This window comes from Colius striatus, chromosome 3 (genome assembly GCF_028858725.1).
Source record: "Colius striatus isolate bColStr4 chromosome 3, bColStr4.1.hap1, whole genome shotgun sequence".
Lineage (NCBI taxonomy): Eukaryota > Metazoa > Chordata > Aves > Coliiformes > Coliidae > Colius > Colius striatus.
In genome coordinates this window covers 48,458,772-48,513,667 of record NC_084761.1, presented here as the reverse complement: position 1 = coordinate 48,513,667, position 54,896 = coordinate 48,458,772, and the positions used below count along the sequence as shown (strand labels likewise).

The window sequence follows — 54,896 nt, the reverse complement described above, 5'->3', positions numbered from 1 at the left end:
TGCTTGGAAAATTAAATAATTACTGCAAAACAATGTAAGGGCCTTATTGTGACTTAAATTTTCCACATGTTCAGAATGTTGTAATGTCTATACTAATTAACTCGCTGTTGCATGCTAAATTTCAGCTTCTAAGATACCTCACTGCACTGAAGATGTTTCGTCTCTCAACTCTAAGGAGGTTAAGCTCTTCCACTGGGAAGTGGGAGAATGTTGGTGAAAGATGACACTGACAGTGGATTTGGGGATGGCAGTTCTCTCCTTGTCAAAGGCTGTGAAGCCCTTGTGAAAGCTGGGCTTTCAGATGTTTGGGAAATGCCTCCCAGGCTTGTACAACTGACCATGCTACTTTGGATGATTAGGTGAATTCTTTCACAGCATTGGCTTATATGAGCCTGCATTTTTAAAAAATAATATTGTTTTCCATGCATACTGTGTGGGGCTGGTACAAAATATGGTTCACTGTCTCTTGAATATAAACACAAAATGTTCTATAAATAACATAAAATTACTAGACAATGAAACAATTAATTGATCTTATAATGAAGCATGAAATCAAACAGACTTTGTCATAGAGTTGAGAGAAGCTGATGTCTGATCTGATTAAGATCAATGTCATTTTCTGCTCATTAGAGCCCAGAGGCTGCTAGTGAAGAAGTCATTAGTCTTACTGTAGTGGTCATAGAAGAGTTTCACAGATTCTACTTAGTGATACTCAAGTCAATCATAGAATCATAGACTTGTTTTCGCTGGAAAAGACCTTTAAGATCATCAAGTCCAACCACAAGCCTCACACTGCCAAACTCACCACTAAACCATGTCCCTCAGCACCTCAACTACATGTCTTTTAAATATCTCCAGGGATGGTGACTTCACCATCTCTCTGGACAGCCTGTTCCAGTGTTTAATAACCCTTTCAGTGAAAAAGTTCTTCTTAATCTCCAAATTGAACCCCCCTTGGTGCAACTCGAGGCCATTTCCTCTTGTCCTACCATTCATTGCTGCCGAGAAGAGACCAATCCTCATGTTACTACAACCTTCTTTCAGGTACTTGTGGAGAGTGATCATCTCTCCCTTCAGCCTCCTCCAGGCTAAAACAATCCCAGTTCTCTCAGTCAATCCTCATAAGACTTGTTCTCCAGACCCTCACTAACTTTGTTGGCCTTCTTTGGGCACTGCTGGCTCATATGCAGCTAGCTGTCGATTAACAACCCCAGGTCATTTTCTGCTGAACAATTTTCCAGCCACACGTCCCCAAGTCTGTAACATTGCATGGGGACCCATCATATCCTTATGGGTAAATACATGAGAGTACTTTGTAGAAATGTTAGACATCAGTAGACTTCCTAACTGCTTTTGCTGAGAGACCTTTTTTTTGTTTTTTGTCACAGCGCTTTCCATACAAACAATAACCTGAGAAAGATAAGTTTGAGAAGGCAAGGCTCCCCTGACTGGGAGATGCATCCATGTGATGCTCCATGGACTTAACGTTTGCACAAATAGAAATGGAATATAGTTGATAAATGTCTTTAAAATATCTCTGGAGTTTATAGAGTAATATACAGAAGTCCCAGCTCCAAGTAGTTGCAGTTGTATCATGAGGAAATGTTGAAGTACAAGCAGAAAGTGTTAACAGAAGAATTTATCAGAGAATAATAATTACACTCACCTGATGCATGCTACAGAAATCTCTCAGACTGAAGTGGGCTATTATGAGGGCTAAGCAGGATTTGGAATTGCCCTGCACAAGAAAGTCTGGTATTTGCATGTAGAGCTTTGCTGATATGAAATGCTCATGTTTCCAGATTTTTTTCCCCCAAAGTTCTTAAAAATCCAAGAATTTACAAACATAGAAATATTTTCAGTCTCAACAAGATATTTGAACACTACAAAGTTTGTAAATTGCACATGACTTGAATTACTGACATCTTCCAAGGCACTTTTGTAACTTCAGCACCTACCCATAATTTTCTGTACCCAGATATTTCTGTATAAAATACAATTATACCCATATTTCCCTTACCAAACTGATTTTCCTATGAATCACCTACCTTTATGTGACTCCCACACATCAAGCAGTTCAGCCAGAGAGAAACCTGTAATGTGATCCATAGATAAGAATGGGAGTCATGATATCTCCTCTGGGGCAAAGAGACAGAGGTAGTTTCCTGTTTTGTAACTGCCAGAAAGTAGATCATGTCAGCCACCTCAGTAAAATGAAATGTACTAATTTCTGCCTAAGCCAATGAGAAGTGGAATTTTGTTGGGGTTTTTTTTAGTGTTCTAGATTAATACAGAAAATTTCCCATAAAATCTGTTCTTTGAAAAAATTTAACTGAAAATGCATTTCTGTTTGAAATAACCTCAACAAAGAGCTCTTTGATAGTTCTGTCTAGTAAACTGAAGATCTATTTAGTTCTTTGCAGAGTTCTTGTTTTTAGCAAAACCTTCAATGTTGAGGAATATTAATACGTCTGTAATATCGTACTGATTTTTTTCATTACATTATTGACTTTATAAATTATAACTAAGAAGTGATATGAAATGTTTTAATTTTTTAGCCAAGATAGGAAATGGAAAAACCAGCAACAGAGTAAGTGCAGAAAATGTCTGCGAACACATTTTGGAACACAGCTTAAGAGAGTTCTTAATCAGACAGGTCAAGGGAAAAAAGTACTTATAGAATCAAATGTAGCTTCAAAAATGCATCCATTTCAAACTTCTAACATGCTAATACATTTTTTGGTGTGATAAACACAGATGGATTCTATCCTTCATTTATCCGCAGGCTTTTAAATCTAAATTGGATGGGATTGTGTCACTGATGGACAAGAAGGCACCATTAATGCCGGACTGTGAACTGTTGCAGCAGTTGGAGTAGGATACCTGTCATCTAGCTATGGTTTTGGAAGGACAGAACGTGTGGTGTGTAAGGTGTCAATTCTTTTGTGAAAAGTCTCTCGTGAGTAGTAGCACTCCTTAACACCATAATGTGCAGAGGCTCTACTATTGGGGAAGCAAGTGCTATCTCCATAGCTCATTGTCTCTTCACTTTTAACAAGTTCATCAAATTTCAACAGAAACTTCTTTAGAGCCAGGTGGAATCATCACAGATCCATCACATTTAGCTAAGTCATATTGCTCTGTATTCATCTGTTGAGCTAAGGATGAGTGCAAAGCAGCAGGAGAATGTAATGTCATTTTTTACTAGCCCTTACAAACAAAATATCACTAGCTTTGTTAGCAGACTTTCTTTGTTCTTTATATTAAGCAAGAATGCTGAGGGTTTAAAGTGTCATGCAAATCTGTTAGCTAATACATACAAGCATGTTTTAAGAAATGTGTCTTTTACTACAGTGGTAATACCCTAAAGCTCTAACAACTGTTTTGAATAGTTAACATTAAAAGTATATATATGAATACTTTTTTTGCTCTGAAGTAAAATCAGTTTCAATTCTTAAAAAGGTTCAAGATAAATCATCAAATCATAGAATGGTATCCATATATATACTTTAATGTTAACTATACAAAACAGTTATTAGAGCTTTAGGGTATTACCACTGTAGTAAAAGACACATTTCTTAAAACATGCTTGTAAATCTGTGCAGTAAATTCATAGTTGGAAACTATTGGTCTCTTTTTGGGAATCCTTTCTATAAAATGTGTGAAGGACGTGCACTAGCTAGCATGCTCACATTCAGATATTCTGCTTTTATATTTCTCTCCACAATCTACCAAATATCCTTTTCTCCAAATCAGTGAAGGTTTACAAGTGCCCTTTTTAACCTCTGTTCATCGCAAAATTTGTCACCATAAGAACCTAGAAAAAAACCATAGTTTTGGAAACTATATCTAAACCTCAGGCCAAGTTTGCTAGATACTTCTCACACCTTGAAGCCAAAAGTTTTTTGGAAGATGTTTTTGCAGCAGTATTTGCAAAGCTAAATCATTGGGTTGCTGGCACCCTGGCTGTGAAATGTGCTGGATTACGTCTTTTAAACTAAAATAGTTTATAACTATTAAAATAAGTTTTATAAACTAAAAAAAAAACGGTTCTACATTTTCAGAGTTTTGACTGTAGTACATCTTTTAACAAGCCAACTACCAAGTCAGGTCAGTGGCTGTAGTTTTTCTGCCGCAAAGGAAAAAAAAGAAAAAAAACCAAACAGATGCCTTCATCAACTCCCTTTCTTTGAGTTTAATTCTTATGTTCAGTTCTCCCTGAAGGCATTTTGCCAGCAATATTTTCATGAGATATAGGACATCACTAGGAAATATCATGTCTAGAAGCAAGCGTATCAACTCATGCTTTCTTTTGAGATGTGATCATTTCAATGAGGTGGATGTCAAGCAGCTGTGGGATTGGATAAAAGAGTTACAAAATCCTGTGGAGAACGCAGTAGGATCTCCAGGTGACACAGAGGCAGTGATCAGGAAGTGAAGTGAAATGCTTATGCCAGGAAGGGACTGTAGAACCTGTTACATGTGCTAAATCTGTCAAGACTTAGGATTAACAATAAGTTTTGCAGTTATCATCAGATCACGTGAAATAGTGACAGCAAATTTAACAAGATGTTTATGTACTTAATCCTTCAGTTGATGCATGGCTTAAAAAGTGCTAAAATGGTAAGGAAAATGTCCTGCTCTCAATGCTGCCTCTTAAATAAAATAAAAGCAAGTTGGTGCATGGGTAAAATTGAGGTTGTAAAATTTTGCACGGTGCTGCACTGTGCACCGTGAAAACTGAAATAGGATCAGGGTGGTCTGAACTGAGAGAAAGGCATTGACGGAAACAAGGAGGGAGAAGATACAGCTGCAGCTGCAGCTGCACCTCAGGCAACACTGCCTGGAGGCAGCAGGGGTAGAAGTGCCTGTTACAATGAAAAGTCATCTCTGAAAGACAATGCCTGGGAGACAAACGACTCTATGGGTGAACAAGGCCACAAGTTAGCTTTGGCAGGCAAGACAAGATGGTAGAAATGACATGCTGAGTCACCAGCTTGATTTCTCAGGCCAAGATATACCTGGTAGAAATCTCTGGTCAAGCTGAAAGAGCAGACTGAGGCTAGGTTTTCTAAATGTTGTCATGCCTGTGTCTTTATTTTATAGCTTTATTTCATGCTTGTAACCCAAAATTTAAATCTTGACTCTGTTGAATAAAATTTTCCTTTTTTTTCCCCACAGCATTTAAAATCAAGTCATGTGACTTATGGTTTAGGCATTCCCAAACCCCAAAGCATGTGTTTCTCATACCATTTACCTGTAGGAAAGCTGCTTTGGATCTCACTGGTATTATTTTACACAGTGTAAAACAGCTCCCACCAGGAGACCAGGCAGTCAGCCACTGGAAGTTTTTCAGTTGTTATGAGGCTGAAGCCCTCCTGCACAAGGACCATTGTGAGCTCCTAAGTCAGCCACTTGAGCAGCCCATTCTGGCCATGCCTAGCTAGCACAAAGAGACCCTTCAGGCAGAGGGCAGGAACTGCAAACTGCACTCAACAGCAGACAGTAGAAATAGAAATAGCTCTCAAGGGAAAGCATGTCCCTTCTCAAACAGGAACAACTGCAGCTGACTTGTTACCTCAGTCTACTATGTTATTAGTAACTGAATAGTTACATCTATGCTTCTAGCCTGTTTTGGCTCCAGATTGCCATGTATGAATAATCATTAAAGAGAAAATCTGGATATGAGATGGACCAGGAGCAAAGGAATGAACAGCTTGTGTTGCTGAACCAAGTCAGAAACTGATGAGGTTATGGTAATGCCATCAGGTGCTATTGCTTCCCTATATCCTAAGAGGCATTCCCATGGCTAGATTGTCCTTCAGGATCAGTATGTCACAGACATTCAGCTGCATGCGCAAGAATACATATTGTCACCATTTGATGTTGCTGGGATCTAGAGAGCTTGAAATATTCTGGTCAAATCTCCATTTTTCAACTTTTGATGTTGCTGTTAAAATTCTAAAATCATTTTCAAAGCAAACAGTTTGGTCGCACCAAACTACATCCTCAGCTAGTATCTCTGTGATAATTATGTGGGTATTTGGCCAAGGGAAAACCTGAATCCTACAAACATATATGGAAGCATTTCAAACCTCTATGTAGTTAACCACAGCTACAAAGGAGGGAGAAAGCAGAGGTTTTTCTGTTGTTCCATTATAAGCCTTATATAAATAAGACTCTTTTGGCAGATTCATGTCTGAGATGTCCACTTCCTGAAGAGCCGCAAGCAACAAAAGACGTACAAAGATGTTACATCACATATTTGAATAGTCTTTGCATATCTGTGTGTTTGACCTTATTCTTTCCTACCTCTTGGTTTCTTCTCTAGTCTGCTGCTCATGTCTGTTTCTTTGTCATAGTCAGACAGAGGTTGCCTTGTGCTCTGCTTTTTTTCTTTAAGATTCTTTTGTGTAATGACTTTCACTTCTGTCTCTAGCCTACTAGCCCACCCAAGTGGTAATTTATCTCCTCTTTTCACTTCTTCTTTATCTTTTACCTATCTGGTAGTTTCTTTTCAAAGGCTTAATCTGCTGTCTATTTCATCCAGTACTTCAGTTGCTTCGAGTTACCTTTTGTATCCCCGATCCTAGAGTCATGACCCTCTTCTGAAGGATTCAGCTGTCTGTGATCCAAGTCCTTGCTGTGATACAGCACAGATGCAAAATCTTGGCTCAGACTTCTGACAAAATCACTTAATTTTGAGAAAATACAGAGATGAGAGTCATGTATGATAAGAAAGGTAAAACTGCAGGCAAAAGTAAGATTAGCAGCTCAGGAGTTCGAGAAAAAAAATCCCCACAATGACATGAAGACGCATAAAACTGAAGAAGATGAGGAGCTGGAAGCTGGTAGGTCAGATATATCAGGGACAAGCCTGCCCAAGCTGTAATGGAGGCTGACCTTTCCCCACCTGTCCAGCAGATCCAGTAGCAGAGGTTCAGCAGACATCTAGATCAGAGGGGAAAGTATATTAATCCCTATTGCAATAGCCTTTCAGGCCTAGCTAGCTACTGAATGTATTAGCCAGTACATAACCATTCTCTACTTTGAAGTTGCGTATGGGCGCTGAGTTTCTTTGTAAAATATGCCCAGAGAAAGAGGGCTACATGACACTTGCTTCTAAAATCTGCAAGGCAGTGCAATGAAATTTGAGCAGTAGCATTTTTCTGTTGTTGTTCCACAGGCAGTTTCTTGTAGTGTAATGTGTTACTTTCCTTCTGCACTGACAAGTTGCCAAAACCCTTCTCTCTTAGGGTATTGGTTATTACTGTGTGCTCTCCATACAAAACTTGATCTGATGGAACAAAATACTGGTTTCCAGTCACTGAATATAGATTTAGGGCAGCATTCTTCATATTCTGAGGGATCCTGTGGTCTCTTGGCAGGCAATACTGACTTAGGTTTATCCAACTTTCATGTTGAATTTCAGAAGCCCTGAGTGAGTAATTACAATTTTGGTTCCTCACACAGCACATTATGCTGCAATATTTTTTAATTCCTTTTGGCAATTAACTGTATTAGCCTAAACTGCCACTTTTTGCAAGCATCTCTGTATCTGCTCAGAGTCTGATCCTTCCTGGAAAATTTATTTTTTCCAAAATTGGTGGTAGCTTCTCATTCTCTGTTGGTTTTTTTTCAGATACTGCAATGCCCAAAAGGCCCAGCAGGAGCTTGATGAGGACAGCCCTGTGTTGGGCAGACTTTTTAACTTCAGAAATTAGGTGGGGAATAAAGTGCTTACAGTGAAGAAGTTAGAAAAAGAAGGGCCAATACTCTTGAAGTAAAGGCTAACAGTTAGTGATTTGTGCCCAGAAATAGCTCTCATCAGCAATGTGAAAATAGAATAAAGCTGTGTTTTTAATGAATGTGTGAAGATCAATGCTGTAGGCCAACTTTTTTTTCACTAGGCTAACACAAATATATAAGCCCAAATGAAGCTTGTGATAGAACAGTACAATTTGGTTACACGATTTAAGTGATTTGTTGGTCAGGTACCCATGGCTACAGGAGAAAGCGACACGGTGAATAACAAAACTGAACCTGTATGAACAAGTTTTGCTGAAAAGCAGCTTAGTATTTCTCCCATGTGTTGTATCAAATCCAGCTTTGCCACCATTTGGCTTTATTAGACTGAGATGGATGGAGTGACAATTTAATTTTTGCTTTATTAATAACAAAAAAGCCATGGCAAATCTTGCCAGTTGTATGCAGAATTTTTTCCCTCCTTGGCTACACCATTGCTGTGAAGGTGTATGAGGTGTCTTCATCTGTTTCCTCAGCATTAGCTGCAGGTTTCTTTCAGAGTTACAACACTGAACCGATTAAGCTGAACAAATATCACAACATTAAGCGTATCTGAGAGCTCACAAACCTATGCTGTCTACCTAACAGAATCTGCATTAAGCACTCACTGTTTTGGTTCATCTGAAACAAATTTAGTAGATTCTTCTTGTGTTCCAGTTATAAAAATCAACAGTTCTAGTCATTCTTTGAACAATGGTAATCCACCATTTCAACTGATAGAGCAGGCAAGAGAGAATTGGATATCTAGCTGGATCTTTTCCATCTCTGAACTTTTTGTTTATCACTGTTCTTTCTCTTAATTTGTAAATTAGTTTGGATAGAAGTGTAGCTGTTGCTGATGTGTTTAAACCTCTAAGATATGTGCCTTGCTGCGAGAGTATAACTCTGACAAAGAAACATTTAGTTCCGTTTCATCGCGTGGGAAAAAGATGGAGAGAATACTTTGCAGCATTGAGAAAAGGTTAAATAGAATAATAGAATGGAAAAATTTCTTTAATACTGTTTCGTTGTTGTCCTATGCAGCTATAGTCCTTGAATTTATGTGTAGCAATGCTTTCTTTACAGTCTAACATCCCATTATGTTTCTGAAAGAGCAGAAAATATTTTCTTTTGTAGGCAAGTCTTTTCCTGAGCTGAACAGTTAGACAGAGTTCAAAGTCACAGTTGCCAGAAGAAATGATCAGTAAATACACACTTAACTTCAGCAATGAGAATTATTCACTACATTAGGAAATGTCGAAATAGTTATTTTTTTTTAAGTGTGTATATGCATGCACATGCATGCAGGCACTTTCAGCAGTTTAGGGTATATAAGCAGGTATATGACCTGCTTACAATTCTAATACAAATTTTTCTGTAATGTTTATGCATAAAATTGTGGTTTAACTCCCTTCTCACAACCTAATTAAAATGTTTAAAAGAAACACAAACCCTGTTTCAGATATACCTGAAAAGGTCCTCAAAATAACCCTGTATAATTCACTACATCTCCTGACCTTTTTCCTTTTAGCCTGCTGTTTTAGTATCTTACTCCACCTGCTTCCCTCTCTGCTCTGTAGTTTTGAGCTTTGGAAAAGAAACCCTGAAACCACCTAGAGCTGCTAGAACACTTTTACATTCAGTAATCCTTTATTCACTATATTTGATGCAAATAGAAAGTTAAAGTAATTTCAAAGCTTTCTTCATTAATTCTTTCCAGAAGAAGCAAAGCTTTATCTTCTCAGGGAATACGTATCTTTGTGTTTTGTTTTCTGTGAGAAATGCAGGGAAGAAGCTCTAGAAGTATCTGTTCTTGCTCATGCCTGGGAGGACACCAGCTGGTGGCAGAAGCCCAGACACCTGAGTGCTGTACCAACTTCCTTCCTGGTACTCATCAAATCCCTTCATTTCTATGCCCTGATCTTAGGAAAAGGGCTTTATCTTAAATATTTTATTTCAGTAAAGTAACATCTATTTTGCTGAAGAAGGTAAGTGCATCCTGATGATTTCTGTACCAGATGTGGTAGGGATTACAGAAACTCATGTGGCATTAGATCAGGAAAAGCCCAGAAATAGACTCAATCTGTAACAGAGATTATAGACCAGAATCATATGGTGAAGAGAAGAATGTGGGTTTTGAGTAGCTCCTTTTTGTTGTTGTTTCTTCTGGGGAAAAAAAACGCAACAAAACCAAATGTGAATTTAATTTTCTAAGTTTTCTCTTCTATATTGTGTTTCTTTTATTTCTTTAGCAGAATTAAAATTTGTGAAGCTAAAAATAACAAAGAGATCCTGACTGAAATAAATATTAGATACTGTAAATAGAGGTTTCTTTAATTTTAACACCTCCATCTGAAAACCAGCCAATGTCAAATTGTCATCCAGAAGGTATTACTGATTTCTTATTTTCAGAGCAGAGATGAAATTCAAATGTCTTCTCACTTCAGGATAAATGTAGTATTATGCATCTAATTCAGTTACTGCATTCTATTGCTTCTGTTCTCTCAATCAACAGTGGTTTACATATTTGCCATTGAGTCTCAAAGATATTTAAGGCAAGACTCTAAATAACATTTTAAAGGAGTTTGTAGTTTAAATTCCATAATATTCTGAGTTGGATTTTGTTTTATGACAATTTAATGCAAAGAGTAATTGAAAACACAGGATTATCAGGCATAAAATGGCTGAAGAAATTGTTATGTATGTCTTTGCATCACAGTACAACTTGAGAGCTCCTGAAGTTTATTACTGTCTCATACCCTTAATTTCAATGAAAATTGCCCTGGTTGGAGAGTTGGCTGATTGGAATAGATCACAAAGAAGGGACCTGCAAAGCTGGAACTGGTGTCTGATCACTGAGGTGCAATCTGTCAGACAAGAGCTCAAGGTCTCATTACAGGTGCTTCAACCACCTGCAAAGTGCCACTGTTAGAGGATGGCAGATCACTGCCAGTGAACACACTGCCCAGCACGGCATGCAGAGCCAATGTCACCGGGGCCTGGCAGAGCTGTGCTAGGTGCCGTGCTGGATCCCCTGGAGCCACACTTAACAGGGCAGAGCGTTTTCTGCTAAGTGTTCCCAGCTGGGATGTCAGAGTGGAAGCATGGCTGTTGCCTAACATGTTTTCCTTCTGGATTTTAACTGTTGTCCCTCTGGCTCGTCAAGGACATATCAGTCATAGTTACTTTACACCCAAGTATATTTCTTTTCTTTAGCATGCAGAAACTGACGACCTATAAGGGTTTCCTTCTTTCTGCATATCTCTTTTTAAAACAGCGTTTGAATTAGGGAGCCAATACCAAGTCTATGTTTCTGCTTTTTCGACCTCATTTTACCAAGAGCCCTGTGTAAGCATCAATAGGACTCTGACGCAGTTTCCAGGATGAAACTCTCCAGGCCAGCTTTTTACACAGAAGGATTTTGTTTTAAGCATTTAAAGTGTGAAAATGTTTCCATTTATAGAAATAAGTCACCTTCGACCGGAAATGGAAAACTTCAATATAGAAGATAATAGTACAACAAAAAAACATCTGCGGGGTTGTCACTGCCATGACTTTGATAAAAGTTGTGACTTTTAGGGTTTTTCTATAAGTTGTTGCAGAAAACTTTGTGATTGAATGGAGCTGGAAGAGAGCTTGTGAGTTGTTAGCAAAAAAATAGACTGTCTTTCCAGTGGAAAATTCTGGTATCACAGAATGGGTTTTTCAACCAAAATGGGTGTTAAAAGAAAAAATACTGTGTTTTGCTTACTGAAATTTTGTCAGAGAAATATAATTTGGGGTTGGTTTAAAGGATTGGTGGAGCAACAAAGATGTTAGGCAACAAAGATGTAAAAAGCTCAGTAGGATGACAGTGAGTGTTTTCAGTTTATACCTGCAGTTTATAGCAATCCCAAGACTAATTCCCAGATCAACCTTGTAGCTATTTTAAACTAGTGGAAGATAAGGACTGCTGTATTAATCTATTTTGCTTATTGGCATATGATCCTGTTCCTACTTTTTTTCACTCTTCCTTATTCTGCAGCTCAAAACACATTTCCAAATATGTCTCTGTGTCATCCCAAAATGGGCATTTGACTGTAGATTATTCATCAGTCTTTGACAGCCTAACCTTTCTTTCGGTCCAACAGCAAATCTGGAAAGGGCTTTGGGTGCTATTTCTTTTCCTTTTAAAGCTACAATACAGCAGTTCAATGGCCATGTACTCCTCTGTCATTACACTTCTTTCTGACAGCTTTTTTTTTTGTTTGTTTTTTAATAATCGTGCTGTGCTTGCCTTGTTTTTCACTCTTTAGTGATCGCAGCATCTGTGACCAAAAGTATGGCCATAATTTCTTAAAAGGCCTGAAATCCCTGACGTGTCTGTGTGAGAGAGAGGTAGTGTAGAATTCATTCCAGTCCCTCTGAATCTATAGCCTGGAGGAGCTTTTCATTGCAGGTCTACTTCCATTGCCATTCTAGATAGAAGTCCCTAATGCACAATGAATTTTTCCTGCTTTGCTACCCTGGTTTTCTAATGTTCACAGGTTTCTGAGGAGCTGGTTAGACAGGCTATTGTCAGATCCATGTGCCCTAGGAAGCAGCACTTCCTAATCCAACAGACTTCATGTCTTTTGGACATGAAGCACCTCTGAAACTCACTGCATTGCCAGAAGTAATGGAGTGTCTGTGTTCAGGCTGCAGTGAGAGAAAGATGACTGTGACAAAGGCTCAGGTCAAAGTTGACAAAGTATGCAGCACCTTTTGGATGACCACTGGATCTATCTTTGTGCCTGGATGGTCACAGCCGATCTCTGCTCTTTCCCTGTCCAGTGAATCTAACACTTGAGTGTTGAAAGGAAGGGTTTGTGAAGGCACCTCATCCTGAGGCATGTGTCCTGAGGAGCTGGCTCATGAGACTGTCTGCCCTGGCAGGTCTGCAAGATCTGTGATAAAGTCTTCATCACCAGTGGCAACTGGAGAAATGCTAGCAGACTTTTCCCAACAACTGCCTAATCCAGGATTCAGCATCGATTCCAGCTGCTGACAATTATACTCTCCCTGTAGCTTTCCTTAGCTGCAATGTTTGTCACAACAGATCTAACCTGTTAAATGGATACTGCCTTTTGCTCCAGTGAGGATGCCTTTAGTGACAGATAAAATGATTTCAGTGTACGATAGAGAATGTCTTTCAATTTGTTGAATTTGCCAGCTGCTTTGGGAGCTTTCAGGATGGAAGGTGTCATAGAAATGTGAAGTGCTATTATTCATCTTAAAAGACTGCCCCATTTTGATTTGGTTTTTTTGTTTATTTCTTTTTTAAGAGAAGGAAAAGCATGTATACTTCCTCCATATTTTTCAATGTTTAGTGGATTTCTTTAAGTCTCCACATTGAACGACTCTCATTAGTCCCTTAGCCTAGGATACTGACTACCTTCAGAAAAAATATTTCTTGTGACCTTTGTTAGACAGTTATTTATCTTACTTCTTTAGTTGCCTGAGCAATCTGTTTTCCGTGACTAGTTTTAAGGCACTGATTTTCAATGCTTTTTACTCACATTGTAAGTTTAAGCATGCAAATGCAGCTCTCAATGCTCAGTGAGTCCAAATACTTTGTCTGATTTTACTCACTTGATGAATTTACCATATTTTCCTGTGTCCCAGGATTAATTGCAAACAGATGAAATAGAAAGGAAAGAAAAAAACCCAATCTTGGAGCGAGCGTGGAGAAGAGATGTATGACACAGCAGACCAGTAAGCCTCTAGCTGGTAGCTGCATCTCAACAGTGTCATTCATGGAGCCAACTCCAACCATCAAAGCCCTGTTAGTCTAAACAAACCTGGAAGCTTGAAAAAGTTTACTTTAGCTAGCATCAAATTCTTATGTTTAATTACAATATCTCACACACAATAGGGTTCATTTTGAGTCCAGCTCTTTTAGGTATTGTATGTAGTGACTTGACCTCAGAGAAGTTTCAGCTCTAATTTACAGATGTAACAGTGAATATCAGCAAAGAGAGCAATTCCCGAAAAAAATACATTTGAAATTTGTCTGGTCTCTCATTGCTTCAGGAAACAGCATTCCCACATTTCTGTAAGTAAAAAAAATAACAGAAGGGAACCCCACCTGTGGATGTTTTAAGGGCTGCTCCTTCTCTCACGTGGCCTCTATTGCCTAAAAAAAATATGTAAAGCACATTTGTGATAAAAAATGTTGTCAGACAGCAAATTATTAATCTACAGACTCTGAAGCTGCAAAGACAGCATATACTACTTCTGAAATTGTTTATAAATTTTCCTCTGAATGCTAAAGTTTATGGAAAAAATTGTGAGGTAAGCAAAAACTTTTTAACTCATGATACATGCAGAATATCAACACAACATTTTTAAGGGCAACAAAGGTAAGATAATAGTTCACATCATTTAAATAATGGAGACATGCAATGAACAAAATAAAAAAACCTGACTATGCAACTGCTACAATGTCTAAAGCATGTGTCATTTGGTGGATTTGTGCTTGGAGCACATAAACCAGTGGAAAGAACTGTAGTTTTCTTCCAAACCTATCTGCAGCCAGCAGATCACAGAGATCAAGTCAATTGGCAGACCTGAAAAATAAAGGATCAAGATGTGAAGGTACAACTGGAAGAGACAGCAGTTAATACCCATCTTTAGTTTTACTGGGCATTTTCAGGTGAGGAGAATAGAACCTGTCAAGTCAAATAATGTAATGGAAATAAGGTGATTCAATAAGGAATGAAAACTAGCTATGAAATAATAATGATCAACATACAATACCAAAGTCTGAACATTTATGTATGACAATGGTACCATAATTTTGGCTTTTAAAATACAATGCATAACAGCATATTGTGTTTTCACTGAAGCACATATTACTGGCACATTCATTTTATTTTAACAGATCCATCATGTCTTTGGGATATTAAATGCCAAAGCAAACTTTGTTTTGAAATCTAGGCATCTGATTTAGGAAGTCTGCTGTATTCAGCAGCACTTATAGTGTATTTGTGTGGTATATGTTCACCATACTTCTAAGTCTCATGACTGTAGTTGAATTCCTATCAACTTTAAAATCATCAGATAAAAGAGCTCATCTGTAGGCAGAAATAGTTTTAAGGTTCTCCTGCTAACCTGTGACTTCTGTCATGGCCCAGATGGAGGGAGCATGTAAGTCCCTTGAATAACATGTTTAAACTGCTATTTCTACTCCTCTCTCTAGCCCTTCGAGTCTTTTTTTCTTCAAGTAGAGCTCAGTCTCACAAATCATTTTCATTCATGTCTTTTAAAAGTGGAATGCTAAAACCAATTATGTTGAAAACATTGTCAATGTGTTGAAGAAAAAAAATATAGGGACAGGAATGAAATTTTTTTCTGGCCCGAGTAAAGACAAAGAGATTCTTGAGGAGCATGCCTGTCATCCAATCCTTGCTCTCTTCATCACATTTCAGTGACCCTGAAGACCTCAGCTTTAACAAACGTGACACTAAGAAGATGATGTGAGGTAAGAAATTCCCGTGCCTCATTCGCTGCCATTCACTTTATTTTCTATGGTTATTCACATGTTTCTGGGACAGGCAATGCTTGAATGCTGAGACATATGCCACAGGTGATATTTTGGTAACTCCGGGGCAAGTTGCTAGGAAGCACCTGCATTTTATAGACAATCCCTGTTCCTTGACAGTACTTTGAGAAAGCCATCCGTGAGTTTAGGCATGTGGCTGCTCACAGGTACAGCAGGGCAGAGCCATGGAGCACGAGGATGGAGCTCAGGGCACGCAAAGAGAAAGCCAGTGCTGGCTTTGACCAGACAGGAGAAGCTGGGAAGGAGGAGGGGGGTGGCGGGGGGATTCCCAGCTGTTGTTTTCTGCCACCTAAGAGGGGGTTAAAGGGAAGGCAGAGTCAGGCTCCTCGCAGCAAAAACATAAAAGGCCACTTGCAGTGAGTCGCTGTGAGGGACATCCCAGACGCTGCTCTTCATCCCTGGCTACCCGCTCGGAACTACGGGGAGTAGGTACGCAGCAGGCAAACCCACGGGCACCGACCGCCCGAGGACTCTCAGCCTCGGGGGCGTTACCCTCAGGAGCTCGGAATGCTCTCGGGCTGGGCTGGGCACAGGTGGTCTGCTGGAATGCCCTGGAAAAATCTCCTTTGGGGTGTTCATCGTCGGGGAAGGGGCGGGGGGGCAGGGGGAAGAATAGAATTGTGGGACATGTTTTGGGGATTTTTAGGGGAGAACAGAATTGTGGAACATGTTTTGGGGGTTTTTAAACTCATCTTTTTGTACTTGAAACAGTGATGGTTCGGCCAGTCAGGCTGCATAATGAGATGGGTGGTTTGCTGGGGGATAGTGCTGCGGTTCGATATGCTCCTGCAGCTGCCAGGCTGGGGGTGGAGGAGGGCTCACTGGCAAGTGGCTTTTTAAACCCTGGGATTTCAAATGCTCCTCGAGATGAGTCGCGGCTCGGCAGACCTGCACAGAGTGGATGTGAGGAGGGAAGGGAGATGCTTTCGGCTGAACCCAAAAAGTATGTGCCAGGAGGACGGCTTTGGAAAGTGGGAGCTGGGCAGGGAGAAGGGAGCATTTCTCTTCTACGTTGTTTTCTAAGGAATGGTTTGAATGAGTTGCTTCTCCTTTAAAAGGAGAAAAAAAAAATCTAATTGAAGCTTTTTTAATATATAATGTGTTTTGTTTTTTTTTGTTTTTTTTTTTTTTGTGCAGCTGATTCACCTCTCCCTGAAGGGAAATGTATTTTCTTTAAACTGTTTTCTTTAGATTTTTACCATGGGCTTGGAGTTTTAGCTGATGGGAGTTTGACTGTGCAGGGGAGGATATAGGAGGGGATTACTTATGATGGTACTTGTTGCGTCATCAAGATCTAGTTGATTAAACCTTATTGTGATCTGGTCATTAATAGCCAAAAATTGTCAATGAAAAAGGAAATACACATAGAGTCCTAAAGCAGATTTTAGAGTTGTTATCCTTTTGTGGAGCCGATTAATGTGATGTAAAGTGACCTAAATGAAGTGCTTTAGGAAGGTTTGTCAATTGTTTATATGCTTAGCTGGGATTATTTGAAAACATTCATAAAGTAAAAAGGATTTTCTTGTGCATTGCAAATTAGATACGATGACTTGGGACAGAAGATTGAGATAGGTCAAAGTGGTGGTTTAGCCCTGGCTGGGGGCCCAGATGCCCACCAAGTTGTAATATCACTCACCCTCCTAAACTGGAGAGGGGAGAGAGAAATATGACAAGAGGTTTGTGAGTTGAGATAAGGACAGGGAGATCACTCAGTAATTAGCATCACGGGCAAAACAGATTCAACTTAGGGAGAAAAGGGTTTGCTTTATTAATGAACAGTCAGAACAGGGAAGTGAGAAATAAAACCAAATCTTAAAACACCTTCCCCACCCCTCCTTCTTCCTGCCTCCCAGTGGTGTGGTGGATGGGGGACGGAGGTTGCGGTCAGCTCGTTACAGATGGACTTTGCTGCTGCTTCTTCTCAGGGAGAGGCCTCCTCACGCTTCCCACTGCTAAACTGTGGGGTCCCTCCCCACGGGATACAGTCCTTCACAAACTTCTCCAGCGTGGGTCCTTCCCATGGGCTACAGTTCACTCTGGTATGGGGCCTCCCATGAGGGCAGCTCTTCACACCCTGCCCCAATGTGGGTCATCCACCAGGAGAACAGTCCTTCAGGTACTGACTGCTCCAGCCTGAGTCCCTCACAGGATCACAAGTCCTGACAGCAAACCTGCTCTGGTGTGGGCTCCTCTCTCCCCACAGGCTCCCAGGTCCTTCCAGGAACTTGCTCCAGTGTGGGCTTCCCATGCAGTCACAGCCTTCTTCAGGCATCTACTCGCCTGGATCTCTGTTTCCTGGCGGGCTCAATGGACTGCAGGGGCACAGCTGCCTCACCATGGTCTTCACCACAGGTCACAGAGGAGTCTTTCTTACAGGGCCTAAGCACCCTCCTCCCCATCCTTCTCCATTGACCTTGGTGTCTGCAGAGATGTTTTCACATTCTCACTCTCTGTTGCTGCTGCAGTTTAGCAACTGTGCAACAACTTCTTCCCCTTCTCAAATATGTTATTTACAGAGGCATTACCTGCATTACTAATTGGCCAGGTCTGGGTCAGCTGCAAGTCCATCTTAGAATTGACTGGCCCTAGCCCTGTCAGCTACAGGGGAAGCTTCTTGTAGATCTTTGTTTAAAGAAGCCACCCCTGTAGTCCCCCTCCTACCAAAAACCTGGCCCAGGCAAAACCACTACATTCAGCAAAATAAATATGAAGAAATTGTGCACCCCTGTCCTCATATCAGCCCCATCCCTGTATACCCTAATCTTATACCATTCCAATACTTTGTGTAGATTTCAGGATATATTTCCTCTTCAACCTTTGATAATTTGCCTGAACTTCATTTTATTAGTCACCCAGCCCTGGCATCCAAAGAAGTCAACCAGAATGTCCATTTCTTTTTCTAGTGTTAAGAGCGCAAGATAAAGGGTTATGGGAATGGTATGGGAGGAACTCCAGCTTGGGAGGGAAGCTGTAGATGTTATCTCTTTGCAACAGGTCATTGTCCTGGAATAAATCAGAAAGGAAGAAGTTGAGAAAGCTTTTTATAGAGTCCACTTAAGTAATAAGTAAGTGATGAATGAAAAAGAGTTTGAGCATGTAACTCATCACTCCAAATTGTTTAAATGCACTGTGTGTTCTGGCACTGCTGAAGGTCTTAACTTTAATTGATTTTGTCTTTTTAATCACATCTTTATTATGGAAACTGCGTGGGCTGTTTTTGCTGTTAAACTTTCTCTAAAGCTTCCTAGGACATCCAAGTTTTATTCTCTGTTATTATATATTTTCCAATTTTTAACTAGTTCACATTCTGTATTACTTTCTCTTGCCATAAACTTAACTGTAAAAAAACATCCATATGTGCAAATATACATTGGTAAGTTGATCAAGAGATTTCAAGTTGAAATGTTTTTACTTTTTTTTTTACTGCCTTCAGAGGTTGCAAATTATCCACCCCCCTGAGATGTCCTGTACTCCCAACGGGATGGGGTGCTAGCCTGCAGAGAAAGTGTGAGTGCTCAAGGTGGTCTGCTTAATCCATCGGTCAACCAAGCAGAGTCTGAAGCACAATTCATTGCACATGCAAGACTCAGGCCCAGAATAGAGATATGTGTCTGCATGTTGTTGCAGGTGGTTAAATGAGAAAGAAAAGGTAAATTAAATAATAAAATTAAAATTAATTTTTAAACTAAATTAATTAATTTCATTAAATAAATGAAAAAGAAAAAGGATGAGGGTGAGGGAGCCCTGGCATAGGCTGCCCAGGGAGGGTATGGAGTTTCCTTCCCTGGAGGTCTTCAGGACCCACTTGGACATGTTCCTGTGTGACCTGATCTAGGTGGACCTGCTTCTGCAGGTAGATAATCTCTAAAGGTCCCTTCCAACCCCTACCATTCTATGATTCTATGAAGCAAGGCTGATAATATTCTTGAACTACCAGAGCATGACAAAGCAATGTTACCAGATGAGATGATTCAGTCTTTAGTATCAATGTGCCCAAGAATTTCTCAAAGTTATGTAAACACAACAATAAACACAGAATTGCAACACAGTGCAGCTACAATGCAAGCCAAGATCTCTGAGTCCTGAAAAACAGGGATACACTTCAATACACTAGTGTGTATTGAAGTGAATTGAAGGAGTCACTCATAATGCAGCTGAGGGGCAACTGTCAGGCTGACTTGCGCAAACTCATTGTGCTGTACTAAAGCACTCAAGAGTGTAGATAACTAGACACCTTTTTATAAATTCTATGATGAGGACAGCCACCCTGAGAAACACTGAAATAAAAATGTATTGTTCATATGTCACCAACAGCTTTGGTAGATACTGGGACTTGAGAGCATTGCTTAGCAACTAGATAACTAATCAGTCAGAAATGCCTAATACTGGACGGTAGCCAGTAGTTTGACATGTAATATGACACATACAGAATTCATGATGTTTCCAGCATGTGGACTTGGGCTGCTGTGCAGATGAATCTGGGACAGTGAGGTCTAAGCCTGGAGTCACTGGCTGTCTGTCTGAGAGCAGACTCAGGAAATGCTATTAACTGCTTGATAGCATTTGCAAAGTTGAAATATAGGCTAGTAGAAAGCCCAAGAAATAGGCAGATGGACCTTTCTGATGTTTGCTGTGCAAATGGACAGAACATCATGTGAGGCTGCAGAGTTTAATGGGGGATGCAGACCAGAAGACTTGAATGCCAAGTGGGGGTATGTGCCTGATGCCAATGGAAACTTACTGCCATCAGCACAGCTGTGCTGCCATTTAAATAACTGGCTAAACGAACCAAGCCCACACTTATTGGATGATGGAAGGAATGACATTTAAACAGGTACAACTAGCCTAAAGCTAATAGAGCAACAGGGGGGAGCATGATTTCTTTGCACTCTGTTAAGTTAGCAATGCCTGAAAGAGGATTTGATGTCAAGTGAGAAGGACATTTATTTGAGTTTTAATTATAAACTGCTTCCACTGAACTTTCTGCAAAGAATAACTAGAAATCAATAAATTTCTTGCCTTTCTTTTTAGAAAGAAAAATATGCATGTTCCTTATTACTTAATATCTTTTTTGCTACAATTTCTGCAGTGAAACTTGTGTTAATATTCAAATAATACAACTGCTTAAACCTTCACTGTGACAGACAAAGAATGAACTTAGAAACACGGGTGTTTGCCTCACCATGCCCTCGCTGATGTAAAAGGTTCCTCCCTCCATGACATTGCATTAGACCATTGCACAGAAAATTATCATTTGCAAATGAAGATTAGCAGTGACAGCAAGAGCATCAGGAGGCCCTGGATTAATACTGATGCTTCGGAAAACTCTAGTGATACAGAAGATAAGTACCAGCCAGTTACTCCTAAAGCAGCTGATGAGAGAAGGCAGGTTGTCAAATGCTGGAGGTCTGCAAGATATGCAGTATTTGAAATCCCTCCTCAACATGGGAGTAGTGGTCTGATGCTGTCTTGGGTGATGCTTCAAGACACTTAGGTAGTCCATTTGCAATAGAATTATTTTGTATTCAGCTGTAATTACTGTGCAAGTGTTGTGAAATTGCTTTTTAACTGTTATTATCTCAGTGTTTACCATTTGATCACAACAAAACTAACAGCAATAAACTGCTGATAAAGTTCAATACAAGTTTGCTAGAGAAAACTTAAATTAGTATCTCTCTTACTCTCACAGCTGTTGTGAGCTGATTATTCCTTCAACCATTTTTCCATGGAGAAATGTTCTGAAGTGCAATGCTCTTCTGCAGGTGGGTAGACTGAGAAAGCCTCTGTGTGGACTTAAATCTATGACACACACATAATTCTTTCTTAGACTGACTTTTGTTTGTTTTGTGAGACTCTCTGGTGCATATCACTTTCCTGCCTTGCTTATATGCTTTTTAAACATAAAGGTTCAGAAGGAGCTATTTTTTTTCTGAGATGAGAGGAGGTAGGGATTTACAGAAAAAAAAAACCCCAAACTTGTGGGGACTCCCTGAGGCTTTCTGACTTGGCACGGTAAAAACAAGCTTGAACATAACTGCCTTGTGGGCTTCTCTTTGTGTAAAATGGCACTTTGTCCTTAAGTCAGAAAAGGAAACTGCCTTGTGCTGAGATTTTCTTTCCTGGTAGTTCTTCATAGTTCCAAGCCGATGTTGCAAAGGCAATGTAGGAGTTGCTTCAGATGCACCCCATATCTGGAGGTCATTGTGAGGGTGAGAGAAGATGATATTTCCTAATATAGATGTGCTAAAGCTTTTGTTGCCTTTCATAGAGTGTTAAAAAGAGATCTACAGAATTAAAACAAGAGTCCACATTAAAAAAAAATATCCCTACATTGTCTCTATTTTAAGTGTGCTACACACAGCAGTGGGGAAAGAATAAAGCTCCTCCATTACTGTATCAAAGTTCTCTTGATGGTTCTCCACATCAAAGTGAAGGCACTTGCTTTTGTGTGAGATATGGTTTATTCCTCCAAGACGAGCACTGCCATGAGATAATTAAGTTTTCTGAGAGATACAGAAGTTACTTTTAATACACACATCTATTCCCACCAAATGTGTCAAAGCATGCTGCCTTATTTTATTATTTTATAATTATTGGGAGTCTTTTGATTGCTGCAATTTCTATCTAGGCCCATATTGCAGTTCCTTCTTAGTTTTCAAGTGCTGCTTCAGTCTTTCCCTGAAATCATTCTTCAGTACTGCAATACCTTGCTAATTGTAAATGGAGTTGCCAGTTTCACTTATTCAATGGATGTTGGTCAGTTTGTTCCTTTAGCAATGCAAAATCCACAAGTAATTCAGAAGTGCTTGCAACTGCTAAATGCTTTCATTTGGCAATAAAGATTTCCCTTTCACTGCAGAGATGGGTCATCTTGAATATACCTCACATGTTACTTTTCTCCTCTTCCCAGTTGTCTCCCTTATCTTCATTACCTGTGGTAGAAAGGTCTTCTAGATAGACTGAATATTTAGAGTATCTGGTGGACATCTCTCAGACTAAAACATATAGGCCTTTGGACTAAACAATGTATCGATGATCCAGTTAGATTGTCTAAAATTAATCATAAAATATTCCAAAGCCACGTTTTCATGATACTTAGGAACCTAACAGTGCAGGTAAACACCAAGTAGTATTTTCAACAACACAGAAGACAAGCATGTGTATTGCCACCAGTGCAATCAATAGTCGTTAAGTACCTAAAAACCTCTGGATGTTGGTCTTTTCACGTGGTACTTAAAGCCACAGTAGGAAAAACTATTAGAAATTAAATGGAGCACTTATTGCAGCCTTTCTGTCCAATAAACGCAGTCCTTGTTCAAATTATCTGCTGGAGTTAGCCTACTGCATCTGAGTGCAAAACATGCATATAGACTCTTCTGGCTTTCATTGTCTGTCCCCAGTTCCATGTGAAAGTAAAAGAAGGCAGGTAGGAAGATGATCTGTTTACCGAGACCTGTTCTCAAGTAAGTTAAATAATATTTCATTTTACTTATGGCTTAAACTCATATTTTTTAATTGTATGTTTTGGAAGCATTTATTCCTGGCATCACAGAATATTTTGAGTTGGAAAGACAATCAATTCTTACCTCCTGTTCCAAGCAAAGATAACTTCATCATTTTGAAATTCTTTGTGGATGAAGATTGTGAAGCCTCTCTGGTCCCCTGTTTCTGTGCTTCACCAATCTCATTGAAAACTTCACCTGCTGTGACTTCTGTCTTTCCCCTCTTGTCTGTTCACTGTGCAGCTCTATGAAAAGTCTGGCTCTGCATTCTGCATTCCACTCTTACACACAGAGAGAATATTAAACAGAAGTAAGCAGATATTACAGGGGACTAGTTCTTATCTTAGAGTGACTAGGTGGTTTTTAGATCTAAACAGAAACTAAATGCTACAGTGTTCATACTAATATCAGTAATATTCCTAAAGTTAACAGATTGAAAATGGGCACCTGTTTTATTCACCATGTTCTTCCTCTACAAGCATCTCTTGCCAGACACTGTCACATGTAAGACAAAGAATTTGATGAACCTCTGATCTGACTACTTTCAGCCGTTTTCATGTTCCTAAACGTGAATGATGGAATGATGCAAATGATACCAAGGAGGATGGGGATTGCTTTAAATTGTCCTCCACCTCACCACCCAAGACCAAAACTATTTGTAGAAATATCGAAATTCCCCTATTTGGTGAAGAATGTCTCTATTTTCAGGCTTTCGGTTCAGAATGTTTCCTACAGAAGAAAAAATCATTTGTTTACCAGTAGGGAAATGTAGAGAGTGAGATGAATTCTTCGGTAAAATTGCAGTTCTTTATGCTCAGCTAGTAAAAATTGTAACTTCACTGAAATGCAGTTAATAGAGGAAGTGTATTTCTACTATTATCATTGCACTTCCTTCATCATTCAACACATTTCATCATAGGTGACAGAATAGAAAAAAAATAGAGCTGAGAACCCAGCATCCAGCAGGAACTGAATTACCACATTTATAAAAAATATTAGGGTTTTTTTTTGTTTTAAAGTAATATTATAAAGACTCTGTTGGATTATTAGATGTTATTAATACCTTACCTTAACTAGTTTTTTAGGTTATGCTCTTGTTTTGGAATTGCTTTTTGAAAAGCTGATGCCATTTGGTGATTTCTTTGTTCACAATCTTTAAAGATAAGCACATGTTTTCATGATATCTATTTAAAATGCAGAGCCAGCTTCTCAAGAGCAATTTCACATACAGATCTTCTGGCAGCAGCTGAGTGAGTCTCCGAGGGAAGCAGAATAGTGCAATAAAATGAATACTAGGATTGAGACAAGATGCACAAAGGCTAGAGATGGATGGTGAAGGATTTGCTCTGTTATCAACAGAAAATATGGAAAAATACAAGAAGAAAATTATTCTTTTTTTAATTAAAACAAAATTATATGTAAAGATCTATCTGTCCAGAAGCAAGAGTATGTGTTCAAGCTTTTTGAAACCTCAGGCCAGAGATCAGAATTTCAAAATGTTGTGCCAGCATTTATGGACTGGCAAAGAAATTTCTTCATGTGTTCCTGTTATAACCAGTAACATGGGAGCATCACCTGGCAGTCATGTTCACTGAGGTTTGGCCTGAAGCCTGGGGCTGCAGGAGTGGGAGCAAGCTTGGGCAAGGGATGGGGACTGTGACATCATGTTGCAGTCGTTGCCACCCATGAAATTGCATTTAATGAGTGGTGGACAGGATGGAGAAGGGAGCTTTAGAGGCATCCATGGCTGCTGAAATAGGAGAAGCAGTCATCTGTCAGGCTGGGATGGGTAAATTGTACCAGGAGGAACTACAGGAGCTTAAAGGAGGAGAAGAGAGCAGATGAGGTCATATGCCAGTGAATTCAGAGCGTTCACACCACAGAGTAACAAAAGTAGAATAAAAGGATTTCTTTTTTTAGGTGAACTTTGTGTGATTATTAAAGAGCTACAGTTAGTAGTAAGATGCTTGGAAGGAGACAAATATCCTATGACACTATGATGCTGTAGCATATAAATGATTCATCCCTGAAGACTGCAAATTTCTAATATTGAAGGAAATAAGTCTAATATCATGATTTGGACCTCACGTTTTTCTTTAACATACTCTAGTGTTCTAAAAAATATATCCTGAGATTTCTGCTACCTGCTTTGTTCTTGCATTGTGCCAACAGTCATCTGTTGCCTTCTGGCCAAATAAACATGCACTGGACTGTAACAGTCCAACTAATTTTAATGCTGTGTTAGCATTGATTAGGTTTGTTCAGTATGCTGCCTGCCTAAGGATGTATAGCTTGTGTTGTAATTTTAACTGCATTTGGACATAGCATTAAATAACTTTGTAGGTATTTATGGCCAAGGAGATGATGTGGTGAGACTCTCAGGGGTCATATTAAGGAATTGGCTGTGCTGGTTTGCAAACCTGTGAGAGATGACAAGGGGAAGATTGATTCAGCCCTCAACTCAATGGTGTATTAACAGCTTCTGGTAGGGGGCTTTTACTTTTTTGCTTTTCAAAAATACTTGTCACGGATGAACTTGATTCTTTTAGGTTTTGTACTCTTCGGTTAGATATGGATGTGTTTAAATAGAATATTAAATTTCTGTAGAGGAAAATGTTGCAAAGACCTGGTTAATGCTGTCTGTCTTGATTATGTAACTGAACCAGTACTGGAACAGAAATGATCCCCAAAAATATGCCTTTGGTATCTTGCTTTAATACTTTTGGATCTTGGAATAAAAATCTGTCACCTCAAGGTTTGGTTGTAGTAACTTGGACTGAGGCAGGGAAAAAAATGTTCTAGTTACTTGCCAGTGCTATTCCACAAAAACAAGCAAGCAACTAACACAGTGTTCCTCCCAAGGCTGGATTGTGAAGGCACACAGTAGGGTCACTTGTAAAACTTTGAGTAAACTATCATGTTTGCTAACCCCTGCCCAAGTGGCAGAGATAGTACTCAAGGCAGAATGTTTTTCAGCTGGGCAGATTTTTGTTGTTGTTGTTTAATTTTAATTTTTTTTAATTTTTTTTTTTTTAAACTTAGGTAAGTATATTTGTCTTTTATCACTGATTTCAGTGGTGTGACTAGGGATGTACACAGAAAGCAGTGTCCATGTGCTTTCAAGAATAGACTTTACATTTTAAGGTTCTTCTAGTCAGTCTCTAGAGAGATGAAAATATGCCTTTAGATAGCTTTGTAACAAGCAGGCAAGTACTAAAACTTTACTTATTTTCACTTTTATTGTGTAATTCTGATTGTTTATTCTCACATGAATAATTTTTAAATCACGTCTTAATAATTATAAACCATAAGAATTATTCATACTTCTTGCTTACATTGATTCACAAGACTGGATATCCAGATATCTGAGTTTGCCTATCTTGTTGAATGTGATTTTGTCTTTGGGGTGTTTTTTTGAGATTTTTCTATGACCCCAGCCATTTGCCATTAGATTGCTTGCAACTACAAATGCAAGCTTAAGCATAAATACTGAGGGCCTGAAAGAAAGCATCTTGCCAAAGCAGGGACTGTGCTAAACACGAGATTTTTAAGGATACATATCCCAAATGAGTCCCAGAGTCAAATATTATATGATTTTTTTTGAAATGGCTGTTCATTTCAGTAACAAGCCAGAAGCATGTAATGGAATGGAATTAACTAGATACAGATTTTATTACAGAAAAAAATTCGTAAGGTTTATCCACAAGCTTACAACCTCAGTCTGGATATATACCTGCCTAGGTCTGAAGCAAATGCCTGACTTTGGTACCCAGCTGCCTTTGCTATTTCTCATGTTGTAGACAGCACTAGGAGTTCCTGCTCTTGTTTGGCATTTTGGATGAAATGCATCAAATTCACAGTTCCATTTGGTAAAAAAATTTTCTTGTCAATTAAATGCATGCTATAAATATATGTTTGAGTGCTCCTGCATTGGCACTGGAACTGATTGGAATGAGTTGGGGAAGAAGAATGTTGCCTGGGGACTGATAAGTAACTTTTCCACATATGGATGATGGCAGTTTGATTTTACTTTTTGAGGATCAAATTAGTCTGTACCTTCTGTGTGGTGGTGTAATGCAGTACTGTACCAGAACAAGCAAAGTTGCTGTCTTGATCTGAGGTTTTTTGATTATTTTTTTTAATGCCTAAAGCTATTAACTTTTTCAAAAGTATTCTTCTCAAATACGTTGTATTTTGAAAAACATCTGACTATCTGATAGCTCTGCTATAGCCACCACATAGCAACAGTCTTCTGTTTACTGATTAAAGAATTCCTTTGTACAAGATGAGGTGAGGCTTAATCTGGAGTTCTGTGTCCAGTTCTGGGGTCCCCAGAGCATGAGAGACAGGGAACTTCTGGAGAGAGCCCAGCACAGGGCCACCAAGACGATCAGGGGACTGGAGCATTTTCTGTGTGAGGAAAGGCTGTAGAACCTGGGACTGTTCAGCCTAGAAGAGACTGACAGGGTAATCTAATTAACAGATGTATTTGAAAGGTGCATGTCAGGAGGATGGGGCGGCACTTTTTTTCTGTAGCATCCAGCAACAGGACTAGGGGTAATGGTCAAAAGCTGGAGAGCAAAAAGTTCAGCTTAAACACAAGGGGAATCTTTCCTGTAAGGGTGATGGAGCCCTGGCACAGGCTGCCCAGGGAGGTTGTGGAGTGTCCTTCTCTGGAGGTTTTCAAAACTTGCTTGGATGCAATTCTTATGCAACATGATTGAGGTGAATCTGCATTAGCAGGAGGTTGGACTAGATCATCTCTAGAGATCCCTTTGAATCCCTACCATTCTGTGTATCTATGAAGATATTCATTAAGCCTCCAATTTTTTCATTAGTTCACATCAAATAGTGCTTCATACTGAAAATATCTCTTACATAGACTGTCAGTGAAATTACAAGGAATTTAGCACCTCATAATTGGCACAAATGAGTTGCTCATATTTCATCATACCTAAGTATTGTTCACTAATTTTCTGTAAAATTTCCAAGTAAAACTGTATCAACTTACATTCTTTGTACAGTAAAATCAAACTTCTACTTTGTGAATCCATGTAGCAGATCAGCACAGGGATTCTGCTGTGCTGTTAATTCATTCACTTGTGAGAGCACATTAATCCTCCATGAAAACAAGCCCTTGCATAAGCACATTTCAGTGTAAATGATTTCCACAAGATGAGCTTGCATCTATGACCAAAATCAGAGCATAAATACAGCTTTAGATACTCTTATATCTGCCTAATGCCAATTATACAATGATTTCTGAATTCAATCAATTATTTTATACCCCTACCCATTTAAGAAGACCTGCCCTTACCCTACTTTTCTAAAAACATTTTTTGTCTTCTACATTGCAATCTTTATTAATCTTAGCAACTGGAAAGCAGATGACTCTAATTATTTGGACATCATTCTATCACTAGAAATAAAATGACAAAAGCTTTAATAAAGCTTTCCCCATCTAAGTTTTCCGTCTTTATTTTGGGAGAAGTAGAGCAAGTTTAGTTTTATATTTGATGCCTGCTTCCTTTGCCAGCTACTTGAGGGATAGCTGTTAATTGTTTATCCTTTATTTGCCTGCAGATCTGTTGGTTACCCTACTAGGAAAGCACTTCAAGCAGCCATGTAGCTGACAATGTTTTGATGTTGTAGTCACATCACATATAAGGGTAAAGCCACATCAAGATTAATGTGAGTCATCAGGCCCCACAACTCATAGAGACAAAGTACAAGTGATTGTAGCATTGTGAGAGAAGTGGCCCTGATGCAGTTATTGGCATCTTCATGGGGTTGTTTACGTCTGTGTTTTTGAGTGAAACAATCAGATTGTTCTAGATGGTGTCTTTAAAATCGTCACTTAGGAAATGCTTTCATCTGAATGCTTGAGATTCTGCTCCAAGACCACAAATGGAAGAAGGCAAAGCCAGCCTGGGGCAAAAATGGACAAGTGAACACATCTCACATGAACTCTTAAAAAGTCATTGAAGATTTAACATACTAGTTTAATAAAATGTAATGTCTTTCTTCATTATCTTTATTTTAAATCACATCATTGAGGAGAAGGAGCAAGACTATGACTTATATAGAACAGGCTTTTTATTCTACAGTAGGTGGATGCAATGATACTCAGCACCCATAAACACAACTTTTTGAGACAAATGTGCTGAATCCATGGCAGATGTACATTACCATGCAGTGTGAAACAGTTGAAGCTGGGAAAGCATCCACAGCATGTCTTTTAACTTTGCAAGTTTTCTGACTGCATTCTCCAGTAGTCTAAGTTCAGTGTTAATAAAAATTGATAGCCTGAAGTATTAATGTACAATGTATTCTGGCAGTTCATGGAGTGATGAGCAAAATCCACACTTTGCTAGGTCTAAAGGCAGGACCTTTCCACTCATATAAACTGATTTTTTTGCTGATTCATACCAGCTGTCATTGACCGTACATCAGTTTGGTGCTAAGAGAAGCTAATTTAGACATAGAGTGGTAAGACACAACCATGACTGTAGCGACTGCAGCCCACTGTTCTTAGCTGCTGTCTTGCTTACCGAGATATCTGGAAATATTTGTAATAGTTATTTAAGTTTTCTTGGGTTGGTAAAAGTCACAGCAATCTGGTATATTCTTCTGTAGCTTAATTTTATTCTTATTAGTTGGGAGAAACAAAAAGTATTTAAAAAATGCCTAGAGTGGTAATGGCTTTTGAGAGTACCAGCAAAAAACAGCTTCTCATCCAGCCCCTCACCAAGCTTAGATTTTTTTTTTGTAGCCCTAGTATTCATCTTCATACAGTAGAATACTTACATTTGCAAGTAAATTGAGCTTGTTAATCAAAAATAACCAAAAAGGCCAGCTTCTCAGAGGTAATACTGTAAGAAAAGAGAAAAAGCTTAAATTTTGTGAATATCTTAAAGCCTTGATGAAACTGATGGTTTGTCTCGAGGTGATTGTTACTCTGTACAAAGAATGGATCTTTATTAGAAAAGCAGTATTCATTCAGTAGAGTAGATATTCAATTCACAACCTTAAGAGTATTTAAATCTTTGTTCTTAAAGTTTTCTATTATTAAATTATTTCAAATTAGTGAAATAAAGACAAAATGGACACAAAAAGTTCCACTTAAATATAAGAAAAAGCTATTTCACTGTGAGGGTGAGGGAGCAGTGGCACAGGCTGCCCAGAGGGGTTGTGGAGTTTCCTTCCTTGGAAGTCTTCAAGACCTGCCTGGACATGTTCCTATGCGACCTGATCTAGGTGAACCTATTTCTGCAGGGGGGTTGGACTAGATGATCTCTAAAGGTCCCTTCCAACCCCTAACATTCTATAATTCTATGAAATATTTGATGTGAGTAAAATGAGGTATAAAATTTCTTTATTTAGCTTGCAGCTATTTGTATTGGTTTAGCCCATTTCATTTAGAAAATTTTCACTAGTTTAATGAAATTATTTTTTAACAAGGTTGAGGGATTCTAATGAAATATATACAGGCACACACACATAGATATTCACATTCATCTTTTTCGACCGAAATTAATGGTCTTCTGTCTTTATCATCTTGCTACATGTCATGCATCTGGATGCCTGCCACATCCCACTGTCTTCAGGGTAGCAGAGTGAATATGTAGCTGTCTTTCACTCGGATCTTAAAGTTGTTCTTATTGCTGTTAACATTGCGGCAAAAGTGGACATGGTATTTTATGAGCTTCTCTGAAGGCAAGATCCCTCCTTCAAAACCTGTGTAATCTGAACACGCCTCACTTTATCTTCTCACTGAGATTGCAAGCTCTGTGGTTATACACAATATTTACTGCCTTCCAGGTTCCACACAGTAAACATCAATAGTTTATAGTATGGCCAGCAAACTGTAAACTGAGTTTACAAATGTGTCACATGAGACATCTTTCAGCTTTTGACGTAGATCACATCCATAACTGAATAAAGGAAGCCAAAATGTCCAAGTCAGTGTCTCTTCAGCAGAAGGATAAGGCGAGACACCTTTGGGTGTGAAATTCATAGTCCATTTCTCAAATCAGTTTCTGCAACACTGAATGCCCAAACGGTGAAGTAAACCATAAGGCATATGACAGGCAAGTGCTATGCCTATATAATACTCCTCCATATAATAACCCTCTATATAGGGATAAATCCTGAGCATGCCTAACAGATAAGCTGGAAAGGAAGGAAAAAAAGGATCTTTTCCTTTCTTCCCAGTTTAGTCTCTTTGGTATGTGCTACCAGAAATGAGGCAGGATTCCTCACATGCATGTTGCTAAGAAGATTAGGTCTGAGGGAAGAAGAAAGGAGTTTAACGTGGTTAATTTATGTGCCCGGGCACCCCCACTCTGAAGGTATGGTGCAGTCATGCCTGCTGCCTTTGAACAGCCATTGCCACGTTTCCTCGCTGGGCCACCTCCCCGTGCTCTGCCCAGTTTTACACTCTCACACCTTCTTCAAGGCTAAATGCTAGACAGGGTGATATTTTTTCTTGCTACTTCATTGCTCAGAATAGCAGTGACAGTCCCCTGGTGCAGCCAGCACCAGCTGATGTTCCTTTTCATTGGTTTCTACTTTTACAGCATTGTTTTCTTTGGTGAAGTGTCATGTTGGCAGTAGACATTCTATTACTGTTAGAGTCTGTCAGACCACTGAGAGGGCTTGGAAGCAGCTTTCTGCTTTGAAGCCATAGCTTTTGTGATATTTACTACATCACTTCAGCCCCAGGAGCTTTGCTGTTAGCACTGCTACTCCAGACTCGCAGACAAAAATCATCCTTGTCCTATATCCCATACAACTGAGCTGTGCAGTGGCAAAACCTTTCAATGCGAAGCAGGTCCTCAACTGTGACAAGGTACCATACCTTTGACTAAACTGTACAGATCTGACTGCGTGTATGAGTGCTCTGCATGGCTTAGCTGCTTTTGACTCAGTAAATAGGAATCTCCATCAGGCAATTCGGACCCTTTTTGTCTACTAATGCTAAAAGTAACTGAGTGGATTAGCTGTAGGCTCTGTGCTGCTGGTGATAAATCTGAATTTATTTAAAGACCACTAAAACATAGAGACTTGGTGGAGTTTTATTCATATGCTGGAGATAAAGGGCAATAAAAGAGGCGTCAAGACTATTTAATGTATTTGTGCTTATACCAGCCAAGCTTCTGCTGCTGTTTTATCTCTGGTGTCTTACTTTTTCCATAGGGAATTCCCAGATTTTGCAGCACTGTAAGTTAGTGAAGAGGGAACTTGAGGAGACCTGGGGAGGTTAATATTTGTAAGTGTGGGATTTGATATCAGTGCTCTTAATAAAACCAAAGTATGATGGGTTATTCATAGAATCAGAATGTTAGGAGTTAGAAGGGACCTTAGAGATCATCTAGTCCAATCCCTCACCACTAGCAGGTCCACCTAGACCAGGTCGCACAGGAATGCATCCAGGTAGGTTTGAAAACCAGCAGAGGAGACTCCACAACCCCCCTGAGCAGCCTGTGCCAGGATTCCCTCACCCTCACAGTGAAATAGTTTTTCCGTATATTTAAATGGAACTTTTTTTGTTCCAGCTTCTTTCCATTAGCCCTTGTCCTGTCACTATATACACAGAAAAAAAAGGGATGTCCCAACCTCCTGACATCCACTATTTAGATATTTCTGTATATTAATGTGATTCCCCTAGTCTCCTCTTCTCTAGACTTCCTTGTTGAACAGAAGTTTGTATTCTGTTGTCAGCTAGCTCTGCGCCCCTAAGTGCCATAGTTAAGTGGAGTAAGTTTTACACTAGCACATCTTTGCCTTTTTCACATCATCATCATAACTTCAAAAATATTTTTTTCCAGTCTATTCTCACTGTTTTGGTTTTTTTTTTTTTTAACATAAATATGTATTGTTAAAGTAATGAAGGCTACTTCGGGGCAATTTGCTTACAAGGAGTGTGAAAAGAGCTCAGAGATGTGTATCTGATTTACACAAACTGTGGAAGTGAATGCTCTACCTTACTTAACAGGCTGAGCATAGGTACCGTGGAATAGTTGTCCTGAATGGGATAAGCTTTCCTCTTCCTTTGTTGTTCATTCAGGGATTGAACATGGGCACCCAACTACATGCTGTGACCAAGGCAGAGATCCCCGACCATGTTCTTTACACCGTAGGAACATGTGTGCTCATTATTGGCTCCATTGGCATCATCGGAAACCTCCTCATTCTCTACGCATTTTACAGGTACAAAAATTTTTTTAGGGCTAATCTGACTGGCCTTGAGGTTCATACATGTCTGTGTGCATATGTTCTGCATTGGTTCCCTCTTGGATTAAATCTCCAAGCAAAGGCTGATGGCAACAAAATGAGGCAGAGGAAGGCAAACTCCTACATCCTCCATCCATGCACATCACTGATAACCTCAGTGTAAATTCCTCATGTTTTAAAGAATCAAAGAAAATGAGAAAATAAATACCTTGTTCTATAACAAAATCTAGTTAAAAGTTTAAAGAGGACTGTAATAATTTTAATGACAGAAATCCCAGTCTCCCTGTTGCAGAATTCTTCCCTCACCCTGTAGAATTTGCAAAAACACTTGACAAAAACTAACACTCTTCCCAGCAGCCCATATGTCCTAGAAGGACCAAGAAATCAATGTGCTACAGGAAATGAGCTCATGCCATCAGTGTATTCCCTGCTTCAGGCAGATCATAGGATTTCTGTCAGTTTGTGTGCTCATTTGGCTTCTGACAACATAAGTGAGAGTCAAAGCTACTGCAGCTAGAGTATGAAAAAATCTCATGGGAAAAATAAATAGTAATTTTCTGTCCCACAATGTGATGCTGGATTTCAAAATACTCCTCACTCACTGCTTGCTGTCATCATATATGTTGATGCAAAGGGAGCTTTCAACACTAGAAACACCAGTGGGTTATGAACAAAGCATTAGTTTCCTATTCTTAAATGTTTAAGACAAGTAAACTTAGTTATTTTGAATAAATGGATTTTAATATGAGATAACTCTAACTGTAGATACCTGCATGATTTTTTAAGTGCAGCACAAGCTCTCAATTTTTCTTGAAATATATTTGCTTTACCTAGAGTAATATAAGCTCTAAACCAAGTAGGAATATCCCCACAGGCAGACAAGGACCTCCAAAGATGAATTCTGCAGTCTCTCCCATATAGTTATTGCAGGCAGTTACGAGATCCAAGAATTTGTTAGAATTACAACAGCATTGAGGTAGCTTTCTCCGTTTCTTTTTCAGTAAATACTGATATTTTAAAGCATATCAGAGATGCCTCAGTTGTTCAACTTTCTATGCTGAAGGAGGAATTTTGGGAAAAACAAAAAATTGTTTTTAAACTATCGAGAATTACTATATACAGCTTGCAAGAACAAAGCGGTTTATAAAATCCTGCTTCCTCCTTATGTCTCACAGAGTGTGACTAGTCACCTCTTTTTGTATTATATGTACTTGACAGTGTGAAAAGTTCTGAATTCAAACTCTATGTATCAAAGCTCTTTACTTCTCCATGTGACCAATACAGTGGTTCATTTTGAGGGACTACTAGTTCAGCATTACACTTTCTCAGTACATCCCTGAAAAGTGACAGTTTTAAGACAGATTTGGGTGAGCCAAACTCACAATTTAACTTTCCCAGTGGGACGTAGTATTTGATCAGAGCAACAAGGGCATATTCAATCAAATAACCTCACATAAAAGTAAGAGGTTCTTAATCACGTTACTAGTTTCTTTATTCCTCTTAGCCAGAGTCAAGAGTAATCTTGAATACCATTTGAAAGTTTCCAAGGGGTATGCAACTCCAGATATTCCCTAGCAACTGGGACTATGTAAGGTGGTTAGATGTGAGGAAAAAATATGGAAGTGATGTCTGATTTTTTCAGATGAACTTTTCTTGCAGTCTGGCTGCTGCTTTCACACTCTCTGTTGTGGTATTTAATGTTGCCTGTTCATCTGCAGCTGAGAGTTTTTGTTCTCTCGTGTGAGATATATATGAACAAAGAGGTATTCTTCAAATCTCTGTGCATGCTCTGCTTGTGCCGTAGCACTTTACAAAGATTCAGTTAGTTAGTGGTAATGTGATGACTCTTCAGATCAGCAGCTTTTAAAAATTCACCAAAATCAGATCATATGCTCTGTAACCTGTTTCAAATCCTGTTCTTGTGCAGTGCAGGACATGCTCGGTGTTCACTGTACTTATAGGGACCTACTCTTCTCCCAAACAAATGCATATTTTCCAAGACAATTGTAATTCTCTTCAGCTTAAAGAGGAAATAAGTAATTTTATGTGTCCCTTGCTGATATCAGTCAGCATTTTGAAATGTCTACATCTGTAGCTGCAGTAGTTAACTGATAATTAGCAATTCATTGACTGTAAGTAAGGACCAATGTTAACCTGGACAGTGTTTGTTTAAGCTGGCAAACAAGGTTGTAAAGCTAACTATTAATTTCCTCCATTTAAAATCGTGTATTTCTCATGTTTTTAAGCAACAAGAAGCTGAGGACACCCCAAAACTACTTTATAATGAATTTGGCTGTGAGCGACTTCTTGATGTCAGCTTCTCAGGCACCCATGTGCTTTGTCAACAGCTTGCACAGAAAGTGGATACTTGGAGATATAGGTACTTTTCAACACTAATTTGTACCGCACCAGATATATGTTGCCTGCAGCCTTTTAGCCATAACAATCTTGGCTTGTGCTGTGGGGACGGCAGAACAAAAACCCACGAGAGCCAATCCAGGTTCTTGACATCGTTAGTCAGCATCATGTTACCCTTTAGCTTGTGAGGGCAGATGCTATGACTGAAGTTGAGTAGAAAAGGTTTTTTAAGTAGTAAATACTTTTTCTGTACTAATTTAAGAGGAAATTAATATTTTTATTTAGAAATGTGTGTTAATATCCATTAACATGCTTTAGGAATTACATTTAATTAAGAGATTTAAATAACAATAGTGAGATGAAAACACTGCCAACTAAAGCTTCTTTCATTCCAACTGCAACAAAGAAAATGTGATGTGTACCCAAATTATGGCTGAATGGTAGGGGTAGGGGTTGGAAATGTGAATATATGTTCTGCTTGGTACTGCTCATTTTGTTATTGGGTGAAAATTTGCACCAAGTGGTGGTTGTGTTTTGGTGGAGCAAGCCCAAAGACCATGTATTATTTAATAGCACAGAAGGGTGCTCTTCTTTGACTTGAGGATATTTCAGTCTTACCTATCCCCTTAGAAGAAATAAGTGTCAATCACCATGCTACCACAAATGAAGCAATTGATTTGGGTGGAGTGGGGTTTGGTCCTTACTTGTGGGTTACTTATAAAGACTCTAAAAGAAGTCTGCTTTGAGGCTAAATCTGATATTCTGACTGATTCCCATTCCTGGTGGGCTGTTGTTCATAACCACATGGAGTGACATGAAAATTGAAAAAAAAAATAATCATCATTTGACACAGGTTTCTGAATCAAATTTGGGGCAGTGTAAGTCTACAAGTTTTCATCTGTGAGTACAATGCCCGAAGGAAAAGAGGGGAGAAAAAGCCTATTTCAGGTAAAAACTGACAGGGTTTTTTTTTAAGTACTGCTATTAAATAGAGAAACTGGAGCTGTGTTTTACAGCTGATCTTTTAACCAGCAAATTTAAACCACTTCTGTGTTTTTAAGCCACAAAAACCAAAGTCATTTTTTGAAACATCTATGTCATTAGCAGACAGATGTCTGCTGCAGCCTGTTAAGATCAATATATTGGGCAAAGGTCCAGGAAAATGTAACTTTAATTAGATTGGATTTTCTTTGAGGCAGTTTTCCATAGACAAAAGGTTCCATGTTGCAGCCCAGAGTGGAGAGCAGGACTTGTTAAATACGTGCATTTGTATTCGTTAATACATTTTTTTCTAATAACCATTTAATAACTATGAAATTGTGAGTATAAGAAAATTCTTCTAATTGGAGAGAAATCTGGAGCCACAAAAAAACAAAAAAGGGGAGTTTATTACATCAAGATTTGAGAGTTCATTTGTGCTTGTTTTTAAGAAAATCCCTGACATTGCCATTTTCTGCTTCAGGCTGTAACTTGTATGCTTTCTGTGGAGCACTGTTCGGAATAACCTCAATGATGACTTTATTAGCAATCTCTGTCGACCGCTACCTTGTGATCACTAAGCCCCTGCGATCCATCCAGTGGACTTCAAAGAAACGCACCATGCAGATCATTGCCATCGTGTGGCTGTACTCACTGGGATGGAGTGTAGCTCCACTCTTTGGATGGAGTATGTTGTCTGCTCTCTGTCTCTTCTTCCCCATGTGGTCTGTTTTAGCCTTGCTTGGGGTGTTAAAAAGTTAATGTTTGGTTAAGTTTAGGGTGGGTGTCTAGTTACCACCTGACAGTTTGTTGTCACACCATGTATCTGCACCTATCACAGTACAGATACCCTCCTCTCTGCTATTCCCAGGCTGTGGTTAAGCAGAACAAATTGCAGATGCAGTATTAGGTGTACCTGAGTCTGACAGTCAGGACCTCTGTGTATGTACACTCACGTTCTCAGACCACAGTATGGCCAGCATAACTCTTGAAGACTTAGATACACAGTACAGGGTTTAATGCTCAGTTGTTGGATCAATAACTGCACAAAGTTGTGTGTATGTGTGAATAACGTATTCCCTGTATTTCACAGGTTCCTATGTGCCTGAGGGCTTGATGATATCCTGTACATGGGACTACGTAACCTACTCCCCTGGAAACAGAAGCTACACCATGATTTTATGTTGCTGCGTGTTTTTTATTCCCCTGATAATAATATTCCATTGTTATTTATTTATGTTCCTGGCCATAAGACGTACAGGCAGGTAAGTAATGTAGCTGAAATACTTAAATCTTCCTTTTCTTGTATTAGAAGATTTTCTCAATTTCTTTAGCTGTAGAAAAATCCAAATGAAAAAAATTAATCTGAATTGAAATTGGAAATAAGATGTCAGACGTAACTGGAGAAATATTTTTGCCAATGTAAAAACTGGATTGGATGTATGTGTTTTGAAATAGAGAAAGAAGTCTCCAGTGGTTCTAATCTCATCTCAGAGTGTGGTAATTAACAGTACATTGGAAAATTTTATAATTTGGATTACTTGCATTTCAGATTTCCAGTAAAAGGAACATGGTCCTTGTGCATTCCAGCACAGTTTTCAGGACCAAGGGATGATAAATAACATGTAGCAATGGAGGCATCATCTGCCTTTAAGCTATTTGGTAAACGTAACAGTCTTCATTTTTAAAACAGTTTTACTTAAGATAGACATCCCAGAAAAACTTGTTGTTCACCCAAGCATCATCACGTTCATTCTGACTTGTAAATGGAAGCATAGAGTATCAGAGGCTAAATCCTGAGTCTTAGCTGTTCAAATCTCCTCTTCGCTGTTAGGGACAAAAGTAAACAAAAACTTCATCATGAATAATTAACCTGTGGTCCATTAGTCCTATTTAACTGCAACACACACAGCATGCACAGTATTTGGTTATGCTTGTAAGGACATATGCTTCTTAGTCTATATATGAAATTTAAAAATCAGTTAGGTGTTAGATGTGTAAAGTAACTTCCTTCTGTCAGTTATTTTTTTCTCCTAATGAGCATATGACTTATCTTTGGCCTGATTCAACACCAGCTGTCTTGCTCTTTACTACGATTTGTATATGTATATTTGATACCAAGCGAAGGAGCTTGGTATCCTTAAAACATCCTTAAAACAATGATGTCTTGTTCATCCATGAAGCACAGTGGCCACAAGAGTTTTCTATGCCTTTTGCTCACTTAAACAGTAAACTCACTTTATGAGTATGTTCACAGTGCACCAGGAAGTACTTTCTTATCCTGGTGTCTGGTAATTACTGTCTTCAGCCTGAAATATAACTTCATTCAATAGTACTGATCTGTAAAAAAATGTTATTTTTGTGCTAAATTATAGAAAATGCTAAACCATATAAAACCATTTTTGAAATAATTTGTGGGGTGTTTGACTAATGTGAGAAGAGAATTTGATGAGACATTTTTTGCAAAAACTACCTGTGGTACTCCTGTCTGAGAATAGTCTTCTCCAGTGAATAAGTGTAATGTCATGCAAGAATGTCTCCATAAGCCTTTGGGGCCAGGTTCCTCAGAGCAGTCAGGGAATTCCAACTCTTGTTATCTCTTGATCTGGAATTTCTGCAAGTTGTTCCTGCCTTGGAAAGGAAAAGCCATAAGATCTGAGTTTTGCATCCAGCTGTGTCTTTGCTTGCTCCACCTCTAAGAGCAAGAGAGGGTAAGAGATACCAATTTCTTTACCTGTCCTATCTGATACCCTCCTTGTGTTAAGATAAGGACACAGCAGTCCCCTCCTGCATTTCCAGGGGTTCTTGTGGCTCAGTCCCATGAGCAAACAAAGCTCAGACAGAATGCCTGACACATTTTTACTGTTAATTATCTTCTGGACTTTTTAAATATCAGAGGAAAAAAGAGTTCAAGCAGGGAAAGATGAAATCTGCTTAATTTTACATATCACTGAGCATATATTAGAAATGTTGCACCTTACTTTTTCACCTTCTTGTTGCTGACATATGTATAATTTTTTTCCTTCACAGAGATGTTGAAAAGCTGGGGTCCTGCAGTCGGAAATCCTACCTCTCTCAGTCCATGAAGAACGAATGGAAACTGGCAAAAATTGCTTTTGTAGTCATCATTGTATTTGTCTTGTCATGGTCTCCGTATGCTTGTGTCACCTTGATTGCCTGGGCAGGGTAAGTCGAAGTATAATCCAAGGATCATAGGTTATTCTGAAATACAAATATGACTAGTACTGTCACCCACAAGAAGTAGATCTCCCTTTTGAAAGGGCTTTAAATAGTTACATTAGAGATGATATTACATTCTTTACTATATCCTTGTGGATAAAGCTAGAAAAGGGATTATTTGTCTATGTATTTTAAAAGTGTTAGTACTTTTTATCTGCATTTTTGTATGCATTGTTTCCCCTCTTTCATGATACTTTCTTTGTATGAATTGAGGAGTTATCTCTTTCCTTTCCTCTCTTGTCTCAAGAAGCTTCTTCCACACACTGCTGCCTCTGACAGAGGGCAAAAGAGGTTATACTTCCTGATATTCACCCCTAAGCTCCCATCTTCTTCCAACATTCTCTACTTCAGAGAGACCTGTTGTTTTGTCAGTGCATTCAGGTTTCTCACTTTCAAGGACAGGTTGGATGGGGCTTTGAACAACTAGGTAATCTTTAAAGGTCCTTTCCTAGCCAAACTGTTCTGTAATTCTATGATGTTAATTCTGATTATCCTGTGCTGATATTGATCACATATATCCAACTGTGAGAGCTTGAATTCAAGAGGAGAATATTGGTTTCAAACCACTTCCAGTACTCCCTTCCTTCTGCAATGTTTGCAACTGAGACATGCAGCATGGATGTTGCTACTAAAAGATTTTTAGGTTTGATTCTGTTTTTTTTTTTATTGCCATTCTGTTTTCCCAGATGGCCACAATGAGGGTTGTATTGGTAGGTTTCATGGGGGGGGGGGGTTGCCTAGTGTAGAAACAGGAAAGATGATTCTTTGTGTTCCTGGTCATCCTCAAATAGATAATTAATTATATGCATGTCTTTCTTCTTCTCCAAATGAATGAAACCAAGTATGTTTCAGAGGTATTTTTTAACAAAGAGATCTCAGCACAAAAACAGTCAAAAAGTGTAATACATTTTAGTAATATAGTACATATCCATGGCATAGCTGTGTGTAATATTTTTGCTTTGTTTTAGTCAAGGCAACACCCTATCACCATATTCCAAATCTGTGCCAGCAGTTATTGCCAAAGCTTCTGCAATCTACAACCCCATCATATACGCAATAATTCACCCAAGATACAGGTACAGTAAACATATAGGTATGTGTATAAATGTACTTGCAAATGTGTTTTTTATAATCAACAAAATACCTGCATTCCCTCAATCTCACTCCATATAGTGCCCACTCCAGCCCGGACATCCCACGATGAGATCAAAGTGGTGAGAGCCTGCACAGTGTCCACTTGGTACAAGGCAGCCCAAACTGCACATGGAGCTCCAGACATGGCCTTGGGGATGGCCAACAAAGGAGAACAGTCCATCCCTTCACCTTTCTTCCCCCTCATAACCCTGCTCTGTCCTGTGCAGCTGCACAACACCATGAATGACAGGAGGAGGAGGTGATGCTCAGGGTCATCTTTTGCTATATCAGGGATGGCTGCTAAAGAGCACTCGAAATAATAGGTCTCAGCCAATAAAGATCAAAAAAATATATTATCATCAATTAAAGAAGCTGTATAAGTATACATTCCAGGTCTGGTTTGCTGGAGCAGTTAAATTATTCTCTTTACACCATCTTCAATACAAATGTAAACAAGTTGCCGGTTTTTGGGAGAATCTCTGTAAGAAGAAAACAGCTTCTCCATAGATAAACCAAGTGAGAGCTGTAGGAGGCCACTAATCCAGACAGAGCTCCCTACAAATGAGAAAGTTTTCCAGATATATGGAAAATACTTCTTCATAATTAATGGGCTTGCTAACTTTAGTCAACAAGTAGTTTCCTTTAAAAAATAAAGCAGACATTTCTGAAATACTCTACTTTGTGTAGAGTATTACATATATCAATTACTGTATACAATAAAACAGAACACTGTGCCAGCCCAGTGCAATTTCACTTCCAAATACTCAAACAGTATTGAGTCTAAATAAGCTGCATGGTTAGACAACTTTTCTTGCCTTTTTATTTCCCTCTCAAGCCTCTCACAGACAGTGAATGAGTTTCTGAACCAAAAAGTATGAATTCTGCTTTTTATCGAGGCCCTCTGACTACAGTAAGGTAAGGGATAGAAAGTATAAGGATAACTTGTTCCCACAGATTAGCTGATAAGAAAGGTAACAATATATTGGTTAAAAAAGAAAAAAAGAAGAAAGATTCTTGTCCTGTCATGGCGATGGGAAACCAATGAGATTAGGTGAATAGAAGGATAATTTCATATACCATAAAAGACACCTCTTCAAAGAATCAGAAATCTTTCGCTTTGCAGAAGAAGATCCACTATAATCTCCTTTCATAATTTTTCTAGAACATTTCAGTTCATCTACAGAGACCAGCTTAGCCTCCCCCAAGATTTAGAGAAAGCATGAGAAGGAATAATCTTGGATTTCAGAAAGGTCACCTGCTCTTTGAACTAACTAGGACCTGGAGGCATACCTAGTACAGACACATAAAAAATGATTGTGTCTTCCGTCACATGGTCCTAAAAGGAGTTACAAATTACTTTTGCAAGGGAACAATGTGGCATGGTGTTCTGCTGGATGGTTTAAAACACAGACAAACTTAGCCTGCACTTCCCAGACACTATACAAGCTAAATCTTCTTTTTTTTTTTTAAGACAACACTTCATTCAGAAATGTCCTCTCAGCTTCAGCTGAGAAACATGTTCAAGTATTGACAAAGCAAATCACTTCTGTGATTTCTGTGTTGAGTTGTTTGCTTTATATAAGGAAAGGGATACAACTCCATTGTGTTCTCAGCCCTATCTCCAATATCAGGTGAGCTGCTAAATATTTTTTCCACCCTTGTATCTCACAGCAGTGTACTCAGAAGCACCTGTACCTCACACAGAAGATACAGCTCAGACCTTGCAATTTCCTTCTGTAGCTGTACGTAATGTGTTTTTGAAACATTGACAGTGAAGAATATTTTATTTTCTAAAAGGAGAAATGCTTAGAACTGATATCCAGCATATCTCTAGATTTTTCTGCAAGTCTTTCAAATAGTATCCACTAAAAAAATGATGCTGCATCAAGTTTGAACGAAACACCAGGATGCCATGTGATAAACGTGATAAATGTATAAATGCCACTAGATGGCAGGGTTAGTCGTCACAATCAGGTTTGTGGAAAAGCTGCTAAATTCTGTTGCCTGAAAACTAAGATCTGGAAGCTGGAGATTGAGTACATTGTTTTGAATATCTAATGAATGACAGCACGGTTAGGAGCAGTGAAAATTTCTCTAAAGGCTTATGGAAATACATTCAGAAATGGTGAAAACATATTTTGTTCGCAAATATCTGCTTTCCTAACTAACACCAGTTTGCATCCTCCAAAAACTGAAGTCCATCTTATTTTTTTAAGGTCGCAGAGCATTTTAGTTTAGAATAGGAGAATGATGTGCCCCAATGCCTTGCAGAAGTTGAATGAGAAGTGGTCAGTCATTCATGGCTAACACATTATGAATTATGTATTGAAACTACTGAACCAAGTTAAATCTCAGTTATTTTCCAAATCTTTCTAGAAAGAGACATCTAGAAATCAGGATCTAGAGAGTTCAGGTATGACTCAAAACCTCTGATATGCTATTACCAGATTTTTTTGCACAGAGAATCACTGTCACCACATTCTAACACTCCAACAAATCAAACAAACAAGCCTGTTTGGTTGGTTTCCTTATCTTAAGAAATGAAAATCAAGTACATTACTAATGAATGTAACTGAAAATATAATGGTGACCTTTGTGCTAGCACTTGGCTTTTAAGAACTGGTCTGACAGGTTAATTGTAATACACCACCTTGTCCGCCCACTACTCACCAATATAAAGGAAAAAAACACTTGTCTCCCTGATAAGTATCTCAGGAAGTAACAAATGTGAGTGAGGAAGTATGCAGTTTTAATGGATGAAATGCTGTTTTGTGGGAATAGAAAGATTTTACTCCTTTAACAACTTGCATGTGAGAGAGAGGCACTTGGCTGTCTTAGAGTTATTGCAGAAACTTCCTCAGATTTTGGAAGTTTTAAGTTTTCTAATCATTCATTGATAGCAAACAGGGAAATTCTGCATCTCTAACTTGCTCTTAAGTAAAGCATAATTGTACAAAATTGATTTGTTTAAAACTGCTTCGTTATGATTAATTTTGTTTTGCAGTACTTTCTCCTTGTAATTACTACATATTTGATTTTGGGTGACTCTTAGTTCAGGAGATTATAAAGATATAATTAAATAGGTACATCAGTTTATACTTATTCGTGTCTCACATGTATAAAAACTCCCTTCAAAATATGTATTTTCATCCCAGCCCACAAAATGTCCCCCAAGACTCCTCCTAAATATTGTTAAAAGTGATACTCTGGTCCCTCAAGACATCAAAAATGTTCTTATGTTGTCCTTGAAAATCCACCATCAGACAGACATTTCCTGAATCTCCAGCTTGAGGAGTTCTCTACATGAAATCCTACATTATAAACAGGATGGTATGTTTTACACTAACTTGAAGTTCTTGAGTAGTTTACAGGCTCAGGTAGGCTACAGAAGACATCAAAGGCACATATATGTCTGAGGGAAGCAGTTCAGCTTCTCAGCTGAGGGGAAAAAAAAAAAAAGATAGCTGTTTTTCAGTACCAACATGAGTTCTTCAACGTGAAAATGAATTTATGGGGGCTTGGCATTTTCTCATGTCCTGTAAACTCTTGCTCGTTCTCAAAACTTTTTAATTCTTTGTATGATATTAGGTCTTTGGGTGTTTTATCCAGCACCATGCAAGCAGCCTCCTGAATCCCCAAACAGCTCAGTGGGGCTGTGCCAGTTCATGGGCAGGGATGTTGGCAGAGTTAGGAAAGATGGTGCAGGCACAAAGCTTTCTTCAGTCCTTATCACCACTGTAGGCACATAGCTGCTTGTTTGGTTACCTTTGAAGTTAGAGAGGAAAGACAGGCAAAAGTCTGGTATATTGAGAGTGGTGATATTACTAAATATTAGGGTTTGGTGGTGATGGGGTTTTTGGGGGTTTTTTTTTCCTCCTTTTTTATCACACTTTAACACATGTGATCTTTTCTGAGAATAGAAATGATGGATTTTAAATGTACTAGTTATTCAACAAATCTGCTAAGTATAGAAGCAAAAATTTTACAATATGCATTTCGGTGTAAAGTCAATAGAATAACAACCATCACTGATCAGTAAGTCCTGTGCATCAGTTATTTTCCAAATGCCTTGTTGCTGCCTCTCTTTTTTATTTGTTAATTTAGTTTTGTGCCAATATTTGCTTTGGCTACTGGGCTGAAATAATGGATTGGAAGGCACTGGGGAGATGTTGTACCAAATGCAGTGCTCCGTGTAGCATTGCCCTGCCAGTCCTCTGTGGCAGTGAGGAGCAAGGACAGCTGGCATTGCACAGGGAAGGCTTCTTGGGCTCTTCTGCTCCATGCAGGGCCAGGGCTAGGGCCAGCAGGAATAGACTCATACAACCATGACTAAAACTATTATTTAAAGAATAAGGAAAATTTTTAGTCCTTTGAGACCTAGATCGTCTTTCTCCCTTGTACTTGTATGGAGCATTAATTCCCGATAGGATCTTACAGGAGCTGCCGTGATACAAATAAGTAACAATAACTAATTCTTCTGGCCCCTTCCTCCTCCTTCTGTTTTTTCACTCGTCTTGTGTCTTTGCACAGTGAGGACCTTTGTGCCAGCTAACCTGAAAGATTTCTGGATTGACCTTTGAATCAAATCAGAAATACTCCTGCTCTTCCAAGATATTTTCAATTCTTACAACTTATCCATGCAAATATTCCGTACATATTTTGACCTGAGTCCCAGAAGCCACCTGTTATTTTCCTTTCAGCCTGTGAAGTATTTTCCACTAGATATACTATGCTGTTTCCATGTAGTCTTTGAGATCTCCTCAATCAAAACAGAAGCCATGCTGAGGTTATGGAAAGATGCAATACTTTCACCACATGATTTTTAAAGCCGTGTCGTTAAAGTGCCATTTGTATTTTTTTCTTCTTCCACTTTCCTTCAGAAAAACCATCCACAATGCTGTTCCCTGCTTGAGGTTCCTAATACGAATATCGAAGAATGACCTCCTGAGAGGCTCTGTAAATGAGTCATCATTCAGGACCTCTCTCTCCAGCCATCAGTCTCTTACTGGCAGAACAAAGAGCACTTGTGTTTCATCGGTTTCCACTGCAGAAGCTGTAAGTCTTTTCCTGTTTCCATGAAGGAAAGTGAGTACAATGTTTCTCCAGCTCCCAAAATAAGTGACCCTATAAAAACATACTCAAAATTAGAGAATAGAAGCAGGACAGGGAGAGAGGAAGTAGCTAAATGTTTTGAGTTGTGAGGTTATTTCTGCAAAGCCTTTCTGGGAGACCATGCTTTGTGATTTCTGATGAAAAAAAGGTATCTAGGCCAGAATAACTGCATGATTCAGATGCTTCCTGGACGCATGGATGTTCAGGTTAAGTCTTAAAGGTGAATTAAAAAGAGATATTGTCAGTCACTCCTGATGTCATGAACCGCTTCCTACAATATGAGGATATGAGGAGGCTGGAGGACAGGAAACAGTCTCCCATCCAAAGTTTTGTAACCTATCCAAAAGCTGTATTATTTTAAAGGAAGTCTATTTTCTGTAGGACAGGAATTTTTGTATTTGTTTCTGTGGATTTTAACCATGAGGAGCAGAAGACTTCTGCAACTGAAGTGGGGAGTTTTGTCATCAGTGTACCCCAAGTCTCAGTAAGGATGGTGACTGAGGGAGTTAGAAATAAAAGGGTCTCTCGGGATTCTTCACAGCCCCTCTTGGCATGATGTTACCTGTCTCTCAAAGTCACAAGAAGCCAGCCTTGCCAGCAGAGGTCCTGGGAAGGTGGGAAGGTGGCTGCTGGGGAAGGATGGCAGCCATGGCAGAGGCCAGGCTGGGGCTGGCCCTCTTGGGGACCTGTTCTGCTCTGCACTCATCCTGGGCACAAGAAACCTCCCAGAGTGATGGCTGCAGTTGGTAACCTTTCATGAAGGTACAAATTACCAGAATGGACTGAGTTGCAAACTCTTGGCTCAGTCTGAGGAAGGATGGGGTTCAGTTATTTGCGTGCTGTAGCCCACAAACTGCTGCTTTCAGGGTATTATCATCAGGAGTCAGACCGTGGAATTGCTTTGCTGTGAGATTGTAACTCTGTTGAGTATTTCTGATAAGACCGGGTTCTTTGATTTGGAAATGGACCTAGGACTGCCAGGAAAACAAGCATGAATAGTGCAATGTTCTGGAACAGGATAATTTTGCACTGAATTTTCTGCTGGAGAACAGAAGTTTTTCTTTCACATAACAGTGACAGGGAGATTTCTGAATGCATTCATGGCAGACAGATAGTAAAGCAAATACACCTTAGAAAAAAAATGCATTGTTCACTGGGAAACCAAGCAGTCACGGCCAACGCTAGCACTGTACCTAGGGTACTGACAAAAAATTCTGTCCTTTTGTCTGTGAAAACAAAAAACAGAACAAAAAGAACACTTTGAATACCTGAGGCTCAATGCCTGAGCCCTAGTGAAACAAAATTATCCCATTACAAAAGAAAAATGACTTTGTAGCCCATGCTGCTGCCTCTCTTGCACATTAACCGCACAGCTGCATCAGGTAGACTTTCAGTTAAAATGATACATTGCATCATTTGTTGTTTAGCCTCAGCTGCACAGCTTGTGAAGTTGTGAACTGCTTGGAAACAGGGATCCTCTTCCACATTGTGACTGTGTATCAAATATCCCAGCAGCATTTCTGGCTATCACCAAGTAGCCTGTGGGTTATTGTATTACAGATAGATAGTAATGAGGATAATTAAAGATCATGAAATCTCTTAGATGGAGTGCATTTTGTCATTCAAAATTAGATGTTTAAATACCATGCCATGGACCTACTTCTCAGGAAAGACCTAGTCTAGAAGTGGCAAGCTTATCCTTTAGTGTTTAAAAAAAAATATATCTACTGTAAAATCTCTTTTAAATGGAAAAAAAAAAAAACAAAACAAAACCCACCACAACAGAGGAGTGAAAGATCTCTTTTATCCTGGACAAAGCTCTTTTTAGTGTACATTTGTTCAGATTAAAGCCCAAGTGAGTATGACGTGTGTGATGGGACTATTATGGAGTGACACGATACTGTAACACACCACACAGCACAAGGGTCCCAAATTTGCTTACTTAGGCTATTACAGTCTTCAGGGCATGTGGACTACTTTCATGTTTATCTGACTGCTTCAATATTAGGGCAAAAAGACCTTAATGAGAGGAAAAAAAAAAGAGTGACTAATTTTCTATGGGATATGAAATCTAGTTTTTGTCTCAGCTCTTGAAGATATAAAATGTGGAAGTATTTCTGTTTCAATGTGAATGAAAATGAGATAATATATCATACTGATTTAATTCTGTTCACAGACCACTGATTACACAATGGTGCATGACAGTATCAACTGTGATGATTTCATAAACTGCAAAATACCCAGATTGTCCTTGCAGTATGAGGTTAGTATATGCAACATACCAATATCCTATCATAAGAACAAGAGTGTACTTTGTTTGTGATTGCTTAACAGCTTGAGCAAAGAGAGCACCCACACATATCTCTTTGAGATCACTGGGACTACTTGTCTGCTTATACTTGTGCTTCACTCCCTGGTTGTAAATAGCATGTGTAGTGACATGGAAATGTGTTGACATACTTTAAAACAAAGAGGCTCCTCATTTACTTATTTCCAACTTTTTTTGCCCATTTTAGCTTTTAATTTTGCTAAAAAGAGGTGGCAATAGATGTATGAACACGGTGATGCAGTGGAATTATACACTAGCTTACCGCTTGTGTAGAGCTTGCTCTATTTATCTGTCATCTATCTATCCATATCTAAGTGCTGGTGTGAAAAATAGTGGAATGATCTCATCATTGATAGTAAAAAAATCACTGCAAAGCTAGGGCTGATGGATGGCTTCTGCCCAAGCCTTTTAAATGGAGTGGCATGGTTGCAGTCATGACTGTGTTCCACTACTGTCATGCTCTTAGTAAATGTAGAGCTCACCTGCTGCCTCCTATCCAATAATGATGGTTCAGAGAAGAAGCAAGCTCATGAGGCTTGAGAAGCCTTGAGTGTTCTGAGTATCCAGCTGAGATGTATGCAAATGTAGTTTTGGACCTGTGTATATCCACGGTTTTGTACCAGCTGATAATCATATAGAATTCCATAAGCCTTATTAAACAGATTCATTGTACTTGCTCTCATCTTTAGATTTCAAGTCCGATGCAGCTGTAAGTATAGCACAAGCAATGAGATAAAAAAGGTTGAAAAACATCCTGGTGAAAACAGACTAAATAGCTTTTAATTATTTCAAAGATTTTTCAAGCTAAACAACAAGATTAAAAATCAATCCTCTTGAAGGGGAAGTTTTGAGTGTGTTAGAACAGCTTGTTTTCTAGCAGTGCATAGTTTTTGCTAGAGTTTGAGAACTTTTAGAATTTCAGAAAGTATGTAACTGTCTTCATCATTTGTGATTAGACCTGGAGTGAGGTAGAGCTTGACCCTGTAGAGCCAGCTCATAAGAAACTGCAGCCTCAACGAAGCCATTCTTTCTCAACAAGTCTGAGACAGAAGAGAGACCTATTTCCAAAGACTTGCAGCTTCAATGTATCAACTGCAGAAAAGGTAAGGAAAAAAAGCCCCTGATGGAGACACTTTTTCTTGCTACAGTACCTCATCTCTGGAATAGTAATTCAGTCTTTATACCTGTCTCTTTCATCTGAAGGTTTTATTTATACTGATTCCCACATCCTCTTCATCCTTGCTGTGATTTCTTTCTTTGTGACTAATGATATGACAACAATCTATTAACTTTTCATCAGCTCATAGATCTAAAGATGTACTAAAGAACAGTCAGTAGCACTAAATTTAAGAAGTTGATTCCTTTGGCTCTTTGCCTGTTTATCTACCCTATCTCTGGTTTCTCCCCTCCTGACCCTTATGTCTATGTTGTGCCAGCCTCCTTTTATTACAAAGTCAAGGCTACACAGCACAGTTTTACATGGTAGAAGCCTCCCTTTTTCTTCTTTTCAGTGTACATTAAAATGTTTTATTTCTGTTGAGGGGGAAGACAAGAAAGACACTTCTATTTCTCCCTAAGGGTAGGAGTCTGGCAGCTGCCACTCTTCCCTCACTGAAAGTGAGATGGTGAGTATTCAGTGCATCTTCTGCAGATGCATCACCCCTGTTGCCCCAGCCGCTGAGGTTTGGCATTATGCTGTCGAGGAGCACCCTATTCCCTGAGGAACTGCTGAGGATGGGAGCAGTTGGTCACATTAGAGTCAGCTTCTGTCAAAACAGTAACACCAGCTTCAAAATTAGTTTTTGTATGGGTGCCACAATGTCTAGCATATACTAGTTCTGCATTTTCAAGAAAAGACACATAGGCTTACAGTCCTGTGTTTGTGGCTGGACTAAGTATCACCCACTTTTTGCCAGAGGCTCCCTTTCATGGGGTTACTCTAATACGTGTAACAAAACACCTGCACCTTGTGGAGCTGCAGCATCTGCTTCTGTCTCCTATGCTCCCTTCAGCTTTGAGATTGTCTAGAGACAATGTAGTTTATAGCAGTTCTGGAAATTTCCAGCCATTTGATGACCTAGTGCCTGCATGCATCTGCCCTCTATTTTTCCTTAAAATCGAGTCTTGTGAAAGCTTAGTCTTTTCCTGTAACTGTTATAAACAACACTAATGGAGAAACAATGGCTTCAAATGTGGTGGAGGGCAACCGAGGCTCAAATCTGCTACCTACCTTTGCTGCCCTCACTCAGTAGCCCAGTGTGTCCAACATTGTAGGCAAGTGGCAAAGATGTCTCCAGGTTCTGGTGAATCATTGGCTTTTGGTCTCATGAGGAGATGGAAAATCTGAGATAGTCTGCACAAAAGTGTTCCATCAAATTTTGCAACTGCGTAGCCCACAAGAAAGCTCAGACACTCTTTGTCTTTGAAAAGTTGGATTATTTTACTAAATAACCTTTTAACAGTTACCATCATGATGAGGCTTTTCATGGTGTTCACTGAGATGTCTGACGTTTGTTTACATTGAATGTTCAAAGCCTCATTTGATTTTTTTAAATATTCTCTTCAAAGATTCCTGTGTTTGAAGGTCCTTTGTATACTACCTAAATGCAATGCATCAATATCCATCCTATCAAAATAAATATTTATGAGTCAAACTCATTTGGAGTGTTTCACTATGAGGCCATCCATTTATCCTTACAAAACCCCTAACCAACGCTAAAAAAAAAGACCACTATTTTTAGATGTTTATTTTAAGGTTTTAATAGCATTACTGTATTGACAGTGACTGAATTCCAAATATAGCACTCCTAAAAATGCTCAATTATGGAAATAGAAATGTGAATTCAGTGAAAGGTCACCTAACTTCTTGACTTAACAAAATAAAGATTATTTTTTTTAAGAATCTTACACTTCTTTTTAAACTCAACAACATCTAAATTATTTTCACTGACTGAGATCAAGGCTCCTTAATGAAGCTGCAGGTGGGTGGTCAAAAAAGAAGAGATATCCCTCAAGTTAAAGTTAAAAAGCTAATCAGTGTCCTGGGCTTGGCACTTTCCAGAGCATAAAAACCTCACAGGACTTTTTTCTATGCTGCCACAAAGATGTGATCCAGTTCCATGGCACTGCAGTTAGTTAGGATGGTCCCAGACTTGATGTAGACTGATACCTGGAAACCTGGCATGGCAGTGAAGAGGCCTTTTTGGCATGTATTATGAGGATAAGATGGGTTTGGATACTTCATTTCAAAGGACACTTGCCAGAAGTGCTCTGTGAATCCAGGTTTTGTGTCAACTGAACTACCCAATGTGAAAACTATTTAAAAAACGTTGGAAGTGGTGTCCTCCCCACTAACCCATATTAAGAAAGAAAAAAATCCATCCCATTAAAACAGCACTTGAGGCAGGGAGGAGTGGTTTGAGGTTTGGGGTTTTTTTCATGCTATTGTTATCTTTGATTTGGAAGAATGGACTTTTCTTCTCTGTCAGGTTGATTTAAAATATTTTTGTTAGCACATTGTGCTTCCCTCCGCTTGGGTAGGTACAGTAGCTGGAAAAATCATTATTGATAGGGATTGGTGAATGATTCCTGGTTATGGAATAGAATCACACAATGCTTCAGTATATGCCAGTATCTAATTTTAAACCCAGACTAACAGAGAGACAGAGGAGGGAAGAGAGACAGAAATTGAAAATTCTGATTAAAAAAACCCCAAAAAACAGAACAGAAAAACAGAATTTGTATGGAAAACAAATGTATTTGGTTTTCTGTCTGTAAAGTCAGACTTGACCTATGCTATGCAGTAACACATTCTGCCAAACCACTTGCTAAGACTAAGATAATGACTCCTAAATCTTGAAAAAAATCAAAACAAATGAACAAACAAAACCAAACAAAAATGCCTTTCCTTTTTGATTTAAGGAATCATTTAGTTTGTCAGTACAAAGGCAGCACAGACTAAATGGAGACAAAGAGAGCCAAGATTACACACCCTGCTGGGTTACAATCATGCTAAAACCTGATATTTTAAAAAGATATTTCAACACCAAACCCCTATAAATCCATGATAGTTACAGGTCTGCATGATTCAGGAAGACTAAAGTTGAATTAATGAGGTTTCTGACTAAAATAGGAATATCTACATTGGAGGAAACAATTTACAAAACTACTATGGGAAGCTCAAGCTGTGGAGAGACTCAGTGTAGCTATTTAATTTACTTTACAACTATATTAAGAGAAATAAATAGAACTTTGAAAGACGGTTTATAGCAATATGAGTAAAGCTTAGTCATACTCTAAATTCCATTAGGCTTCAAGAGGATTCACATAGTAATGAAGTAAAAAATGCAGTTTACTTTACATGGTGATTTTTCTCAGGAAAGAAGGACTTCTAACTTCTCTCTATATCTGGCATAGTGATTTTGTAACCTTAACTGTCTTTCTCTAAAGCAGGCCAAAATTGACCACTCATGCCTTCCATTGCCAGTGTATTTAAATATTAACACTTTCAAAGCTTACTTAGTTTACTCTGGATTTGCATTCTGTGCATGAATAGTTCAGGAAAGGTCACAGGGAAGTTGCCATCAGGGTGAAGCTAGAAATCAGAGTTCTTTCAAAACAGGCAGGTGGGAAATGGTTAGCAAAGCAAAACCAGTAAGTGCCACAAAGTACTGCTAAACATATGAATGCAAAGCCACTGACTGCCCGAGACAGTACCAGGATCCACCTGGGGACACACATGATAGAAGTTGTCACAAGGATGATGAAACTTTAGGCAAAGAATACAGTGTGCTTGAGTCTTATCTGAGATGCCTTTGACGAAAGAGAGAGAAGTGTAACTGTCTAGTAACTTGAGCTATGTTAAAACTGGAGAAATATTTTTTTTCTTAAACACAGAATACATCAGATATAGGAATGGGGTTTTTTTCTTCTTCTTCTTTTGCTTCATTTAACATCTTGCTTTCTAAGTTGTAGATGTTAACACATCACAATTTTCCCTCTTTCTAGTCATTGATTTGACTGTTTAGAAAATATGACTGGTGATTCTAATAGTGAATAGTGGAAATGAATATTTCAGATACTGATTTTCATATGCTGTAGGACAATACTAAAGCTTGTGTCTCTGCTCCAGGTTCTGCTCTCCTCCAGCTGTTTGGAGAAGGTCCTTGGGCAGCCAGTCCTATACAGTCCCCCTGCAACACTTGTGACCAGCTCCTTAAGAGCAGCTTCTCTGCCTGTTGATCTGAATAGCGGCAGTGTCAGCAGAGGAGGAGACTCGGGTATTTCACAGATGACAGCTCAAGAAAATGAAGTTAATGGAGTCCTAGGCTCTATCATTAGCAACACAGTCCCTCGCATCATCATCATTCCTACCTCAGAGACCAACCTATTTCAAGAGGAGCTGGAAGAGGAAGAGACTGAATTATTCCACTTTCATGACAAAAAGAGCAATCTCCTGGACTTGGAAGGGCTTAGCTCATCCATGGAGTTCCTTGAAGCTGTTGAGAAATTTCTATCATAAGTTTGTTAAAAGCAAAATTTCCAGTAATTATTTTCATGGCATCTTCTCCGCTTAATTATACCAAATAACCAAAGCCTTGTAGGTTAGATCATCAGACTTCTTGTATGTTTATACACTAGTCACTAGGCAGCTTTCAGATTTATCTTTGTCCAGACCAGCTTAGACATGGAAACAGTCTTTATTTCAGATTGTGCTGCAAGAAACAAGCAGAGGAAGATCTGGCAAACATGATGAAGTGACATCGGTAAAGTCAGCTGCCTGCTTTGTGAGCCCGATTTGTAACCACAGATAGAGTTGCCAGCAGAAAAGTGACCAAGCAAGAGCGGGAGCAACTGCTGAATGTTTCTGCTACCTGTGCATGAAAGGTCATTCATGTTTTGGCAGCTCTCTTCTGGATTGTGATGGGAAGAGCCATGAGACCACAGCCTCCAACAGCCCCAGCAGCAACTCAAGATAGCTAGATGATCTGAACTATCTTTTAATCACATTCTTTTCAGCATTGTTTCTGTTTTGTTTTTTAAATAATCATCTTGCTAAATGTAAACTAAAAAATTGATGGTGTAAGTGGGAAGAGACTGCTCGCTTTTAAAGTTTAATGCTAGAAGTCTGGATTTTACCTCAGCATTAGCACAGTCACCTGAATGTCAAAATGCAAAGTGCTATATGCTGAAACATGCACTGCTACCTGTAGAAGCATTTAGAGCACCTTCAGAGTTACAGCCTTGATTAGATATATATGACTCCCAATGAGTCTGTAATTGAAAGGGTGAACATTCACAGCTGGCTTGACAAGCAATTGATAAAAATAAAGCCTTGGCTGCTATATTTCACTTGTCTCTTCAGAGGAGATTCTCCTCTCTTCCTCTAAAATAATCCAGCTGATTATCTTCTCCTACAGGTCACTTACCAGAGGCCTTCAGATTGGGTAAAACATCATCTCAGGAAGAAAACTCCTCAGTACTGTGGTGTCTGCTACAGGATCGACAGTCAAATCATTATCTGTAGTTATTCATTGTGTTTGTTTTATCTGTGCTTTACATTATTACTCAGATTCACAAGACTCTCCTAGATTTTATTCTTAACTGCATTTTCCCCTTCATTACTCGTTTTTCCTTTTGT

General features: G+C 39.0%; 1 protein-coding gene across 1 annotated transcript; it reads left to right on the top strand.

Annotated features, from left to right (window-relative positions):
• Nucleotides 1-15,191: 15,191 nt before the first annotated feature.
• LOC104563638 (melanopsin) lies at nucleotides 15,192-53,777 on the top strand. Its single transcript, XM_061993446.1, has 11 exons — nucleotides 15,192-15,286; nucleotides 32,939-33,081; nucleotides 35,352-35,485; nucleotides 36,926-37,129; nucleotides 37,535-37,706; nucleotides 39,472-39,627; nucleotides 40,650-40,757; nucleotides 45,696-45,870; nucleotides 48,104-48,190; nucleotides 49,213-49,359; nucleotides 53,388-53,777. The coding sequence occupies exons 2-11, from the start codon at nucleotides 32,948-32,950 to the stop codon at nucleotides 53,775-53,777; spliced, it is 1,707 nt and encodes a 568-aa protein (XP_061849430.1). The 5' UTR covers nucleotides 15,192-15,286; nucleotides 32,939-32,947.
• The last annotated feature ends 1,119 nt before the right edge of the window (nucleotides 53,778-54,896 follow it).

Coding starts and splice junctions, on each gene's coding strand:
- LOC104563638 (XM_061993446.1), top strand. CDS start 32,948: ATGGGCACCCAACTACATGCTGTGACCAAGGCAGAGATCCCCGACCAT. Junction 39,628..40,649: donor ACCTTGATTGCCTGGGCAGG/GTAAGTCGAAGT, acceptor GCTTTGTTTTAG/TCAAGGCAACACCCTATCAC. Junction 45,871..48,103: donor CGGTTTCCACTGCAGAAGCT/GTAAGTCTTTTC, acceptor TTCTGTTCACAG/ACCACTGATTACACAATGGT.